This window comes from Sander lucioperca, chromosome 3 (assembly GCF_008315115.2).
Source record: "Sander lucioperca isolate FBNREF2018 chromosome 3, SLUC_FBN_1.2, whole genome shotgun sequence".
In the NCBI taxonomy this organism is placed as follows: Eukaryota; Metazoa; Chordata; class Actinopteri; order Perciformes; family Percidae; genus Sander; species Sander lucioperca.
Window position 1 is genome coordinate 24,257,569 of NC_050175.1, and position 72,089 is coordinate 24,329,657.

The 72,089-nt window shown below is 38.6% G+C and overlaps 1 protein-coding gene and 1 long non-coding RNA gene across 13 annotated transcripts in view; both read left to right on the plus strand.

Moving 5' to 3' along the window:
* The window catches only part of sox6 (SRY-box transcription factor 6), a 137,030-nt gene extending 127,902 nt beyond the window's left edge, over positions 1-9,128 (plus strand). For 11 of the 12 annotated variants that reach the window (XM_035999563.1, XM_035999566.1, XM_031324210.2 and 8 more), the window contains 3 exons: positions 1,636-1,809; positions 2,761-2,977; positions 3,797-4,103. In XM_035999563.1, the coding sequence (XP_035855456.1) occupies positions 1,636-1,809; positions 2,761-2,977; positions 3,797-4,103 (698 nt within the window). Of the gene's footprint in view, positions 1-1,635; positions 1,810-2,760; positions 2,978-3,796 lie in introns of all 12 variants that reach the window. The other variant, XM_031324215.2, reaches the window with a different exon arrangement.
* Positions 9,129-22,175: 13,047 nt separating this feature from the next.
* LOC116067707 lies at positions 22,176-29,770 on the plus strand. The gene is made up of 3 exons (XR_004109294.2): positions 22,176-22,187; positions 29,372-29,378; positions 29,412-29,770. It is a non-coding gene; the product is annotated as an uncharacterized LOC116067707 (long non-coding RNA).
* The last annotated feature ends 42,319 nt before the right edge of the window (positions 29,771-72,089 follow it).

The following is a 72,089-nucleotide window of genomic DNA, read 5'->3' on the forward strand; positions in this document are numbered from 1 at the left end:
GACCACTATTTTAGAGATATTACAATCTAATCAAAAGGTGGTTTTCTTTTTGCCCCCACAATTTAAATATATCTATATATTTATTTCACATATACTTGTTTTCCAATTTTTGGTAATTTATATTTGCTGAAGACAGAATCATGGAAACATGAATTATATGATTTTGACTCTTATCTTCTATTGGCCAGAACTTCATGACCAGAGCTGAATCCATTGGGCAGCAACTAGTGCAGAGTTACAATATGAAAACCAAATTTTCATTCAATTTTTTTTTAAACGAGCTGGTGAAAATCGATTTGGGGGGTTTCCTAGTTTCCTAGTGGGCAGCGGGACCTCGAACATTTTCTTCCACCACACCTCCATCTCTATTATACTGGAGATGGTTGTGTGCTCCTTCAGTACAGCATATGTGTGTGTGTTTGTGTGTCTAAATATATTGCCTTCTGACTACTTGTATCCTATAATACTTTTGAAAAGAAGACACGCTTTTCCAAAGTCAGAGACTCTTGAGGCTGAAAATGGTGCGCAGCATCTTCAGTGATTAGAGCAAAGCGAGGTTTCTGTGGATTTGGAATTAATGTCTGCACAGTCTTCCATTACTCATTAAGAGTTTGATTTTGTTTATCAACTGAAATAATAATAGAAATCAAACCCCAGGTAACGCGTGCCAAGGCTGCGAGTGGAATGGTCTAATGAGAAGGCTTCACATGTGGATGATGAAATATGCATGAGTCATCCCAAGCTTTCTTTTCCAGATTTGAGATCATTAAAGATGTATCGTAGCATATGGAAGGCTTTTTTTGTCTTATTTTTCAAGCCTTGTTTATCAACATGTTTTTGTTTGTTTAAATATTCATACTGCTTTTATTTAATTCTTTCACATCTTACATATAAAAGGAAGCAAATGCGCATGCAAACAGAAATCATTATCAGCCTGATGTACAGTTTAATACTGAGAGAAACTCTCTTATGCTGATTGTGAATGCCCTGATTGAGAAACAGCACTTTGCAGAATCGGCACTCGTCTCTCATCGCAAATGGGGAGAGAAAAAGAGCAAGAAGGAAGGAAAAGAGAGAGAAAGAGTAAAGCAGAGGAATGGCGTGCCTGAAGTTATTTGTGCATATGCGTTAAAATTTACTTTTTTTAGAGACTGCCTCAAGTCCCATATTTGTTATTTATGTTGGCGTTCTTGCACTTTTTATGGACACTATTAATGTCAAATTGAAATGTATGTGGCTGAGTATGAACACTTGCAGACACAATATTTAACTGCCATTGAAGTCCAAGGTCTTCCTCTTTTGGTTTTGGATAGACCTGAGTGTAAGTTAAAGAGCATAGCGCCCCCTTAAACTGACATTGTATTCGCTTTTATAGCACATAAAATATAAGCCTGTCAAGTCAGGTATTCCACTCAATAGAAAGCCTTCCCCCTCTATGAGGGTCTGTAGCCCAGCACTCATCTGAAACAATGTTCATGATGATGACAGTAGATGAAGGAGAGTTTGAACGTGGATCGTCATTTAATCAATGTCGTGAGTCGCTTTCTCTTCTCGTCTCTGCTCTGGCTATACCAGGGTCCAGGAAAGTAAATGGCTCTGCAGATAAACCTCAACCCTATTATTGTTGGCCAACAGGAGGCGCTGGATCTACTGAGGCGCGAGTCTTCAGGGAAGCCCGAGGAAGGAACAACAACGAGCCCCACATTAAAAGGCCAATGAATGCATTCATGGTGTGGGCCAAGGATGAGCGGCGCAAGATCCTCCAGGCCTTCCCCGATATGCACAACTCTAACATAAGCAAGATTTTGGGTAAGAACAGCATTATATGCTGCAGTGCTTTTATATCCCTGTTAAATAAATTACTATCACTGGTAATTGCACTTATGTCACTGGCAAATTAAATATGTTGTCATGTACCCAACAGCTTTCTTTGTTATCCATTTAGCATCTTCCATTCCTGCCTTTGTACCTCTCACCCTACGGCTCAACAGAAGCACTTTTTGGCTGTTGACAATAGTAATACAATTGCAGTGTTAACAGCTAATTAAAAACAGATGTTCTTTAATGACACACTGTAGAGGTGGAGAACTTAACTTTCTGTGATTTCGTTAATCAATCTGAATTCCTTGAAACACCTTCCAGACTTACCAAGCCTTTTATACATTTAGATATGGGTGTATTGCTCTAAGTATAGTTGATTTGACAAAGTAGCTAGCAAAGGAGGAGGGTGTGTTGTGTCATAGTGCATCAGGTCACCAGAGCATACAGATGGATTTATAGCCCATCACTACCATAAGTGTTTGTCATGAAAAATGACAGAGGCTAAATGGGTCTTGTCCCCTCAGCATTGGAGTCCATACATCAGAGCTGTTAAAAGTGCTGTCATCCAGTACCTAGTAGGACACTTCACAGAGCTGCAGTATTTACTACACTAGCTCGTTGTTCCTTACTGTTTGACATCGAAGCATGTCTCTCATCTCAGATAATGTTCATGTGCAGGGCAATCAAGCGGTTGGTGTGGAACCAATAATAAATCATGATTTTGCTTAAAAAAAAAAATGTCTACCCTTAATAAGTACAGTTCAGTGTTAAAGTAAGTTTGGAAACGATGTGGTGAAATTGTCTCTGACTCTATATGGTAACATAGTTGATCATTTTAAGCTAACATCTTAATTAGATTACTAATGTTGATCAGTTATTAGGACTGCTTTTTTCCCCCCGCTTGTGTTTAGATACTGAAATCTGAATCTCCTTTTCTAGGTTCTCGGTGGAAGTCCATGACTAACCAGGACAAGCAGCCATACTATGAGGAGCAGGCCCGTCTGAGTAAGCAACACCTAGAGAAGTACCCAAACTACAAGTACAAGCCACGGCCTAAGAGAACCTGCATTATCGACGGAAAAAAACTCCGCATTGGAGAGTACAAGCAGATGATGCGCTCACGGCGACAAGAGATGAGGCAGTTCTTCACTGTGGGGTAGGTGCGCAATCACAAATCCCTCAAACTAACCACACCAACACACAGACAATCTGAAAACATACCAATTGGACTGTAGCTCTTTGCCTCCTTAGAGCTTCTTCTCATACACTGTAAGCACCATTTCCAAAAATGAGTATTGAGTTAACCTCTACTGTATTGGTTTTTAAGACAAGGGCCTGACATGCACTTTAAAATAGTGTGTGTTTCAATAGCTGTGATTTAATAATTTTAGACAATAGCAGTCTGCCAATGGACCATGAAGTGCAGACATTATTACAGGATATACGCTTTAAGTATAGACTTACAGAAGCCTGGAGGGCAGCAGTCTGAAGCTTAACACTTTAATTTACTGTGTGTGGTTAGCAGGAGAACCCTTCTCCAGGTGTTCCCATGTCAGTCATAAGCTTCAGCGGCTGGAGTATCAATCATCCAGCGTAACAGCAGACAAGAGCAGCGCTAACCACGTATTGGTTTTATGTCACCATTAAACCGGGTAGTGTTTCTGAACAGCTCAAGACGGGAGCTGTCAGGAGAACCTCTCTTTTCCCAAATCATTTTCACAGAGCTGCTGGCTTTAAGCGGACTGCTGTGGGAAACCCCTAATCCAACCATCTCAGTTTAATTGCTGCTGCTGCTGCAAAAAAAATGAATATATAGTTTCTGAGACAATCCTAAGCAGAACTCACTCTTTCAGCAACACTTTGGGCATTCTTTCCATCTGTTCTTTTATCATTTTTGAAGACCAAAAATGTATTAACAGTAAGTCATAATAGAAAAGTGTCATGACTTAATTTGTTCTCTTTCTCCTACATCCAGACAGCCACCACAGATTCCCATCACCACCAGCGCCAGTATGGTCTATCCTGGGGCCATCACCATGGCGACCACCACACCCTCACCTCAGATGACATCAGAGTGCTCGAGTGCCTCAGCAAGCCCTGAGCCATCCATTCCTGTCATTCAGAGCACCTACAACATGAAGCTAGAGCCCAACACCATGGCAAACAACAGTGTGCCGGTCAATGGCGAGGATGAGATGGACATGTACGAGGATTTTGAGGACGAGCCCAAATCAGACTATAGTAGTGAAAATGACACACAAGAGCCAGTCAGCGCCAACTGAGACCTCTTTAATGGAAGAGGCCAATGGAGACACAACACTCATACAGGAGGATGCCCAGAGGGCTGGTATGATCTGAGGGAGCGAAAGAGCAAAAGAAAACAAAACTACACCACAAAGGTTAAAAAAATGTTTAAAAAAAAAATAAAAATAAAATAAAAAAAATTATTATTTGGTAGCCAGCATGCAGATGTGGCTTCATCAGAATCAAAAGCTATTTGGTCTTAAGTGTTTATTCAAGTGTGTGAAGCAGTTTGGTTGTGGTAATTTAGATTTTTTTTTTTTTATCTCATTGTTTATTTTATTCATTGTGATCATGGACATTACACATATAGGTCATTGCCTAGAACAAAAGACAGAACTTGAAATTTAGCATTTGATATGAACCTATAAATCATTTACTTTGTTTTCCTCTTCAATTGGATGATTTTGATATATTGCATAACTGTTCAAGATGGGGATAATATTCTCACTCAGGTATAGTGTGCCAGCCAACAGCTTGTGAATGTTTTTAATCAATAATTAATTATTACCAGTACAAAATATCTCAAAATTCATACGGAGTGATTCCAACTTATTACAGAGGGAAACTACACATTATTATTATTATTATTATTATTATTATTATTATTATTATTATTATTATTATTATTTGTGTTTTGTTATTGTTATTACACAAACTGCATAATTTAGTGCAGAAGTGCCAAACATTTCAAGTTGTTTCTAAAATCTGTAAAGTCATTTGGGAGAGGCTTCATGAGTCTTGGACAATCTCTTGATCTCTTAATACAGCTTCATTATCCAGTCTTTCTTTAATTTACAGAATAAACAAATGAAACTCAGGAACTTGGAGGCAGCAGGCTCTGCAGGAGGTTACAGTATGCAACATCTGTGGGTGGTAGCTCGTGATGCTAGCTGTTCTCCAGGGAGCCCAATGCAGTGATCATCAATAAATGGGGCCAGCCCTTACATTTCCTCATCCCAGTCCACACACAGCACAGTGGCGTCCTTAACTCATTTTCAGCTCTGCAACCCAGTCTGAATCACCAAGTTCTTAATCAGAGTGATTGTAATCAGGCCAGAATGCTAAAGGGCCAAAGGCCTCCAATCTGTGGGATTGGAACAGCAGTGAAAGGCAGCTTTGGGGGCATTACAATCTCAAATTGATGTTGTACAATGTGTAGCTACAGTACGTTCTGTTAAACGCTTTAGCCCTATTTGGATGGCAAGTTTAAAGTCTTACGTCTTAGAACTTCATTTTTTTTTTTTTTTTTCAATCTTAATTCTTTTTAGACATTGTAAATCTTAAATTGACACTAAGAAGTCTTAAAGCAGAGCACGGCCATCGGGTTGATGCAATGAGTTGATTACTGCCGTAGTCTTAAGAGGAGTGACAGTTTATGAGGACACTTATAAACTGAGAGAAAGGCTAAAATCATGTTTGTTTCTTAAATTACCTCCTCATACACGCATGACGGGGGTAACTTCAAACACAGATTTTTGCATTAGTGCACTTATACAAATGTTGTTCTGTCACCCTTGAGCCATATGTTGTTATTTTTAAATAATCTTATCAGCTTTTGGAATGCACTTAACGCTTGCATTTAAAAAAACATGCAATGACTCAAACACAAGGGGCACAAAGTCCTAATGTCAGCTAAAAAGCTGACAAGTGGTGACCTTCTGGAGACTGCAGCTAGATAAAGCAAGGCCTTGATGTTGAGACTCAGATCCTCTTTACAGGGCAGAAGGTCTAAGTGGCTCCCCTCCCTGCCATGCCCTGCTCTGACCCCTGCCCGTGGCAACCTCAGCACCCAGGGGGCGCCATCTGGCTCCGAGAAGGAGAAAACACCAGGGAGGGATGGGAAACAATAAAAATGGGGTGTGTGTCCCTCATTGTGCTCTCCATCAAAGTGCTGGTAGTAAGGCCTCAACAGGGCTCCCACCCTGGCCCAATCACCAGGCACTGGCGAGCAGATGGAACAAGTACATCAAGCTGTGGGGGATTATTAAAATGACTGACGACTGGGTATCATCTGAAATACAGCATTATTAATGCATGAGTCTAGCTATTCCCCTCCCTTGCCCTTGAACCTGTTCATTTCAGACAGAGCTGGATGGCTGGTCACTGGCCTTAACTGTTTAAGATCCCACTGTTGGTCACTGCATTTTTCTCCTAGCTCTAATTGGTACAGATGGCTCTATATATCTGGTACGCACTCATATCTTCTGTACTCTTATTGTCAATATCAGTGCTGGCTTGCATTTTTGATGAAATTTAAATGAAACTGAAGCATTTATATTAAGTTTTGTAGGTTTTTAAACCACCCCATTCATAATTCCGGTTTCTTTTTTTCTTTCTCCATCACATCTTTTCTACATTGTTCTCATTTTGAGGTACAAAACATTTTAAGGATGCTCTCCTACAAACAAACCCATGTGGATTTCCCTCCAAGTCGACCTGTTTGGTATTTTGAAGCTGTTTTGCTCCTGTTTGCTGGTGGTTAGATTGATTTGTATGTGATTGTAAATATTTTCATGGCCATGCCACACTGCTTTAGTTGGCTGGTAGTTAAAAAAGGACTCTTCACGGAACTGAAACTTGACTGTGCTTGTATAGCAAAAAAAAGAAAAAAAAGAAAGAAAAAAATGACAAGAACTCACAAGAGGACATTGTATTATAAGTGTTATAAGCACTGGATATAAATTGTATTTTTATCAATTCTGATTAATGTGAAGCTGTTTAAGAAAGAAAAAAAAACACCATGAATGAACAAAATTCACCAGTTGGACTCAAGTGGGTTTGCTCTCACAGTTGCCAGATTTGAGTCATTTTTTTGTCTACTTATTTTGTTTATTTATGCAAAGACTCATGTGATGAATGAACACTTTGTTTAAGCTTCAGGGCTGCCTAGGGAGAGAGACTCAGCACAAGAAAGTGAGCAGAAAATTCAACAGCAAGGCTCAGTTAGCCGTCTATCACCAGACTTCAGACTTCAGTGCATTGTATATTGTATTTGTAGAGTATCAACATATTGTATTTATTATTAGCCACTGCTGGCTCTAAAATTGTCAATAAAACAACAACATGGACAATCAGAGAAATGGAAAAAAACAAAACCGGTTTAAGGAATTGGGAGCTAAAAATGGTTTTCAGTTAATTCACCATCTCATTTAGATTTTATTGTAAATATAACATAGGAAATATATTTTTGTTCATTAGTGAAGTATAAGTTATGTATTTGGCTGTTCTATTTTATTTTTGTACGTGGTTTCATGTTTTTAAAACCTGACAAGTCACTGTACCTCATGCAGATGCTGATTTCTTTCTGCTTATTGGAAGAGAGCAGTATTGGACCTGAGACAGAGAGAAGCACCTCACTTGCTTATATTTTGATAGTCTTCCCTGGACTATTCAAAGAACCAATCAAAATAAAAGCTATACTCATTTGACTTGTTAAACTAAAGGAGTCATTACTAGTAAGGTACTCATTCAAACAACAAGCACTTCATGTAAAAGAATAACTCAATAATTTGTTTCCAATCTTAGTAGTATGCTGTATATCCTCACTTTTGTGTTATTACAGCACTCATACTAGGTGGCAAAAATCTGCATGCATTTGGCTTGCATTTACATTACCATAATAAACAAAGGTGTTTTCTTCTTGAAAGATTGTTTCAAACACAAGTGATGATTTTAAATGTTTCTTTTTAAAGAGGTGGGAGCGTGCAAATATTTATTTGTTTTAAGGTGACAAAATGCACAGACATTGTGCATTCTTCTTAGTTAATTCTCTCCTTGTCATCTTTTTGTATGTTGCTGATTTTTAATGAACATGTTCATGACTATCCAGCCATCTGCAAATGTAGCCCTCATAATTGTTTTCTCCTAATCCACCTGCAATGGTTTGAACGAAAAACTGAAGACAAAAGCTTGTATGCTGTTTCAACATTACTTACTGTAATTTGATTTATTTTTATTTTTCTGTCTGAACGTTGTGATGTATATGGTGGGAATGTTCTCCGTGTTAATTTAATCAGCACAATTCACTGACATGCTGGACTGACATGCTAGCTGCTGTTCAGAAGTGTACAATTTGTTGTTCGGGGCAACATTTATAGTTGTCTTTGGTACTTTGCTTTTTAGAGTTGTCTCTCAAGCAACACTGTGTGTGGCTCTTCTATCACTGGAGCCGTTGTTTTGAAATTGCTGGCAGCCTGAAACAATTTTCTGCGTAGAAATCTTTTTTTTTTTTTTCTGGCAGGTACCTAGGCCCATGGCAAGTATTGTTTGGGTGTTATTAGAGAAAATGAAATACATAGTGTCTGTTGCTGCTTTAAAAAAAAGTTTATGTCTGAATATGTAAATAGTTTATCATAATATCTTGTACAGTCCAATGTAAAGTTTTTAATTCAACTTAAAAAAAAAAGTGTTGCCATCACATTTGTGTTCACATTCTTCTTTATACAGTACAAAAAAATGTATTATTTGCTAGGGGTATTAATACTAAAAAAAAAAAGAAAAAAAGAAAATGTTTATAATTTTTTTTTTTTTTTTATGTTTGTTTTGTTTTGCTTGGCTTCAAAGTGTACACCAGCAAGTCTTTGGTTTCCATGTGCAGTATTGACGTGAGGTAAACTTAAGGTGAATAATTTTACAGTGGTGTGTGTGGAGAGCTGTCTCCTCGGCTTTGGTAGTATTAATACACTATATCAAGTAAAAACAAACCAATGAGTAACACATTTAGGTGCATCTAGGCACCATAGAAATGTGTATACTGTATATGATTAAATTATCCCCACAGGATCGATTCAGGCATATTATAATGTAACACCATTTTCTGTATGTCTCAGTCCATTGTAACAATGCAACAGTGGGATGAATAACTGCCTGTTTAAGCTCATTTACCTCAAGAACTTCCTCCTTTTCTGTAAGAGACAGAAATTGTGTTACAGAAAATTTCTCCCATCACTCCATCTTTTGTACTGCTGTTGACACTTAAAAATTAAAGAGACATTTTGTTTTAAGATTCGAGTAATTATTTTCATTGTGAAGGCATTCATCGTGTCATTTCCTCTTAAGTGTTTTTTCTGCAGTAACAAAACAGAAGGGTAGGAAAAGTATAAATCAAATGTCTGCTTACTTTAGTCCATTTTGAAATGTTTAGCCATCACATACATGGGAGCTAAAAGCCTATTACTCAGTATTGTATCTTACTGTTTCCTTTAAACTTAGTGTAAATAAATGACTATTAGTATTATTACATTATGATAAACTTTTGATCATACTTATCATATTACAGTAAGTTATTCATACATTTAAAGTTATTTATATAAATATCTATAATTGTCTAAGCAAACAAAAGGTTAAATTGAACATTAAATTATGTATTGTATGTTAATTTAGAAAAGAAAATAATGTTAAGGTTATGAATATACCTATTTAAACCTAAAGATAAATAAGCTTTTATAGGGTTTCCTATATTGTGCCATAACATAACATCATATATTATATCATCATTTAAATGTTGCTGGAGGACTTTACACACATGAATGTAAATAAATTCGGAATAGAAAGCTGCTTCTTTCATGAATTCCCTTTTATGATGTCATCACGGCAGGCTGTAGACCACCTGCGTGAGACTTTTTGTGCCATGTTTCCAAAGGCTGATGTTTTACACTTTACAGCACACTGAAAGAGGCATATGTATCATGAATATTTTACTTTAACATCAGTGTTTGATTTCTCTACTATTAGTTACTTCTTACAATCTGATCATACACTAAAACGTATAATTTGATCAAACACAAAGCTTGTAGCCTGAATGCAAAATGTTCTCTCTTTTGTGCAGATAAAGTCATCTGGTAATTTATTGTAGCAAAAGTACATATTTGTACCTGATAGAACATGACTTAAAGGGGCTCTTCATATATTTTTAAAGGAACACGCCGACTTATTGGGACTTTAGCTTATTCACCGTAACCCCCAGAGTTAGATAAGTCGATACATACCCTTCTCATCTCCGTGCGTGGTGTAACGCTGTCTGACAGCTCCACCGGTAGCTTAGCCTAACACAGAGCATGCAGGTGAATGGTTCCAGTAACCCTATTGCTCCGAATTGACAAAATTTACATGTTGTGATTTGTAGAGTCACAGCGTGTACAAAAAACAACGTAACATGAGACATAGCCATCTTCTAACCGTAAACAAACCGGGAACTATATTCTCAGACAGGTTTGCTGCAAAGCAAATCATTCCGCCCAAGTACTATATTCTTCCGCCTGAGAATATAGTACCCGGTTTGTTTACGGTTAGAAGATGGCTGTGTCTCATGTTACGTTGTTTTTTGTACACGCTGTGACTATACAAATCACAACATGTAAATAGGAACATGTTGCCGTTATTTTATCACTTATTCGGAGCAGTAAGATTACTGGAACCATTCACCTGCATGTTCTGTGCTGGCCTGATGCCGCTGGAACCGCAGACAGCCTTACAACACGCACGGAGATGAGAAGGGTATGTATCGACTTGTCTAACTCTGGGGGTTACGGTGAATAAGCTAAATTCCCAATAAGTCGGCGTGTTCCTTTAACTTCATTTCCATATTAGTCATAGTGCTGGCATATAAAAAACTTAGTCAATTTGCATGATTATGAGGGTATTGAAATTTGTCATCTGTCCACATGTAGTGCAAAATTCCAGCCTGTTCTTCATTCAAAAAGCTTCGAAAAGTTAAGCACTGTAATTTGTATTTTTTTTATTTCTGTATTCACTACATGCAAGGCCGCTGTATAAGAACGTGGCTGGCGGCGTAGGGAGGAGGTCAGGGTGGATGGGTGGGGGCGTCAAACCAATTTGGGGCCCGAGGGCCACATTTAGCCCGTGCTCCCTTTGTTTTGGCCCAGCATGGCATTTGACATACTCATGCTTATTCTCCTCTTATTTTGAAAATGCTGTAAAATCCTAACCGTAATGACTACGAAACATACATACATGTTGTACATGATTCCCTATTAAATTACATATGTAAGTTTTATCTACGAAGAATTACAAGAATTTCAGTATTCTGTCTCTCTCCCGCTCCCCCTCACGTGGCTGCGTGTATCTTACATCACTGGTTTGAGTCAGCCAGTCCAGATGGAGCGATGGATGCAGTGACACACTGATAAAAGAACATTTTGTAAATCAACCTGAGCCCTAATGTTGAACGATTTTTGAAAAACAAAGACAGGCTTCATGTCTCCCACTGATATTGCAAGTGATAAATGACTGTAAAAGGTCTGTAATATGGGAGATATACGCAGATTAAAGAGTAGTGGGCCTCATTCACCAATATCTTCCTAAGTTTTCTCTTAAAGTGATGGTTTGGAGTACTTGACACCAGCACCATGACCTTGAGCCAAACAACCCCCCAGAAGCTTTTTTCCCTTGTTATAACGTTGGTCGAGTTAGCGTTATCAACTGGTTAGTTTAGTGCAGGCGCTAATGGATCCAGGTTTGTATCTCGTAAATTACCCCACTAATAATGCCCGAAATGATACCAAACTTCTACAGTAGTACAAACAGGTTATGTACTCATAAAACGATGGATTGGAAAGTTTGTAAGTACACCAGGAGTTTATTTAAATATCACCTGCCTGCTGGCTTCTGCTCTCTTCTGCTACTGCTACCGGGCAGTAAGAGTGCTTAGGGACGTCTACAAATTACAACACCGAAAAGAGATACAACAAAAATATTTATTAATTTAACTTATTTTTTAAAAGTAAGTGCTGTAGTACAACTAGCAGGAGACACGTTATAATTGAGGTAAGTTTGGAGACACTACCTTATTTAATCATTAAATTAATAAATATTTTTGTTTAAGCCAGCAGGCAAGTGTTACTTAAATAAACTTCTGGTGTACTTACAATCTTTCCAATCCAATGTTTTATGAGTACATTACCTATTTGTACTACTGTAGAAGTTTGGTATCATTTCGGGCAAACCTGGATCCATTAGCGCCTGTACTAAGCTAACCAGCTGATAATGCTAACTCGCCCAATATTCGATCCAGGTGAAAAAAGCTTCTGGGGGGTTATTTGGCTCGAGGTCATGGTGCAAAGGACCCTAGGGTGAAATTACTTTGAACCATCACTTTAAATATGTTCTTAAGAAAGTCCCTAAGAAAAGTCTACGTCTGATTCATGATGTGTTCTTAAACAGCAGACTTGTTCGCAGTTGTGTTCTTAGAATGATGAATCCCAATATCTTTGTAAATTGAAAGCTTGTGCCCGTTGCTCCTATTTAGCATAGGTAAACGCCCCGTTAAAGCAACACTAGTGCCGTTTTTCCATTACATGGTACCTGCTCGACTCGCCTCTACTCGCCTTTTTTGGTTTTCCATTATGAAAAAACGTCCCTTGTACCTGCCAACGGGTACTTTTTTTAGTATTACCTCCGTCGAGGTTCCAAGTGAGCTGAGGCGATACCAAAAGGTGACGTGAAAACCTGCAGACTACTGATTGGTCGGAGAGAATCGTCACTAATCACTGCGTCATCATTGCTAGCGACAGATGGTGGTGTAGTGAACAAACCTACCGTTTTTAAATAGTTTAGCCAGCGGTGTTTTTTTTGCTGCCTCCAGTTTCTTTTGAAACAAAATTTGTCTTCTGGCTGTGGCAACAACAACACACCTTCGACGTTCTATGTGTGTGCCGGGTTAGGTCACGGCAGTTTCCTGCGGCGGCGCTATGACGACCAGCCGTGCTCGCCTCACGCATGAGGCAGTACTAAAAATCTGCAATGGAAAAAGGAGGACGGGGCAACGCGGCCGAGTCGAGTTGAGCCGAGCCGAGGCAAGTCGAGCAGGTACCATGTAATGGAAAAACGCCATATGTAACTTTTCCCGCTTCGGTCCCCCTACAGGTTGTCTCATTGGAACTACAGCTGCAGCTAGTTACATAGTGTTACTTTAATTCCCATTAAAGGGTATAAGATGACTTTAGTAATTCTGAAGTGGAGGTACTGCTGCAAGAAGTTAACGAAAAACGAGACATCATATTTAGTAGCGTCAGCAGTGCATACTAAGCAGCAAATAACCGATGCATGGAATGCAGTTACTCATGCAATGAACGCTGTATCCGGAGAAGGGCGCAGAACTGATGAAGTAGAAAAGAAATGGTTTGATCTGAGGCAAAAAAATTGATTTCAAAACATAGAAGATACTCTTGGCGTATAAATAGCGTGATCAGTCACTATTGTTGGATGGCAGGGTTCCCCGTTAACATAATTGATGTGAATTGAAGGCAAAGCAAGGCAAGTTTATTAATATAGGTCTAGCACAATTCATACACAATGGCAATTCAAAGTGCTTTACAAATGAGCAGTAGTGTGTATTTATTAAAACAAACGTATAATTATCTGTAAAATAATTAAAATAGTTAGTTACAAAATGGAGAGAAATGTTAAACTTTAAATTAGAACGGATGAAAACGGTATAGCTACTTTTGCGAAAACTTGTCAGCCCTAAATTGTGCGTAAGAGTGCTCTTGAGTGTGCATAGATTCTGTTCCTACCTAAGAACAAATCCCAAATAAGAAAACATTGGTGAATGCCAGAATCTTCATGAATGAATGAAACTGCGTAAGTGGGGTTTAAGAACACATTTGTTCCTAAGAACGTTGGGTGAATGAGGCCCAGTGTTATTTTTGAAATTTTATTTTAGATTTAGAATGTTCATTTTTCATAAAATATAATACATTTTCTCCTAATATCATTTATTTTTGCCCTTTATTTTTGGCCCTTCATATAAAAGAATGTGGGCACCTCTGGCGTAGACCATATATGCCAACAAACATTTGTGAGCATCTGTGTATGCAGACATCCAATGTAGTATAAACAGAATTATGTGCGTGTCCACTGTCTGTCTGTTGATAGATTCTAAAAGGCCTCGACATCTCCAGTTCCCTCTCCGTCAGCTCCACAAAACTTACGCTGAATTGTCTATTTTACAAATATTAGTTGTGCTTTATGTGGTTGACGTTGGACTGTGATGGCATTTGGCTATGAGTCGCTCATCAGGATCGGGAAACCACTCTCCTGCCAACCCTGCTAACCTCCTGCTGACTCTGCTAGCCTGGGCTAGCTAGCCAGCTGGCCGGTCAAGTTTTCAAATGTAAACACTGGGGAAAAGGTGAAAAAGAGGGGTATAAGCTAGCAATGCCATTTCTGTGTCCATCTCATGACTATGAGAAGCTCATTAGGATAAGGAAATGGGGTCAGCCCTACGTTCCCACAGCCCAATGATCCCACAGCCCTATGTTCCCACAGCCCTTTGTTCCCACATTTCTAAGATTTTTCTTAAAATTAGGCCCTATGTTAGGGTTAGGTTTAGGGTTACATTCCAGCTGTAGTCCATTGCTACTGGATAATAGGTTGGGTGTAATTAGCTACCAAATTGGGAGAAAGGGGGATAACATCTGATACAAATTTATAAAAAAGGAAATGTGGGAACATAGGACCTGATTTTGAAAGAAATCTTAGAAATGTGGGAACATAGGGCTGTGGGAACATAGGCACGCTCCCAACGGATATCCAGCCGAAAAGAGTGACATCCAGCAGAATTTCCGGCAAATTTGACCAATAACCGGAGTTTCCCACGACTTCAACCAATCCCAGCAGTTCCACGTGCCAGACTTGTGTCAGTATGTGACTCTGAGAGCCACTGACCAAGCGGGAGTGAGAACGGGTTGACGTAACACACGTACATCGCCAAATTCATTTCCTTGTTTCTGATATGAAGACGAGACGTGTGTGACTCGAACATCTCACATTAACCAACAAAACGTACAGCGAAAAACTGTGCAAAACATTTCAGACCGTCCTGCCAACCTGTACGCATTTTAACATAAACAACACACACACAAACACACATGGTGGATGCAGGAAAAACTGGAGATGAGACGTAAACGATCACCTAAATTGAGGACAGCTACACTCGTTATTGTAAGTGCAATGATAAGTTAAAGTCCAATAAGTACTTTATTAAACCGTATGAATGTGTGTCCCAGGCCAGGTTAGGAAATGAACTAACAATGTAAAGATCAACAAGCCACTGACACATATGTTCAAATTCAATTCAATCAATTTTTTGTCTTAAATCCACCAGCCATTTTCATATTATACCAACATTTGCAGCATCCTGAGCCTTTTTGGTAAGGTTACTAGGAAAACTCAGCCCGGACTAATTTTATTCTTCCCGAAACAAGTTTCCTTTTTATTTTTAACTATACCAAAAAAAATCAAAACTTTTTTTTTGCAATTTTCACTGTCTCTCGCAATTTCATTGCAACAAAAATACAAAAGACATCGCAACTTTTATCGCATTTTTTTACAAAAGCTCCTGCAAAATCTGGCATTTTGGCAACAATCTCAAAAAAAGGCCACGAAATCCTGGAGGGACTGATATATTTGACTGGAAAACGCACAGCATTGCTCTGCGATGTTGCATTTCATTGCAGCAAGTGTTCTATGTTGGGACCACTGCTGAGCCAACACAGTTGTCTCATTGATGTAAACTAGGGGGCTGTGGTTTTTCTCTAACTCTAACTGCTAATATCAGGTCTGAGCATGGCCCTATTGTATCCCATCTAGCGGCTAACCTCATCAGTAAGCTACCTGCACACCAATTAGCAGCATGCCTGACTGGTAGCAGCTGCATTGCTAACTGGTACAAAGAAAACAAGTAGATCCGACAGTACCTGTCGGTGTAGAGGGAGAGCCAGTAAGTGTGACAAAGATAAACAGAAAAGAATAAGCTCGGCCAACATGAACAGGTAGATGCTGATTGGAAACTTGGTGTTCCTGTAGTCTGACATGTGTGTAGTGTACAGCAAATAATATGCAACACACATTTTACTGATGTTAATGGTAGCTACTAAAATTAAGCAATTGATCAGTTCTATATAGAAAAAGTTTACCATGTGCAGTAGTCAAGTAAGCAGTAACACACATTTTAAACAACTTTGTCATGGGTCCAGTATGAGCATTGTACAATGCATCACAGATAGATACATTAAACACACAGCACAAATTTAAATTTAATCTGGGAACCCCCTTGGTATTGCCTTCAGATAAAACAGAGTTTGGCAAATTCAACCAAAAAGGGCTATTTACTCACCAGCCCATCACTGTGGTTTGGCTCCTTAGGATAGGATGAGCACTCCTCATAAGTATACTTGAACTCCTAAAGTGTGATTGTGTGTATGTGTGTGTGTGTGTGTGTGTGTGTGTGTGTGTGTGTGTGTGTGTGTGTGTGTGTGTGTGTGTGTGTGTGTGTGTGTGTTGCTTATTCAGACAGGTATGTGTGTGCCAGAGGTCAACTTGAGAGTTGTAAGCCCAGACTATGTCCATCATTCTTCTCTGGATCTCTGCCATTTATTGCTCATTATCATCATAATTATTATTATGAGTTCTACACCCTGCTTCCCTTTTAAATAATGTATTTCTTGATCCAGGGGGTAAAACATTTCAAACACCATTCAGTGTTATTACAGGTCAACATACAATTTACTGGTTAACTGGTTTACTTCTAGCTCTGTGTTCGCTGTACTTACCTACAAAAAATGGGAAATCAATAAAAAACAAAAACAAAGAGTCTCTGGAAATAAAGTCTTTTTAACCATTTGGGAAAACTGTTTCAATTGTTGTCCTCATCAATCACTTTGTCTTTTACCATTGTACTGTATGCTGCCTTCCCAAGAGCATATGAAAGCTACAGTTTAACTGCTGTGTCTGTAATAGATGTCTGTGTAAGCGCTCTGCAGCAGTAGATGGAAAACTAGTCATATACCTCTGCACAATAAATCTTATAGTAATTTTCCAACGCTGCGTGACAACTAATGGCATGGAGAAAAGCTCTGTGCTTTGTGTATTTGTCTTTGCATTATTGTGCAAGTGAGGGCACAAAATTATAACACTGCTGAGCTGGTGATATGCAAGACATTTTTTTTTATCTTCTTCAAGCTGTTTCTGCTTCGTATTGTACCCACAGATTTCTGTGTGAACCAAATAAGAGGTCAGGGTGAATAATTGTGGGCCTGGCAAGCTACGGGGAGTAATAGTGCTGTTTGTAAGTGGCCTGTTTGGATGAACTGTCACTGTTGTACAAAGATGTGTATGTTTGAACAGCGGATAATAATTAATACAGCAATGCTGTCGTGTAGCGGCAGGGCTGCTATTTCACAACTCTGATGACTAAACACCGGTGGGAAGGGGAGCAGTGAAAGGCGCCTGCAACAATATTTTACTCATTTGGATCTGCTCAATGCTACAGCCCATGCACCCAGTGAATCTGTCAGACAGCACCATTTCCCCAAGAACAGCTGCTATTTATCTGATTTTCTCATTAGAGTTGACTCATGACTTCATTGTACTGGCTTTGGCAGAGGTACTGCAGCGCTTACTGTAGGTATGGCTGCTGGGACTTGGTCTCCCTGATGTTACTGAATGTCGGAACGTGTAACACGTCTATGTTCTCTTTTTCTTTCTGATTTTCAGCCATCAGTTACAATGATGTTAAATAACATTTGTATCTGTTTCGACACTTGAAGAAAACATCTCTCAGCCAGATGTTTATTATTCTTTAAATGCATGTAACTTTTGTCTTATTTCTATTTCTAGCACAGGTAAGAGAAAAGAACTTCATCTCAAGACTCATTAAACATGTATACAAAAACAGTATGTAAGAACAGCCAACACCCTTAGCAATGTTTTAATCCTTGGAGGTGAAGGACTGAGGAAATCTTGCTAATTTCACAGATGGTTTAAAATAGATTAGTGTAGAGTAGCAGCTCCCGGAGAAGGGCTGACCCACCAGGCTCCCTGTGCAGCTGCCAAAACCCTGCGCCTCATGCTCAGAAGTGCCTTCCAAAAGTCCTGCAAGGTTAAACTCAAACTTAAGCATCCCCAAATGCCATCCTTGTTAGCTTTACTGCATCTTTAATCAACTTCCCATTTCCTTTTTTGACTACAATAGTTAATTTGTCATTAATCTGTGAAATTATTCCTCACTTTTAAGCAGACATTTAAGGCCCTTTTTTTTTATTTTGATTTACTGGTTAACGTTTCTGAAATCATTGCCCTTTGCCTTTTCACTTCTTTTTTTTTCAGTTAAAATCGGAAGTCTTTGTTTAGTTAGTCTATTTTTTTCTTACCTCGAAATTTGTAGCCTTGGGAAATATAGCTTCCTGTTCTTGGCTAAAACAACACCCTGGAGCACAAAGGATTTTACTTTGAAATTGATGGATCCATGGAGACTATTCTTACTTGTTACTTTGTCTTCCTTCTCATTAGACGTTTTGTACAATGCATCCAAGAGCCATTTTTTGTAGTGGAATAAAGGAGTGAATCAGACTCTGCATGGTATTTTCAATAGGCCAAGCCTGCTGCTAGAGCTGGGCTGTGTCCGAGTAGGCCTGACACAACTCTGGCCTGCCTGAAAAGGCCCAGCTTGGAGTTAATGTGGAAAGACAATGGCACAGGGTGAAAAACTCGACATGGTTTTGTTGGACTTGTCATTCTTTGGTGCATAGCTGTGAGGAAAACCTAGGAACCATCTGAATGTTATTTGTGCTTTTTTGACCCATATCTGGGACAGCTTTCACAAAACCCTTGTGAGAGGGTTGAAACAATGGAGAGGCGCTTTCAGAAGAGGGACAGGCCTCGACTGCGGCCAAACCATCTTGGACCTGCTTCACTGAAATGGTTTGTCACCAAAAGGCTGACATCATGGCAAAGCTATTGGTTGATTTTAACTATGCTGAAAAAAATAATAATGATGACTAATCCCCAGTAGTGGTTATTGATAAAATATAATTCTAAGCATCAGATAGATTTCAGATTGCAATTTTTAACCAAAGAAAGGTAACAAGAGAGGACAAATCTGTGAACACAAAGAACACAACAGCTGAATGAAACATCTGGGTCACACACTCAGGCTTTAAATGCAATATGTGACCTCAGAACATTGTAAGTATCAGAATCATTATAAAAAAAATTATTAAATAAAAAGACATACAAGTTATGGATTATTTTGTCTAGAGTGCATTGCATATTTCCTTGCTGAACTGAGATGATAATGAAGATATATTTCTGTCTATGTAAATCAATCGGGTTTTCTGAGCACAGTTGTTAGGAACACTGGGTTGCTAAATGAACTTTTGAAAATCCACATGGGACAATATTTCAGAAAATGTAATTTTGCATACTGTTTCACATCACTGCATCTCCTCAGTGCATTTGTCTCCCAAAGCGTTTGACTGCATTTCTGTGGGGAAGAATAAATGCGTAATGTTTTTTAAAAGCATCTCTGCTCCCTAAGCTTTTTGAAGAATTTAACAAATAAAGGTTTCTTTCTTGGAATATGTGTTATTCTCTCAAAGCTATCACTCAGCTCTCTCATGCATATGTGAATTACACACCTTTATGAATATGTAAATGTTGCGAGAATGCCTCATTAATTAGTAATTCATGCATTTTTCACAAGCCCAATACTTTGCCATGCAGTGTAGTCTGATGAATTATCAGTCAGAAGTTAAAAGAGGGATTCATCATCACATTTTCAGAGGTTTTGAGCTACATCTGTAATTTGTGTTATTCAATGAATATGATTTGCGTAGCTTTTTATGGTGGTATCGTTGCAGCTGTCTCATAATATGATATATGGATTTCTACTCGGAATCTGCAAGTGCACTTATAATGTTAACAGGCATATTTCTCCATGTAGATATTTGCTTACATTATTATAGTCTGGTTGAAAAATTAAAATGCAAGCTTCGCTAATTATTGTATGCTCCATTTGATATAATAACTGTTTTATTACTAGTTTTTGTAATTTTAAAATAAACGTGGAGAAAAATGATAAGATGTCAAAAGAACATCTCATGAAACACACACTACAGCAAAATGAAGTCAATCACGAAGCCTCTTGTCCATGTGCACTGAGGTTTTGTATATCTTTCTCCAGTGAAAATGTTCAAGTAAGAGAATGTTAGCACTTAAAGTCTTAGCGATGAGGAACAGAACAAAATGCTCAAAATTATCTTTAATAACATTTGTAAGTATTCTTTTCTCAGCAATATTTTGGCTATATGAGAACATTGCAAGTCCACACAAATAATTCAGGAACTTGTGTGTATTTTTGTCAAATACAAGATTTCTGTAGTCAGGCTAAATTCAGAAAATGTTTAACAGCTTGCTATACTTCCTTGCTCCCAGACAGACCACACTAACATGAACTAAAATCCACTAAAACTTCCACCAATTACTCAGTATTCAATGTAGATCTTAAATCTAAAATTCCTTATGAACTGATTCAGTAAATACATTTGAGTGGTTATATTATGTGAGAGCAAACACATGATCCATGACTATCCATACACCAGCCAAACACACTACATCCACCAAGTTTCTCTTTGGGCTTTTTTGTCTGTGCGTATCCATCGAGTGGTGTGCATCTTGTTTAAACTTGATATTGGCTTGAATTAATAAATACACTACCTGTGTACAGCAGTACTGTCTTGGGGTTTCCTGGACACATGGCTTTTAAATGAGCCCTCGTGTTAAATCATTACCACGTTCAGGAGAGATGCACACCCACGAGAGCGAGTGCAAATACAGTTATCAGTGTGTACTGTCCAGTGTGCATTGCTGGACCATGAATTTAACATGAAAGACTACAGGTGGAAACACTTGGGAATGTTGTTTTTTTCTGTTGGGGTTTAAAGTCTGCTACCTTACGGATGCAGCCACTTTGTTCATGCCTTTGGTATACATATATATTTATGTAAATGGATGGGGGGGAGGTGTGGGGGCTATGTTGTAAGCATGAGTGTACTCTGAGGAAAGGGTGCCAGGGGACTTCACGTAGTAAATATGTGATCGAAGGGGGGGTTAAAAGAAACAAACAAATGTCATCATATTAATGTATACCACTTTACAATTCAAAAGTGCAACATTAAATCATTCATCTGGATTATTTAAATAAAACTGTATTAGTTTTGAATAATGGGTTCTGAGGGGGGGGACGGGGGGGGTGGGGGTGGGGCTGCTCTCACGCCGCTCTGAGGTCTGACAGCGAATCAACTTATTGGAGATATAGATCATGTATTAAAAGAGTCTATGGTTCATTCCCTCTCACTTATTTGTCACAAACATTGCTAAAAAAAAAACGCTATTTCAATTATCACTGTTACTTTTTACCTTTTTTATCAAATAGCTAGAACGTTTTTTTTTTTTGTAATCAAACATTTCTGCAATTGAGCACCATCATTTTATCAGATAACTAGATATCAATGAAACGTGGTTATCTTTACAATTCACACAAAGACCCACACAGAGGTCAACAACGTATCATCATATTTAAGGGTACGATTTAACGCAATTATAGGGGTGTAACGAAAAGATAATGTGACAAATTGCGAAACAGATTTGCTCTCAGCGAGTAATAAGTAAAGCAATTACTTTTGAAATGAGTAATGAATAATAATCAATATATTACTACTTGACCGAGTAATGAGTCCACGACTGGCAGGTAGCAGAAGGACCCAGAATTTGCACATGCCTATTGGTGTTTCGACACTGGTGCTGTTGTTGATGGTCAGTCAAGCTCTAAATGCAGCTTCTTGCATCTCAATGTGATTTCAATTATGATTTCATGGATGAATTACCTACAGTAGTCAAGTATGTTATGAAGCATGTGGGTGACTGTATGAATGACTTAATGTCCAGACCATAAGCTGATGTAAAGATCCTTCTTCACACCACCATGGCTGCGCTGCCAGTACGCCTCAAGTAAAAAGGGCCACTTAATCGATAAGACATTCCAGGACACTATTCAAAAAATAAGACTGAAGGAACCCCACTGTTAAAATGCGAATTTGTAATTTAAGTTTTTATGAAAGCACATCTACAATTTTGGTATGTATCTACCGAAGAGGAGGGAATGACACAGAATCTCTGAGGAAAGGTCTACTGATTACTTGTGTTTTGCATCCAAAAAACCAGAGGACAGAGGGAGATAAATGCCACCGTACACAAGTAGCTAGGTTAGATGAGACCTGTTAATTGCTCCTGTTGCTCAACGCTTTTACTTATAATTCTTTAGGATTTGTTCCCCTCTGTTGGGGACATTTCTTGTCCCTGTAGACACAGTGGTGGTGATGAAAAACCAACATAAGATTAAAACATGGTATCAGAGGAATTCAACATTGTCTCGCCTGCAAATTTAACATGTTACAAATTATATTACACCAAGCTTGTCAAGCATTTGGGTTCTGATAATTACTATGCAATCATATAGATGCAAGTGATATTAAATATTCATTTACTCGTTCCTTGAGGAATAATGGTGATGAAAAAATCTTTTTTTGGTTGGTATTTTTAATGATTTTTCTAACAAAGCTTAGCTGTGATGAGATTCATATTTTGTCTGGCTGTGACGAGAGAAATGTGCAAAAGGATGTTTCTCTGTGTGTAAGTTGGGTTAAGACTTTCATATTAACTGAGGAGTTAAGTGTTATTCCATATATTTAAGCAAAGCAGTGCTACATTTTTAAACCTTCCCCTCATTCACGCTCTAGCCGAAGAGATTGACATAGTAATAAACTGATGTTAATTAGACACACTTTGAAATTCTCCATTCTGCTCGTCTCCATGCCCTAGTGGAGCTGGTGGCTTATTAAATCATTTGCTGCTCTTCGGTGATCATCTTTTGAATCTTGGCCTGACCCTCCGGGCACAATTTATTTTTATTTAAAAAGAAAATTTAGCATCAAATTTTGCATTAGTTCAAGAGAATTATAAATCATTATTACACAGGCAGACACTTCAAACATTTTGTTTAAGAGCTTTCTGCTCGATGAGGCATCAAAGGAGATGTTCGTACTGATGACTGTTACACTGGCACACATCCATTCATTAGCACACTTAAATTGGCATGATCATGTTTTGTACACGGCCCACAAAACTGTATCTATAGCTGTCATCTGGATTACTTCTATGACACAGATGTTGCCAACAATTCCTTGTCCTGTCTAAAATAGTGGTTGTGTAAATAGTAAATAATGTGTTATTTTAGAAAAAAATGGCATACCTAATCTGGTGTGGATTAACACGATTAAGAGTTAAAAGGTTGCAGCCTAGATTTTTCATGATAAAACCCTAACCCTTTATAATGTGATAAGGTTGAGTACTATATTAATCAAGCCCACAGAAGCAGTGCTGGGCTTTGAAGGTATTTTATCAAAGTGGCCACAGACGGTATTGCACAATCACATGACACACACTTGCCCAAAAGGTTTTATTTCCAGAAAAGAAACAATTAAAAAAGGAATAGCTGTAAAAAAGATGAATACATTTTTGTATGCGTCACTACTGTCGCCACTAAGCTGCTATAGATCTATCTGCCGGTCACAGTGACTGAAAGGATTCCCACTAGTCTAAGAGGATGCAATCTTTATGCAATCTACAGAGTGTTGGCCCAAGAATATTTAAAAAGAATTGAACTTTATAAACTAAGGGGTCGTCGATGTTTTTTAGACCTAGACCCTAGCTGAAAGACAGACAGAGCAGGGCCCCCCTACTACATGTACAAAATTGAGATGCATACTAAACTGGGCCTACAATGACGTGTAGGGCGGCAAAAACCTACACATACATATTTATGGTGCATAGAATACTAAGCTATTAAAACAATAATTATATATGTATACATCATGTTTTAATGTTAGACATACAGTTGTGTTCAGAATAATAGCAGTGTGTTTAAAAAAAGTGAATAATGCTCAAAATCCTTAGAATAGCTTTTAATTCCATAATATCAATGCATTGGGAACACTGCACATTCAATTCCAAATCAAAACATGACCAAAATTGATCAAGTTTGTGTTATACCTTTACAGAAAGTAAAGGTATAACATTTGCATTTTTCTTTACCAAGCTCAAACATTTACTGTATAAACTTAAAAATGTCTCAAGGGTTTGCTTTACTTTGAATCACTGCACTAATATTTAGTTGCATAACCATTATTTCTGAGAACTGCTTCACATCTGTGTTGCATGGAGTCGACCAACTTCTGGCACCTGTGAACAGGTATTCCAGCCCAGGACGATTGAACTACATTCCACAATTCCTCTGCATTACTGGGTTTTGACTCAGAAACCACATTTTTGATGTCACCCCACAAGTTTTCTATGGGATTGAGGTCTGGGGATTGGGCTGGCCACTCCATAACATCAATCTTGTTCATCTGGAACCTAGACTTTCTTCGCTTACTGGTGTGTTTTGGGTCATTGTCTTGTTGAAAGACCCATTTCAAAGGCATTTCCTCTTCAGCATAAGGCAACATGACCTCTTCAAGTATGATCCATGATCCCTGGTATGCGATAAATAGGCCCAACACCACAGTATGAGAAACATCCCCATAACATGATTTTTGCACCACCATGCTTTACTGTCTTCACAGTGTACTGTGGCTTGAATTCAGTGCATGGGGGTCGTCGGACAAACTGTCTGCAGCCCTTAGACCCAAAAAGAACAATTTTGCTCTCATCAGTCCACAGAATGTTGCCCCATTTCTCCTTTGGCCAGTCAATGTGTCCTTTGGCAAATTTCAACCTATTCAGTACATGTCTTTTTTTCAGCAATGGGACTTTGCGGGGGCTTCTAGCTTTGCTTCACATAGCTTTCTTCTGATCGTAACGGTACTCACAGGTAACTTTAAGTCTTCTTTGATTTTCCTGGAGCTGATCATCGGTTGAGCCTTTGCCATTTTGGCTATTCTTCGATCCATTCGAATGGTAGTTGACCGTTTTTTCCCACGTCGTTCATGCTTTGGATGCCATTTCAAGGCATTTGAAATCATTTTGGCTGAGCAGCCTATAATTTTCTGCACTTATTTATATGTTTTCCCCTCTCCAATCAACTTTTTAATCAAAGTCCGCTGTTCCTCAGAGCAATGTCTGGAAAGACCCATTTTGCTGAGTATTTCAGTGTGAAATGCACTATAACCAGCATGCACAACATTTGCTTCCTTCCTTCCTTAAATATGGGCCATAATTGACACCTGTTTCTTCACAGAATCAATCACCTCACTAATTGAACACAACACTGCTATTATTTTGAACATGCCCCTTTCAATTACAGATTCAATTACACAGAATGAGCAGCATGCATGTCATGACTGTTGGGTCTGTTGGTTTTCTATGACTCTACAACACTTACTAGTAAATTATTTGCCATGTATAAATATCACTTCTACCAAAAAAAATTGATTTATGAGGTTAGTGATGTTGGAGTGCTATTATTTTGAACACAACTGTACATTTGGCACAGTAAATCCTTAGGCTTAACTGTATTTGTGGATGACTACCTAAGTCCAGGAAAGTAAACCTATCATTAATGTTGTGTAAATAATAGGACTGTCAGCATTAACGCGTTAATCGCGATGCGATTAAGGGTCGAGCATAATACGTTAATTTTTTTTTAATCGTATTAATCTCATGTCGCCATTTATTAATTTATTTTCATTTCACTCGGCTTTGCATCGTGCCTAACAGGCTACTATTTTGCCGTACTTCCTCATAGCACATCCTGCTGCTGCAGGAATAGCAACGCAGATTTCGGTGCCTCATTCCGGTGCCACTGCTATGCCTGCACTTCTCTCTGATGCTCTGAAAACGGACGTTACAGGCAACAGAAACATTGCTGCACATGACGCTAGTTAACACTAGACTCGACAGCAGCTAACATTAGCCTACCGCTAGCTAGTAGCTGGATTAAACACAATTACAATGCTGACAGCTAACGCTAAACGGTGAAAAGTGTGTCTGTATTTCACTGTAGAGGATTCCGACACCGGGATGTAACAATCTGCAGCTGCTGTTGTCGGAAAAACACAGACGGTGCGTTCAATGAAACTGGTAATTTACAGCCTTGTGGTGCATTCAAAGTTGTTGTTAAATTCAAATGTGTGACTAGATTAAATATATAATAAACAAATACAAATCTTAAAATCAAGTTCATAAAGTCATTTTCTTTGCATTAATTTGATTCCCAATCAAGATACACTGGTAAGAATTGCTTTCCATTGTTAATATGTACTTAAAAACAGTTCTGAAATGCAAAATAATAGAATTTTAATCATGTGATAAAAATCATGTGCGATTAATCGCGATTAACTATAGAAATTCAACGATTAATCGCGATTAAGAAAATGTAATCGTTTGACAGCCCTAGTAAACAATAATAATAAATCACAAATAGGCAGATTTATCTTTGCTAATAATCTGTTGGATTCATGTTCATGTATATTTTCAGACATATTTTAACTTTTGGAAGAAAGACAGAACTTGAGGACCTCCTAGTGGTCCAGGGCCCCCTGTTGAAGATCTCTGTCATAAATAATTGAGCTAAGTTGAGCTATGCCACAAAAAAGGCTGACATACTAAAGATTTTTATCTGAATGCAGTTTGAGTCAGTATGACTCATTTAAAAAGGAGTTAGAATACAAGAACTTGGAATGAACGAGCAGTGAGCAGGAATTGTTTTCATATTTTGTAGCGCAGATAATTACTATGCGGAAAACAATTTAAAGACGTGCATGTACATCTTGGAGAATGCCTCTCTCTATATATACTAGGTAGTAGGACATTTAAGATATGATAGTATGTGAAAATATATTTTCCAAAATGGATTTATAAATTTGAGTGAGTAAATCAGAGAAGAAGCTTAATTACTGCACAAAACGGCCAACTGAGAACCCCCACTGGCGCTCCAAACAGCTGAGAGTTTAAGTCTCAGCACTGAATCCATGATCTTTATTATTCTCATCTAATTAGATGGCATATTCAACATGTATTGAACCAGTGTAACTGTTAGACTCAATATGAGTTATGAATAATGTTATTGTTATGGTTTCAGCAATGCTTTTGGCATGACCAATGAAATGAAAGTCTTCATATCATTTATAGTGGCATGATTAGCGTGGCTTTGTCTCTCAGTCCAACAGAGCTACAGAATACAGCCAGCTAGCTTAATTAGCTTCCACCCAGAGGTGGCGAAGCCTTTTGATTTGCCCTGCCTTTTAAATATCAACTGTAATTCTAATATATCTCATTATGCACCACAACCTCGGTACTGGCGAGCAATTCTTAAACACTGAGAAAGATCACAGGAATGTCCAGAATATTTAGCTTTGATGCCCCATGTGCAACCAATTAATTCCAATGCATAAGCACTGAAACACAATTCATTTCAACATCCAGCATTATTATACTTAGAATAAAGGCATCGCTCAGTGTTTTAGACCATTAGATATTAGATTTAGTTGAACATTAACACACAGAATCAAATGTTTCAAAATATACTGTATGCAAAGATATATATTCATCATAAATTGTGAATATTAATGGATGTCATGCAAAGAATAAACACATGAAAAGAGAGGTTATGCAGAAAAATCCTGAGTAGCCATTCTGAATTCTATGTTATGAGATGTTTACAATGACAGATAGTGCAAAGTAGTACACTACAAAATAAGAGGAGAAAAAGGAGGAGGGAAACATGCCGTCGCAGTTGAATGGGGCCTGGCCAACATATTCATAATGAGAGTAAAGTTTCACATTTTTTTAGGCTGCTGGCATTCTCAAATCTAATGTGCATTACGCATCAACAGAGGAAGAGGGAATCGAGATCATATTGAAAAGTATTAATTTATCAGTTTATTGGTTTTGCAGTTAAGTACAGACTATTTCATTTGAGGATTTGGCAGTTATCCCCACTATGGTTTTGTGCTTAAAAGATGTAAAAGCCCTTGTCTGAAAAAATCATGTGACTTTTTAAAAAAGTTACTCTGTTCTGGAAGAAAGACGAATGAATTATTGCAGTCCATTTAAGTTGTTAATTCAGGGGATAAATGGGGTTGGAGCCCTGAATATGCAAGTTGTCAGAAATTTGGCACCTTGTTGAGACACATGTTCACTTCTGCAATCACTGCAGCAAAATCTAACTTTGCCGTCTGTTTCATATTAAGACTCTGGTTTTAAAAGCTTTCAACTAGTCCACTAAATTGTAATGCACTTTTTCCAGAGCCCATGTTCTTAATGTGACTCCTACAGTTAAGGATGTAATGGTGTGTGGTTTGAAATATAACGTTGGCTCCCTGGAACAGTTGTCATCTGGTTTCTTGTGACTCACTCTCCCATCCAAGGCCTCACATAGAGGATTGATTATGAGTGAACATTCACAAAGTGAGATGTAAAAAGGGAAATGGATGTTGTTAGCTGCAGAATTCACCTCAGCAAAAAAAGACTCAGCTGGGGCCCAGGTTTTGTAGCCATTGGATGAATGTCATGGTTATATTTTCATACATATTGTGCTCCTACATTTCAAGAATTAATTGCTGTATGATTCACAAAAAAAGATGATTTATCTTAAGAATATTTAAAAAAGAAATTCAGATCAAGATGCACATGGAGTTAGGACAGGTCTCTTGCTAGCGGTCCGCAGTGAGACCATTCCCACAACCAGTGACACTTTGATTAAAGAAACTCTTACACAAATAATTAAATGTATGCTGCAGTGGAAACTGTGTGGTGTAGTGAACTCAGAACCACACAGAAGCATATGTTGCCTCCCTGACTCAGTGGGTACGTATCAGGGCAGAGGGTTAGCACTGTACTGCATAAACCCTGTAGTTAGAAAAGAAAAAGCATAAACCTTGAGCTTGTGTTGCACTCAACCACAGGATTAATGAAGTATACTGGGGACAGGCATACAGTGACGTTAACGTTGGGAGTTCAAGGGATGGTGGTGGATGGTAGCAAACAGCTAGAATCAGATTATGAAGACGAGTGTGTGTGTGTGTGTGTGTGGGGGGGGGGCTGTGGGTGGCGGAACGGGGGAAGGGTTGGAGGAGAGTTATACTCAGTAAACGTAATACAACTTTTTTTCTCCCACATGACATTGTTTTGTCATTGATTACATGCCACTTTGCAATATTTTGTACCTTAAAATAATGTTTCCAAAATCGTTTCAGTGGTTCATCAACTGCTAACAGGGTGAACGGCACTTCTGCATTCGCTTTGTGGCCCTCTATCGGCTATAACCGCACTACGCAAGTTTGCCAGATCTGTTAGCGGATCTGTAGTTCGAATGAGACAAGAATAATAGTAATGGTAACGGTAATGGACAATTCCGCTTCCAACCTGTAGGGGGACCGAAGAGGAAAAGTGCTTTGGTGTTGCCTACTATATAGGTGCTGGTTGACAAGTCTGTAATGTTAGCTAATTCTTGGTGGGTAACATAAGATTACGACATTGTTCAACAGGCTCAGTTATTTTTAGTATGATTGTTTTGACCACGATTAACAACTCTGTGCTAACCCACAAATTCATCAGTAATGTTAACTGTATAGATAGACTACTAATCTAATGGTAATTTAGCCAGCTAGCACACCCCTGTCTGTCTGCCTCACTCTCCCGGCGCTGCAAGGCTTCAGTCGGGATGAGAGCTGACAACAGCCCTAGGGACACATCCACAGTCAGCCCCCAGCCAGCTAGCAGCCAGCCACTATCATTACAGCATCCAAACCCGGTCAGCACTTAACTCCGGTGCTAAGGACACTAACGGCAGTTTACTGAACCGTCTGTAAACAGACCCAGGCACCCGAGTCAGAACAGCGGCCATTCTTATGAATCACACCTCCATTAGCGTTACCGGTGTTTGTGCCAAAAATCTCCTCCCTGCCTGGAACGAAGCAGCGCAGATAAAGGCTTCTGAACCAAACACTACCCAATCGGACATGTTTCAGCAGTAATGCAACCCGGAATTGGGGAGAATTTAACAACATTGGCAGCCCAGATGACATTGTTTACTGCCGTTAGCCATGTAGCTACTATAGTTAGCAGTGGACACTTAATAGAATATAGCAGCAATTTCTACAGTCATAATAAAGGCTTTTAAACCAAGTACTACATAAACAGAAAATGTTTCAGGAGTAATGTGACCTGAAATTGGGGAGAATTTAACGACACTGGCAGCCAAGATGACACGTTTTACTGCCGTTAACACAATGTTTACACTGCAGCGGCTTAAAAAAATAAATAAAAAATACTCCAGTCCTGCCTACTTGGAGTAGATGACCAATCATAGTAGGCCGGCCTATAGTTGCGCAAGACTTAGCCAAGAGCAGAAAAAACTGTTGAAACTGGAGCGTTTCAGAGTAGTTGGAAATCTGAACGTTTTTAGCTCACATGGATTTGTCAAAAATGTTTATCTCATTATCTGAATCCAACATCGTAACATTGTAGATATGACAGAAAACACGGAAAAGATTAATATGTCCCCTTTAAAGGAACACCGACACCGAGCGTGTACAAAAAACAACGTAACATGAGACACAGCCATCTTCTAACCGTAAACAAACCGGGAACTATATTCTCAGGCGGAAGAATATAGTACTTGGGCGGAATGATTTGCTTTGCAGCAAACCTGTCTGAGAATATAGTTCCCGGTTTGTTTTATAAGATGGCTGTGTCTCATGTTACGTTGTTTTTTGTACACGCTGTGACTATACAAATCATTCAAACAACATGTAAATAGGAACATGGTGGCGTTATTTTGTCACTTATTGGGAGCAGTAGGATTGCTGGAACCATTCACCTGCATGTACTGTGATGGGCTGCTGCCTCTGGAGCCGTCAGACAGCCTTACAGCACGCACGGAGATGAAAAGGGTATGTATGGACTTGTCTAACTCTTGGGGTTACGGTGAATAAGCTAAATTCCCAATAAGTCGGCGTGTTCCTTTAATTGTCACCACAGTGTGTCCTATTGTAGTTTTCAGAGACACAAGCCATATCTGGGAGTACAATGTAGTTGTTTTGTGTTGTGTTTAGCTTTCTGTTTTGGTCTGGTATTTTGTGCTAACCCAGTTTGGGTTTTAACAAAAGTCCAGTCAGGGTAACCGCAGGTTTTCAATGCATGTTGTATGTGCTTCTGTTCCCTGGTTTTAGTCTCAATGTTGGATATTATGTCTACTTGGTGGTGCAAAGTTCGAATTACGCCCAATTTATGCTCAAGTGGATGGGGATTATCAAACAGGAAGTACTGGTCTGTGTGTGTGTGTGTGTGTGTGTGTGTGTGTGTGTGTGTGTGTGTGTGTGTGTGTGTGTGTGTGTGTATGTGTGTGTGTGTGTGTGTGTGTGTGTGTGTGTGTGTGTGTGTGTGTGTGTGTGTGCGCGCATGTGTGTGTGTGTGTGTGTGTGTGTGTGTGTATGTTCCCATACACCTCAATTTCAAGGCTCCTCCACTTCTTTCAGGGAGACCACACAGTCCAGGAATGTGCAACCTTTTCTCACTCCCAACTCGTCAAATACTGATGCTTGGTCAGGACCCCTTAGCGTCACTTTTTAATGCTCTGGGTACCCCTTTCGTGTTGTTTTTCAACGCTCTTGGTCAGGATCACTTGGTGTCCTGTTTTGATGCTCGGGACCCATTGGTGTCATTTTTTAACTTGCAGGATAACACCACTTAGTTAGTGTTAGTGAAAGATTGTGGGTGGGGTTAAAAAAGGTTCGTTTAAGTCACACGCGGGACAAGAACGGGACGGTTAGGAAAAGATTGTGTCTCCTGAGTGAAAGTCCTGTGTTGTTTGATCCATCCATCACCCCAACCTGCCTCCGCATGCAGATTTTTGGTCTTCAATACTACTTGCAACCGTTGTCTCTCTTTATACTACGTCATCTTACAGCATTGCAGTTGAGCTGCTGCTATGCCCAGTTTATCTCATACAGATGCTAAAGGGTGCCTTGTGTATTGGTATCTTACGCTAAGGGCCACTGACCATCAGTATTTGAAGAGTTGGGAGTGAGAATGGGTTGGGAATGTCAAATTTTCTGCTATGCTTCCCTCCTGTTAAACTTATCTTTCTATGAGCTAATGTGGTAGGAGAAAGCAACCACCTTACAGGTTTTGATTTTCATTCATATGTCATCCACATATTTAAACCAGTGGCTTGGAGCCTTTCTCTCTGCTTCCTTCATTTATACATTAGCTATGAGACACAGGTGAACCCATAGCACAGCTGACATATTTGAAGTACATAATTTTCCAGCACATGTCCATCAGTGAGCATATTTGGTTTGATCCAGTAGTAGCAGTGTCTGCAGTGTTGCCAGCTACAGGTGTTAAACATATGATACATAAACATCCGGCTAGCTGCTACTACTACTATGCAATCACATCTCAAAATGAAAAGTAGACCAACTACAGGAGCAGTTTAGCTCGAACTTGCGGAGTACACCTGTTAGCTGGGTCCAACCAAGGTCGGATCATGATCTCAACACAAACCAACCGTACCAAAGCATACCAGAGTTCATCGTTTTGGCCTGCACCATAGTGTGAATACTGTGTCCACACCTGCCATAACGAACCGCAACAAAGGGGGTACATGCTCCATGGTTCGATTCAACGAAACTAAACAAGGCAGGGATAAAAACGCCCTTAGTGTCAGTAAAGAGTTCACATGGTTTTCTTTTGTAATCGACACTACCGTGCACTACATGCCACTGTGGTGTTGATTTATTGGTTGATGCCTTTATTTGCAGTGCAAAGCTCCGAAAAAAAGTATTGTTTCAGAAAAAGTTCCGAAGCTTTATTGGCGCGTAATATTTGCGGTCTGTGTGAAATTACTCAAGACAAAAACAACTGAAAATATATATTGACATGCAAATTAATCGCACAAAAGACACAACCCTGGTGTGTAAAGGACTTAAGGCTGATGATGTCACAGGCCTAGTCATTGAGTGGGATCAAACGTGTATATCAGCACTTAAAAAGCCATGAATCAACACATACCATGCCATAACATCATACATTGTCACTTCACTTTTGGCTTTGATTACAGTTTGAGCAAAGGCATCTGCTGGCCTGTAAGGCTGCCAGCAGTGATTTGGTTTATAGAGATCATATGGCAGACCACTGAGCTTTGAATTAACCAGATTGTCTGTGTTTCCTATGATTTCAGTCTGAGCGTATTATTTCCTTTTAAGAAACACACACCCTGGCAGTATTTTCACTAGGCCCATGATGAGCAACAGTGCTGGCAAATTAAACATACACACTGTTTTCATACATCTGGGGTTGCATTTCCTACCAGGGGGAATAGAGGCTCTAAAAACAATACAAATGTGGGCAGGAAACACACACAGTTTCATTAACAATTATTGTAATGGTATTGACAGCGGAAATCAGCTACAGTGGTAGAGAGATTAATTAGTTTAACGACAGAAAGAAAAGAACAAGATCGATATAGCATATTAGTCGAAAGCTGGAAACAAATGGAATTCATCATGCAAAAGTGAGTGGTTCTCACATTGAATAATTTAAATGAATGGTGGGAGCTTATTCAAAAGTCCCCTCAAGCAAACTTGAGTGAATGACATCATGTACAGTAGAAGCTGTCTGTTTAGTCCTGCATTCTACCTCCTCCCCTGTCTCCAGAGACATGGAGGTGGGGTGGGCATAGGTGGGTGGGTCGGGGGGCAAGGGGTGGAGTGACAGGCTATTTAGACGTTCACTTTGCATTAGAGTGTACAATATCAGGCATGGGGAGCCAAAGTGAGGCCAGATTTCAGGCAATGCTGGTGAGGCCTGGAGCGATGGATCACTTACCTTAAGAAATCAAAGTCAATGGCAAAAGATCTGATCTGGAGTGGGGCCCAGCAGTACAGAGAGAAAAGTGTGAAACCTGGAGAAAGAGAGACACTCATTGAGGAAATCCATTACCACTGGAGAAGCCAACAAGCATGAAAGGAGCTGTCTTGTTAAATTGGCTGCTTGATAAAGCAGGTCTTTGGCTGGGGAGCCACTCAGAGTGACCACTAGTGACACCAGACAGAGGAAAAAGAGGCCCTTATTGATACAGTGAAATGTTGAGTCACTGCAGTCCACCCTCTGTGTTTCACTAGAAGAAAAAGTAATTCTTTAGTAATTTTCTACTTTACATTAGAACACAGAATAAAGTAGCATAGTCACTTTTTTTGCATTCAAATATGCTGGTCATATTTGCTGGTCGTACTAATTTTCCATTTTGTAGGTTTGCAGCATTTAACAATTATGGCGTACTAATTAATTTTCTCTGTCCGTTTGATGCATTACAGGGTCACAGATAGGTCTGGGTATCATTTAAAAAATGATGATACCAGTACCAATATCAGTACCCTTAAAATGATACTGATACCTAAAGTTTTTTTTTTTCCTCTCCCTCATTTGATACCCATCATGTCAATGGAAGCATCTCAGCACGCTGAACTGCCAACTCCGTCAAATACACCGCATTCGACTTCACCACACCACAGACTGCATGGGTTGTAGCTTCTTCGGTAGTGGACCCATCCCGTCACATTAAATCAAAGAATGCTTCCGGTGATTGGCTGCGAGCAAAACCTAACCGTTCCAAAGCCGAGGCTCAAAACTAGAGGTGATCGTGCCTTCTCCATTAGGGCACCTCGGCTTTGGAACGACCTTCCTGAGGAGATAAGGCTGGCTGAATCAGTGACTTTTTTTAAATCACTTTTTGAAACACATTTTTATAGTCTTGCGTTCATATGATGCCATCTTTTTAATCACCTTTTGTCTTTTATTCACCTTTTGTCTTTTTATCTTATTACCTGTTAATTTCATTTTGTTTATTAAATTGTCATTTTGTCTGTCCTTTAAAGCTGTCCCATTTTCTGTTTTCACTATTACAATTATGTGCATATTATTGATTTGTATGTGCTTTTGTTTCCTCTGTCAAAGCACTATTATTATACAAATAGCCATGTATTTACAGATCTGGGTACAAAAAGGATGGAATGCAAGTATTGTTTGACTGGAAAAGTTTCAATACTACTTGGAACTGGCTAATTTTGGTCGATATCGTAAAAGGTATCGAGTACAGCATGCAGGATGCAGCATGTCCCATCAGGCAAGGAAACAACCTGCTACAGGTCACCTCAACGGCTCAACGGATGTACATTGCTGGGATAAAGCCTGATATCCGGCGTGTCTCCCATGCGCCGGATGTTCCTCCCCTTTCACTATCCCTGCTGTCGGGGCTTAGCGCTGCCCAGGACAGTTGTGATTGGTTTAAAGAAATACAAACAAGCCAAAGCGTTTTTTTCCCAGAATAGATAGGTGATGTAGCCAGACCATACTGCTGCGCTGATGCAGTGCTGGGGAGATAGGTCTGGCAATGCGAGACTACAGGTCACCTGATACCTTGCAGTTAACATAAATAGACAAAACTCCCATTTGCACTTCTTTAAAGCCTTTCACACACCTGTCATGCATCCACGTGAACACTTGCATGCTAACGACGCACAAAAGGGCCTTGGATTCAGGCAAACATCTAAATTTACATCGCTACAAAACAATTGCTCTGTGGAGGCCTCATTCTATTGTAACATTCAGAAGACACTAAAGCTATGAATGTATAAAGTACATATATATATATATATATATATATATATATATATAAAATGTTTTTTCTAAATCTTTCGAACTGCATTTGATTGAGATAAATTGACCGCTGACCTAATGATTTTTAAAAAGTGCAATAAGAACCGCCGGACAGTTATGGAGGGTCAGTTGGAGTCATGGCAGTCATTAAGACATTCATACATAATTTGAAAAATACAGACTTGCATGTTTGACTGCAATCAGTGATTTAAATCCAGGCAGCCATTGGTTTCCATTAATTTACTTTTATTTCAATCTGTATTTTAACTGCACTACCATACAACAATAAAATACCTCTGTAGGTTTATTTTTTATAATACATACATGAAACTAATGGCAGCCTAGAAGTTAGGAAAATCAATTCAGACATCTAAAATACAGTAAGAATGATTGAACAAGCCAAGAAATCCGCTGAGTTAGTTGTCATTATCTACTGTAACTTTGCACTGACCTTCACTGTGTCTCCTGTGTATGTTTTAGATTTTGAGAGATTGGTTTTGGCAACGCCTCTTGTGAACCAAGGTGAGTGGCATCAGGTACATTCAACCTGCAGTCTATGACCACTGACCCTTTAATCGTCTTGGCTCACTTAAGCTGCTGGTGGATCCCCCAGTAGATTTGTTTTTAATGCGCTGTGATTTTTTTCCTTCCTCCAAAGCCCCCTTTTTTTATCTTCTTCCTGCTGTGCGGCTGGAACCCCAATGAAGCCGTGGCAAGCCTCAAATCCCCCACATCAGGACAAGCAGGAAAGTACAGCTCAATCAAATCCCGAAAACATTAACGCTCCTGAAAAGAGGAAACTTTTGTTTGTATGTACATCAACTGTTAAAAACATGTGTGTAACACTTAATATTTCCTACTCACTTTTGATTGCTTTATAGTTAAGTGGGAAAAGATACATATGCAAGATCTGTATTTGACAAAATAAGAACAGACTTAAGATGCATACTTTGCAGATATATAGTGAAATGAAGAGCTTTTATACGGTGGCCCTGAGATGCCACAACACGCAACATTAAGAAAACGCACACAAATAGACCACAACACGCAACATAAAGATAACACATGCAAATAGACTACAACACACAACAAAAAGAAAACGCACACAAATAAACCACAACACGCAACAAAAAGACAACACATGCAAATAAACCACAACACGCAACATAAAGACAACACATGCAAATAACCCACAACACAACGGAAGTGTTTACAGGGGACACTTTTAAGTGATGCACACGTGGCTGCAGATGGTTGAGGCTAGAAGGAAATCTACTGTCTATGAGTCAGAGCGGCATCGCTGACGGTGCAATAATCATTTAAATATAAGTATCTATAGTGTTTGCCGTACATTTGTTATCACCGTTAATGTGTTACATCAATGTAAAGCTTAACGCTTTAATGCTGGTACAAATTTCTATTAATAATTAGGTAGATACATCCCGAGCAAACGTTAAGCAAACTGAACCTATCATTTAACATTAGGCTGCTAGCTGGGTTGCTGTCTTTTGTGCCATTTGTTTAATGTCCGGTGGCATTTTCATCTCTTTTTATATGGCGTTACTGTATATGCGTAACATTAGCAGAGATTTAGAAATTGGTGTGTTTATCAGTTGTAGCTGCAGGATGGGAGGTAAAGCTGCACCTTGTTAACTTCACTAGCAACGTAAAATTTTTGTTGTGTGTTGTGGTTTATTTGCATGTGTTGTCTTTATGTTGCGTGTTGTGGTTTATTTGTGTGTGTTTTCTTAATGTTGCGTGTTGTGGTTTATTTGCATGTGTTGTCTTTATGTTGCATGTTGTGGTCTATTTGTGTGCATTTTCTTAATGTTGCATGTTGTGGCCTCTCAGAGCCACTGTACTTTTGACTATTGCTGGGCATTAAGAGACAGAAAGTGCCTCAAAGTGTCTACAAATGAAGCTCAAACACACAGATTTCCAAATACGTTACTTTAAGGTTAACTTTAAGGTTCTTAGCCAAACAACTTCTTGGTTTTGGCCATACAGTACACAGATCATTTCAAAAGAAAATGTTTTGTCATAATTTACTGATCTAAAGACAGCACCTAGCTGCTGTGAAACCTGCACAACCGTTTTGACGTTGGTGCTCTTAAAAAACAAGTTGTTGGAACTGACTGATACAATTCAAGTTTCCAAAGAATGGAGATTGGTCTTCAAACCCCATGCCAAGTAAGTGTCACACTCACTGACCTTACAATCTAAACCTCTTTACTGCACATCGAGGGAAGTAGAGTAAAATAACTTTACAGCTGGAAAATGATAACGCATAAAAAAACAACAATTATAATCTACTACAACCAGTATTTTATTGCAAGGTATTCACGGTTCGCAGAGAGCACATTTGAAAATAATTACATTTGAAATTAAACATATTATAAATGAATACAATTAGGTTAAACTCAAACTATTAATCCCTCAAAAATATGTTTTATCTATTATTAGTGTTGACAGTATAATTAGGGAATAAAATAGATGATGCTGTTTTTAAGGTTGCTTTTTTCCCCAATGCGGATGATTTTTTAAGTCTGCTGGTCGGTCAATTTAAACATATTGCTGCAGTGCTTCATAGTGAACATTTTACAGTTTCCATAGAGCTGCCAAAATTATTATTCCAATTATAGCAATTGTTACTCTGGCATACTGCAGGATCTCACTGGAACCAAAATTCTGTCCTACTTGTCCATGCTCTGAATAGATGTCTAAATCTACTCATTTTCCAGTATTTCTTTTTTTCATTTTTATTGGTTCACCAATCAAATTCATTTTCGATCAGCTTACTTAAGAGTTGGCATGTACTGTACCATGCTATTCTTGTAAATCCCTGTATGAGAGAATTGTGTCATTCCCTTGAGTGCTATGATTTGTGCTAAGGAACACTGACTTCACTTCTTTTAATTATGCCCGTTGAAAAAAATAAATAGCTTGTACATTGCAGAGCACCACACCTGCATTTGAGAGGGGAGCTAAGATTTTGAGGAAAAGAGCAGGACAAAAAGAGGTATTGTTGTTGGGTGTAGGTCAGTGCTGCTAGGCTGCTGCTCCCTAGAACATTCCATGGTGTCACATAATACTGTCAGTTTCCTGTTGGAAGTGCCAGCCCAGAAAGATTGAGTGTGCTCGAAAGTCAGAGAAGTGTGTGTGTGTGCCCGTCTGTACAGTATATGTTAGTATGTACATTTGTGTACCTCCACTTTTTCTCTTCTGACGTCTCTGCATCAGCTTCTACAAGATGTCCAATTTTGAAGACTTTCATCTGTTAGTGCTCTATATATACATGTATACTGCGACAGAAACAGAGAGGAAAAGGAGTATTTTCCTTAGCTGCGAATTACTAAAAATGTGTGTTTATGTGTCAGAACACTTGGAACAGAGTATGATACATCTCCTGTGCAGGGAAGTGGGTCTGCACTTAAATTCTTTTATAGGGCGCGCTATAATATGTATGAACACAGTCATATGTAAAACACAGCCAAAGAAATAACTCACCTGCCTTCTACTTGGAATTGTAAAAAGAATTGCTCCCTCTGGATGCCACCAACAGAAAGGCCTTGGACACAGCCTACTATTTGTTTTGCATTATGCTCGGGTCAATACAGCACTGTATTCCGAATGAAGAAAGTTGTCAATATATAAGACAATTTTTTTTGTGATCACTGGTAAGGTCATGAAAAGAAATATAAATGTTTATTTAAGAACAACACAGACATGTACAACTTATAATATAATCTGTAGAGACAGGAACACACATAAATATGTGATGCATTCATGATTCTAACACTGTATATAGAAAAATCCAGTCAACTTCAAAGCACCATTATATTTGTTGTAACAGTAAAAAGAAATTCAAACAGTCACAAAATCCAAATATTCAATCCAAATCAAGAACTACCTACATATTTCTCTCTGCAAAAAGAAATCAGCAACCGGTTTATCACTACAAACAATAAGCCCATTAGAGAGCCACACACACAGACACACACACACACACACACACACACACACACACACACACAAATCTGCAATGTAGTCAGAAGGGGAAAACACCCTTAAACATCCCGCCGGTGAAAATGTGTAAATTAGACTTGGCCCTGTGCAGCTTTGGAGCTCAGTATGCAGGCTGAGGAGACATTAACGAGGAAGGGGAGACTCAGTGAATCAGAAGCAGCCCCACACCACAGAAGGAAAATAAACTAAAATAATAGATCTCAAGGATGTAATTAAGAGAATTGTGATTCAACAATGAGGTAACTATCAAGTCGTTCAGCCACGACAGCCAACTAAAAGTCACATCAAGACGTCTGATGACATCATTTATGTTAAAGTGAGTTTTTCCTATTTGACTCTAGTCTTATTGTGCTAAAGAAACCTATCAACTTAGACAGCCCAGTGTGAGTCTGTGCCTGCCTACCTGGCAGAGGTGGTTCAATGTTATTATACTGTTTATGTTTGTTTGGGGTGGAGGGAAGAGAGCAATATTTGAAGGTGACATACAACAATCCCATAAATAAAACTAAGAATTGTGAAAGCTCCAATTAAGGATTTTGGGCTGTGCAATTCATGGATATTATTTATAGATACATTTTTGCAAAGTAAGATTTGTTATTGGGGAGAAAAATGAAATGGTATGATAAATGTACTCAATTACTAGTCATTTACTCTGGTAATGAATTTAAATGATCTCCAACCATTGTGTTAAACAAAATAACAATCAGCGCCACAAGTTTAATATTTTCTGATGCCAACCTGCTCTGAGTGACAGGTCAGCTAATATGTGAAGCACTTCACCTGGGACATTAGAGGTCCAAGTCTGACATGCATCTGTTCATAAATCACAAAAGAGCAGACCACTCATTTACACTTCCATGTATTGCTTGATTAACTGCAAATCATAACATTGTCCCTAAGCGCGCCTTGGGTAAATAAGGGGAGCGACAAGCAACAAACATTTATTTTCTTGTGCGTCTGCTTCAGAATTTAATTAGCCTTTTTTTTTAACCTGTGAACCCAAAGCCTCACCCCTGCTGTAAGACGCAGAATTCATTAAGCTGTTTTCTGCCCTCAGATTTTCACACCACGGCTTTGAACATCTGCACCCTGTCATGTATCATCCCATTCATTTCTACTTAATTTGATCCTAATAAGCGCCTACATGAGGAGCCAGATGTTACTGCTTCGACTGTGGCACTGGAAGTTTTGTTTGAGGGGAGTTGTGCTCTGTGCCTGGTGGGCAGGGAGGTGCATCCAGTGCAGGCATAGACTGTTTGAAATCACTCATTAATATGTAGAATAGTTTTAGGATTTCTTATTTTCTAGATATTAGTTTTTACTTGTCAGTGCACACAGAAATCCATCAACATTTGACAAGGTCCCTCAGGGTAAGCCTGAGAACTTTCTTTTCATTTTCATTAATTCCAAAAGACCTGTTTACTAGAAAATCATCAAACGCATATTTGTATGAGCCACGTAAGACCCAGTTTGAAACACACAACTTCAGTGTTTCCTTTTGGAGCAAAAAGTTGAAATAATGGAATATAGTTTCTTTTTCAGATGGATCGATGGCATCTTGGGGGAATCGATGTGTGAGATGATATTCAGTGGGCAGGATGCTGGGAGTAGGTCTGATTATGTTCTGTGGATAGAGAACCCCTGTAAACTTGACTGCTAATCAGCACCATATGCCAGCCCTTGGCCCTCATTCTCATCTTGTCATTTCAAGTGGCTCCTAGACATGGCTCCTGACATGCCCTGGATTCAGCCACAGCAACTAGCAGCCTGGCATGTGCTAATGAGAGAAGTGGTGGATGCCGAAGAGTCTCATGTACCCCAGAGATGCACCGAAGGATGGGCAGAAAAGCCAAAGTCTTAGTCATATGACCCTTTTGAGTGGGCCTCTTTACCTGTAGTGGGAGCAGCGTTGGTGCTGCCTGCACACCCATGGGACAGTGTGTCTGTGTGTATGTGTGACAACTGAGCATGGTTCATGGAGAATTTACTTGGATTTACTTGTAAACTGTGGAGTCCTTGAACTGTGTAAAAGCTGCTTGTCAAAGCTCTGTTTTTCCCATATGTTTGTGCCTTTCTTTTGGGTAACCAATGTTGCAATCTGCATCCTTGAACATGTTCCTTTTTGTCGTAACAAAATGTTCACAATTCTTAGCACAGGGTGGCCTTTCGAATCTCAATCACTTTTTCGGAAGTAACCTGATTTCAAAGCTGGTGGTAAACAGGAAAGGGTTGGCTTGGCGCTGACACAGAGCATCGGAGCTCTACCATCAGCTGAGCATCAAATCAGGTCAATCTAAATAACGCCCTTGATTATAATTTCTATACCTTTTGGGGTCATGGGGGGTCAAACGTCTCGTCTTGCCGTGGATTATTATTACGCGGGAGGAAAACTGAACTGGGATGCCTGAAAAGGGTCTAGAGCTGAGGGGGTCACTCATCCTTCTGTCTAAGTAGGCATCTGTTCCTATTTAACCTCTGGCCACAACATGACTCTGGGTAATCAGAGTGACCACTGTGCTTTATTTGCTGCTTTGCAATGAAGGAGAACAAATCACAGTCACACATGCAGGCAGCTATTCCCTCCACAGGCTGTTGTTGTTCAAGGAAACATATTGTCACTACACAATGTGATCAGTCTACAGTACTCCAACACTGCAATAAACTCCCAACAGCGTGATCTAAGAAGCTCTGACTGATGGCTCTGATAGAGCCTTCTGTCTACTCGCAAAGCTGTTTGTACTGAGTCCCAGACCGGGTCTGCCACTGCTCCTCTCATGCGCTGTTGTCATTCAAAGTGACTGCAGCTTAGTGTATCTGTCAGCTGACTGGTTTCTCATTGTTTTACACGCTCGCACACTATGCCTGTGAGAGAGTGAGTGCAGGCCCCTCAGGCAAACATCATGTCAGCCAGCTTTGTTCTACAGGATGCTGGGGCTCCCTCAGCTGCTGCTTGGCTCCTCTGCTAACTGGGGAAGTCAAGGAGATTAAATGGAACATCCTGAATCTCATACTTCCTAATGTTTAGTGACATCCACACTCTGCTGAGACTGTAGGCGCGCCTACACAAAGGACAAGCGGCGAAACAAATAGTGCTTCTTTGAAGACGATTCTATGCCACAAGACGTGTACGTCATTTACACTGATGTAGTCTGACAGAAGAGGGAATTTTCACAATGCTACCTTCAATAAATTATGGAGAATGTTTTGAGTGGCATTTTGAGATTTAACCTAACAAATGCACTGTGTTATGACAATTATCTTCTACGTCCTCAATAAAATGTGTTCTCAGAACAGGATTCTGCAGAATGTCTTAAAATATACAAACAATTCAATGGGACATTTTCCATTTAGATGATACATATTCTTGTTTTTTTTTACATGGCATGTAATAGTATATTAATGAAGCACTTGATACTGTTGTTTAAATTATTGAAGACAAGAAGGTAGTCCCAAGTCAGTCAGTCAGTCAGTCAGTCAGTCCAGTCAACCCAGGATCTCTGACATCAGGGAGCGAGTCCCGAGAGAGGCGGGCCAGCTTTGAGCTTTGTTGGAGGCTGCGGTTGTAGATTTTAGTCAGCACGTCATTATGAATCAGAAAAACACTGAGAATTGAGGCGTTCAGGATAAATCTTTGTTAGTCATGTCTCAACGCTGCACACCACTGTGGGTGCCAAAAAAAAATAAATAAACGTTTAAAAAAAAAAAACTTTACCTTAAAAACAACCACTACAAATCGTGCAGAACACAAACAAAATCATGGTGGAAATGTGTGTAGGAGGTTTGGAATATTGTGGTGGACACGGAGAGAAAGAAAAGGAGAGATGACAGTCAGATGAGGAAAATATAAATGTCTGAAACGGTCATTATTATTTCATACAAATGCCTTTTCTTTGCTTGAAAAATTTAAGCTGCAATGGCAGCACCAACGCTGCACATGTCAAAAGAAAGCCCAGGGACCGCAGATGATTTAAGTGGGAGAGGAGAGCATATGCAAAAACCACATGTGTAACAGCCATCAGTAAACAGTGAAAATGTGGTAAACTTGGCAGAACATTGACATTTTTTAGAGCACAGCCAGTTTGTTAAAGAAAGAGAGGGCCCCATTTAGCTCCTTTCTTATGTCAGGTTGAGGATGGGCACCGCTCAGAATATTATGAAACATAACAAGATGTCAAAGCAACTTCACAATGCTGGTTTGGATCCTTTATAGGGTCAGTTATTACTTATTTTATATACTTGTCAGTGTAACAAATATTCAAGTGATAAACACTAAATAAAACAAAATATTCAGTTCAATTTCAAATGCATTTGTAAAGCACCATAAATACAAATAGTAGTTCAGAGTGCTTTACACAGAAACAATATAAACAGCAAAAATGTGCAAATAAACAGATACATTCATGTATCCTCAGTATCCTCTTCATCACAAATGTCTTAAACCCTGGGGTCCGAGGGTGTTTTCAGACATATGGATGATTTGGGCATGCTCTGATATTGTTGTCAAATTGAACAAATCTAAGCAGTATTTTTAAAGTACCATGTCTGTTTTGTATTCAGCTACAATACAATCTAATTAGAATGTGTTTCATGATTGTACTTTTCTCTTTTTTTAACACAGTGTTGAAGCAAGCATTCTTTCATTCTTTAGGTGCATAAATACTGAATGCCATCTTCCCAGACTTTGAAAGTGCTCTGGGCACATGGAGGAAATTTCCAGCTTGTGACCGGAGAGATCTGCTGGGGTTATAAACTGACGGCATGTCTGAGATGTACTGTGTGGAGCCAGACCAGCAAGTGCTTTGTAAACCAAAAGGAGGGTTTTGAATTGTATTCTGAAAAGAACAGGTAAACAAATGAAGGACTGAAGTTATTTGGGTCTGATCTTTTTGTCCTGGTTAAAACTTGTGCGGCTGCGTTCTGGATAAATTGTAATCTATGGATTGTTTTGCTTGGAAGAGGCATAAACAGAGAATTACAATAATCTAACCTGCTCCTAACAATCACATGCATTCATTTCCCTGAGTTAGTCTCGCTGATATGATCCTTAAAACATAACTATGAGTAAAACTGTCACAAAATACATTTAAATCTATAAATAAAACACTGATCACGACAAAGGAAGCCAAACAAAATCACTGTGTGCAGGCACCAAGAATTTTAAGAAAACATTGATTTCATCATGGCCGTCCTCAATAAATGTATTCTGTCTCTGTGGTTGAGCTTCTCACAGGAGTGAGATTTTTTTATTTCATTCACAGAGCAGGCGACTGTTAACTGTCCTCTTTACTGATCATTTTCTTTTTTATTTCCTCACCAAAAAACAGAACTTACCCCTAAACTATAAACCGGACAAAACAATCAATTTATTACCAGCTTTGAACCATTAAAAAAAAGGTTTTAAATTTCTAACATATTGATCAGATCCCAGTTTACACATTGATCATAAGCAGCTGAATTACAAATGGTAGTTTAATTCAAAGCATACACTTTAAATCATACATTATGCTAATGACAGAATGATGTTTTTTCCAAACAAGGAATTTCAACAAGCATTCAAATTTCAGTCTTGAGTTTTGAAACCCCACTGCCTAATTAGACATGCCTATTGATGGACCAACGATGCAACATCATTTGGCCAACAACCAATAAACAAATTTGCGTATATTTCTGTATTCTTTAGTCATTAGTTCACAGGCCATCTGTACATAGAAATAAACAAGAAACCTTATTCTTGCCCGTGTAGGATTCTAATAGTGGCGGTGCCTTTGATCTGTGGTCCTTGATCTATTGGGCTCATGGTGTCATATCCCCCTGTGATGTGGTGGATTAATTAGGTGGAATGGGTATTTATCCCTTAAAATCATAATACTAATTTACCCAATGCAATGAGGAGGCTCTGTGGGTGGCAGCAGTGGGTCCAACTTCTATTAAAAACGCTTAGCCTTCACATCATCTGATGAGCTCTAGCACTGAATAGATCACAAATCAGTGAAGACATTCAGCATGCAGACATGCCAATTATTAACAAGAAACAATTATATCAATATCAACAAGAATGTTTTGCTGCTTGTTTCAGAGCATGTGCTACACAAATGTGTATTTGTACTACTTAATGGAGTATCAAAAACGCCTTTCATATCCTCTCTTCATTTGGGCAGAGCGACTGAATACACGGACAGAAGCTGGATGGTGGGGAAATGTATCAGAACAAAGTCAGAATAGGAAAAAGTGGTTATATAGGTGAGAGAGAGAGAGAGAGAGAGAGAGAGAGAGAGAGAGAGAGAGATACATGTAAATGTAATGTAAAATAATACATAGGTAATTGAAATTGAAACTGCTGCAACGAGAAGGCAGCAAGTAAATAGAGAGGCCGAGCAAGCAAGAAAGATAGAGAAAGAGAGAATCTGGAAACAAGACCTGCCAAAGCTTACAATAAAGTCTTTCCTTGGTTCTTTGTGCCCGAACCAAAGATAGTGTACATTGTCCATCCCTGTGTACAATTCTGCACCGTACGGCCCCTGGTTCCCCAGGCTGAATGCAGCCCGTTTTTCTGCTCTGGTCTGTGAATGCTATCTCAGAACAGCAGTGCCCAGAATGCTGCCTATTCCCACACCCAGCAAACACCACCAGGGGATAAGGAAAACACAATTGAAAGAAAGTGTATTCTTTTCCATAGGTTCCCACCAGCATGTCGCTAACGGTTTCCGGTACCTTATCGAAGAACAAATGCCTTTGAAAACGGGGAAACAAAGCACCGAGCTGCATTGTTGCCTGCTTTTTGACAGAAGTAATCTGGCTTTTCCATCACCCACCAAAGTAACCTCAACCTAACATTCTTGCTGACAGGGCCGTGCAGGGAGCCAGCCACGTGCCATCTGCTGTTGTCTGTTACACACAACACTGGTAAGACATGAAGCAATACACCCAACATTACCTACACGTAAACTGGCTCTCATCTTAAAATTGTGTTGTGACTTTTTGAAAAGCTTTTCAATGCCCACAATATATGCATATTCAGTAAACAATCACATATATGCACTGTGGGCAATTGCAGCAGTTCTTTAAAAATCCCCTCAAACATGCTTTATCTAATGACCTTCTGATAGTTAATACGGTTCAGAATCTCCTATTCTTTTTTTTACACCAACACAGTGTACACAACCATTTCCCTGCTTAGCCCCACAGCAGAGTACCATCTACTGGCTGTCTATGGTACTGGATACAAAACCATCATCTCAGCCACTTGCGTACAATCAGATCTAATCTGCTCCTCAAGGTTTTCAGATAGTCGCCTCTTAAGGAGAACATAAAGAGGCCAACCACAGCATCTGTGCACTTCTCAAATCATCTTCTGTGGAAATGCCATTTAAATTTGAAACTTTTACTTATATACAGCACAAATGATGTGCATCTTGATAAATCAAGGTAGATGAACTTAAAATAAGACATTCATTTGTGACAAAGCACAATGTTTTTGCAGTTTGCTTTGTCTCTAGCATCACATAAGAGTATTTAGGAATGGCAGTTTAATTTATATACATTCCTAAGCAATGCAAAGCACAAAATGTGTGATTTTATGTAACATGCCGTATTGGAAGTTAGTTAAGTTATCCATAACTGTGCTATTGTTGAGTAAAAAATAAATAAATAAATAAATAAAAGCTTTCTATGATTATTTACATGTACAAGATGGTTTCAATGGCCCAAAGATGATGGAAATCATGAAAATACATTGTACATTTTTACTAAACTGATTTTTTTGATAAAAGTTAAATAATAACCACTTTCAAACTAAATCAACTTAGCCAGCAGGCAGATATACTGCAATACAGTGTAAAAAACATAATATGCCATGACTCTTTACTTTGAGAAACTCATGTTAAATTAAAACATTATTTCAACGCATTCATATATAAGTTATTTAAATAGTATCACTACAATACCATTAACATGTTGTTAATTATCATCAACAAGACTGTCCTTACCATAATTATTGCCATTAAGAAAGAAATTAAGAAATGTAAAGCAGTAAAGCCTGTTTTCACTTTCACCTATTTTGCTGAATATGGAACACATTCTAATAACACTTGTGTTGTCTGTCTGTTGGATTGAGGAGGTGACAACCTGTTTCCCAAGCCGGGAGGAAGATGTCATCGCCACTAAAAGATAAATAGATCATTGGAAGTGTCACTATCCTTCCTGGCTTATGACACACGGACCAATGATAATTACTCACTTGATGACAGCCACTGTGAAAAAAAAAAGAAAAGAACAGCAAAACCTTGTCTGGTGATTTCCAAAACTAAATGGATGGCAAATCAGATGAGAAATGGAGCATTACTATGACTAATCAATTATGTTATCACTAATATTCACTTTATTTCACCCCCCCTAGCCTTTAAAAAAATGCTACACAAATTAGCTAATTTCTAAAAACTGAATGAAGCAAATTAAAAACAACATCTACACTTCAAAACTGGTAGAGATGTCCCCCATTTCCACCTCTTACACCCTGGAACTGATATGACAGGCTTCACAATGTGTAACATTTGAGCGAATCCTGTGAAAGAGATTGGCTTGGTGAGTGAGCAGGACTATTTTGCAAAGACAAAGGGACAAAGCTAATTAAACAATGCCGTTCACAAAATAAAATGGTCCGCAAAATCAATAATCCATCTGAAATATGAATTTGCTAGATTTCAGAATGTCCAAATTTTTACTCCTTGCACTTATTCAATTTCACCACAGACCAGCAAACATCAACCAATTATGCTTTTAAAGGCATGAAATCTCACTCTGGGTCATGGTCACAGAAATGTCTTTTTGTGCACTATTTATACATTCAAAATTCTGTTCAGATTAGTTGATTTGAAAAAGAAGGGCCATGAAAAACACACTGACACTCTGCCATTGTGCTGCTGTACTGTTGTTGGTATCCACTGAGTCCTGGTGTGGGCTGCTCTGCATCCTTACTGCCCGAAGGCTGTTTTCCTAATCATATTAATGAGGCAGCGATGCTCCAACCTGTGCTGCAGAGCTGCCGCCAATGCTCAAGGAGCGGCCCTATTTACACTGTACCTATACTAATCTGACAGCCTTGATCAAGAAACAGAAAATAAAACCCCTAAGGCCTCTATTGATCAACCTTGAGTCTTACTCTACCACCGTTGTGAGTGGCTGGTTAGTTATTACAAATGTTAGTGTGTTCAATGAATTATTTCATCAGAAAAAGCACGCTGCATGAAGTATTTATTTTGAAGTAAACTATTTCAAAGGGGTGTCCATACTATATAATCCCTGTTGAGATCAGTCCAACAATGCAGCCTATTCTTTGTGTATATCTACAGTTTGGGGCTGAGAGAGTGGAATCACAGTTAAGGAGGAGGTCAATAGCAGAAAGCATCCACAAGTCTTTTTAGGCTCTGCGGTGGGATCCTCCAAAGAGCAGTCTCAATCCTCTCACTGCATGATCAAATAATTGCAATCTCTGGAAAATCAACAGACTTTCATTGTTTATGTCATTCAAAAAGGTGGAGGCGAGAATCCTGTGTTTCAGCTAAAATTGTGTGTAGGCTCAGGGGCTTATACACCATCAGTCTCAATCTAAGAGGAAACTAAGTTGTATTTATGGCCTACTGGTTCATTAATGTGAACCTGCAAATGGTTGAAGAACAACGTTGAAAATAACATCATGAAAAAGATAAAGGAACAAAACACAATAAAGTGCAGAGTGTATTTGTTGTAAATAATCAGTAATATAATTACCCGTGGAGACCTGCCTTCTCACTGATTTACTAAATGTTTACTAATGGACTCTCTCTCTCTTAGCCATTCTATTACAGAGAATTGTTGAGTGTTGCCCTGGAGGCTTATATCTCTCCCAGGGCCATGGGCCTGGTTAATGGATGACCCACTTGTTAGCTAATTGCTGTGGTGTCCCTGAACACAAAGGAAATGTTAAATTATGTTATGTGGCTGTTAGATAATGAGCTGGAGCAGGCATAGCACTTTTCTCCATGCTCCGAGTACAGTCCATACATACAGTATTACTGTTGTTAACTTTTTACCTATGGTGTTTACACCCAGGAGCATGTTTAAAAAGACTGCTGTTCTGTGTCTAATGTCTTTCTAGGCTCGTTCGAGACCTTTAGGCTGAACAGGGAGTCACAGAAACACTCACATCCTGTTAGGTCTGATTGAGATTTAATAAAATGTTATCAGACCCATATATCAGCTTGTACACAGTCTCCAGTTGTTTTTATTAAGAGTAGCTGTAAAAATGCTCTACATGCGATCTGTTGCTGATGTTAACAACAGACTGTAGATGATCCATAATCTGAACGGATTTAGGCTCTCTGATTTCTAAATGTAACTATCCGCCACACTACATGTGTTCTGTACAGAATAAGCCTTTAAATCAGACAAATAGCAATTAAAATTGAAAAAAAATTGAAAAGTTGATATAAAACGTCATCATGTTGAGTCAATTCTAAACCAATCAGCTGTCAGATCAGCTGAGACGCAGGCGTTTCCCAGCATGCCCTGGGTCCGCCTGGGTCTTGCAGTCGGTGAAAAGCAACTGCGCTGTCTGCGTCTCAAACCTGCGGCCGCCTTTATCTCGTGAGGTTACCATTGCCCACAGGAGCATGATGTCAAGTCGGGCAAATCGGGATCAAGTCGGACACAAATCTAACCGGCATGCATTGGGCGCAGGCCTGGCTCATCTCGAAACGAGCCTTTTCTCCTTTAGCTTGTGTAACTAAATTTATATTTGCAACCATAGCATTTTTAAAAAGTCTGAACTATCATCCTTGTTTAAGTAATACACAAATAAACTGATGAGATGTCTGTTCTCCACTTTTCCTCTTACACACAGAATCCAGGCCACATGTCGCGCTGTGAGTCACCAAAACATGGAAGCTGACTTCACAAAGAGACCTGAGCTCCGACAGCGCACACATGTAAATTGTGACCTCGTAAAGAAGCAGGGTCACACAAATCTTAAACAAGGACCTATGACCCTGCCTCTAATGTCTCTACTTTCTAGTAAAAACAGACGAGCACATCAAAAAGTCGGACAGCAGAGGAGGAGCTTATGAGTTTTAGACTTAGTCATCTGACCTCAACAAAAGCCGACTGATTCAAACCAAATGGACAGCATGCTTGTTATAAGCCCTCCTGTGAGAAAAAATTGAGTTTGTAAAAAAAATCCTAAAAAGTCAAGCAGAGCATTATTTTGGCAAGGACAGAATGTAAGTTTCAACGATTCTCTAACTTGTTTTTTTGTTGATATTTCAGTTCTATACCAAAACAATTCTTTGTCTTGATGTGCCAATTTTGCCATGTATGTGAATCAAAGTTTAATCTAAATTTCTAAATAGACGACAGACAAAATGCATATTTAAATGAATGCGACTCAGTCAGGGAGCCCTGTGTGGCTATATTTTAGGATCCCTGAAGTGCAGACAGTCTCCTCACCTCTTGGACCTGAAGCCAACAGTAGAGAGGCCAAGCCTGCCCAAAGAGTCTCTTTCACCCTCCTCTGAGGATTTGTTTTCACTGGAGGACATGCTGGAACACAGTGCCATGTTTGAATTCTACTGGCACTTTTTTCAAATAGTAGCTACAGCCAATTGGAAAGGCCTGGCTGATGATTTTATTCAATATTTAACGTCCTAGGGCAGAATCTGGCAGCGCGGGATAAACAGCCAGGACTGCACTGGGTATGAAATTAAATAAATAACTAAACCTAGCGTTCCAGATATCTTACAATTGAGGCTTACTGAAATCCCAGAAATTACATTTTTCAAGCCCTTGTCATGCCTATGGTTTTGTTACGGCTTTATCATCAGTATCAGCAGCCTGTGTTTATTCAACCCTCAATTACCAAAGGCTCAGCCGGCAGGCCTTTAATTGATTACTTTAATTGATTGGTTGGGGGGTAACCATGGCTGAAAAGCAGTTTATCTTAATCAGTTGAGAGGGAATTTAGAGAGGGGCTTGATTTCCTCCAGCTGATCACCCCTGTGTGGCATGAAAGTGCAGAGTGGGAGGAGGTGTGTGAACATTTCTAGTTCCACATCTTACACTAAGGAGGGAATGCACATTTACCAAATGCATAAATATGACAGATTCATGGACTTTGGTCCCCCTTTCTAGTAGACAAACTCCCTCTGTCCAAACTGACAGTGGCAAACATTCTCACTTGGATGCTTAATCCGACATCAAACCAGGTAGGCAGATGTATAAATGATGCGTATGCACAGGACTATGCACATGCCAATTTTCTTTTTTAAATTAATATCGAAATTCAGGAAGTGTGTATGATTTTTTTTTATGTACGCTTATAAGAGTAGCTCTCTATGAGATTTCTTCCATTTCATCCCACGTTTTTGTTTTGTTTTTTTGTTTTTTTTTTTGGGGGGGGGGGGTTTCCTTATCCAAAGTGGGGGTCAAAGGACAGAGGGTTTTGTATGCTTTACAGATTGTAAAGCTCCTAGAGGCAAAATTTATGATGTGTGATATTGGGTAAATAAATAAAATTGACCTGACTTATAATGTGCTATTCAAAAGGTGCAGTTACCAACTACATTATAAATAAATGCACTTGCAAGCAATTCTATTAATCTTTTATTTTTTGTGTTTTGCAATTTACGTTTTATTTTTCTCTTTATTTTCTTTCTATTTTATAAATTAGTTGGCGAGCACACAGAAATTCATTAAAATTTCATTTTTCTTTTAATTAACTTAATAGAAGTCCAATTGAAGCAGTTCTAATTCACCTGTTGGTATTGATGAAAAAAATGCAAGAAGAACATCTGTGCTCGCTCTGCTTTTGTGAATTCAATGGATCTGTGCTACAGGCTGTTAGCAGCCTAAATGACTTTGAGACATTTAACATAAAGACGAAGAGTAGTGCCCTTTCCATCCATTATTTTCCATTTTATCCTTTATTCTGACACGCTTTGTAAACTGTTTAATAAGAGTGCTATAAATTAAAACAGTATTGATGTCCTTTCTGATGTTTGATGAGTGTGAGTATAGACATATTACTGTAATGGCCAATGCAAAATTGCAAAATTGTGCTTCATTCTTTTCAATGATAGGTCAACACAGAGGGATGAACTGTGCAAACATTAAGAGCGTGTCTATGGGCATTTATGGACAACTGTGAGAGTGGAAATCAAACTTTACAAGGAGTGAGATTTATTTTAACAGCCGATAGCCAATATTTTCATCCAATCGCCCAACCCTAGTATCTGGCCTTAGGTCTTCTAGAAAATATGAGCATAATGTAGGCAGAACACTTATATGGAAGCAGGTAGATATATATATATATATATATATATATATATATATATTTGCTGCCTCAGTGACCCTAAATGCTGCATGTCAAACAGTGTGTGCTTTATTTTTTTTAAGTTGCAAGAAAACTACAAGTACACTTGTATCTGACATAGAGAACATTTTGAGAGCTGTGACTGCTACATACATAAAGTACATACTGTACAGAGGCTCTGCAGAACTTTCTGTATCTCAATAGACTCTGGGGAAGGCCTCATATAAATGTGTTGGCAACGGTGGCTGGTGGTATCACTTATAAATAGCCTCAAGGAACTGCTTTTACTGTTGTTTATTGCACTTTAAATCACTTTGCATTTGCTTACAGTTATTTGCAGTGTATTTACATATATTTTCTATTATTGCACTATATGTCTGTACCATGTCTTTTATCTTGTTCTGTACTCGTTTTTTTTTCTCGCACCCATTCTTTCATTCTTTTGTTTTTGTGCAGGGACCAGGGAAAACAGTTTTGTTCCTCGATGTGCTGTACTGCACCGTATATAGATGGATGACAATAAAGTCTCTCTTATCTTATGCTGAGTAAAGGATATTCACAATGTTTACTTGAGATAACCTTTGACTCTGTTGTGAATTCAAGGAGAATATCAACATTATCTCGATAATAAAAGGCCCTATTGATCTACAATTCATTAGTGTATGATAAATTGCTGATGCAAATGATTTTGGTAAAGAGATTAGAGTAAGACAATTCAGATAATGGCAATAATGCTCTTCTACAGCAGCAAAGAGCCCTAATGGACAGCATTTATTGCACTCAGGAAATGTGTACTTAATTTAACCCTTCTTGCTCATGCATTTATCTGGGGAGCTATTTACAACTTAAACTTGTCTTAAACAATGACAACACTGACCTTTGCTATGTATGACCATTTTGACCTGTCTGGCTTCATTCATGTCCGCTTACTGTTTGCCCTTTGCCTGGTGGTAATTGGTCTCTGCCTGGCACTAATGGTCGCTGGATAGGAATGCTTTTCCCCTGTCTGTTTATGAGGATAATGACAAGAGACCAGCATGACCTTGTCTGGGTGGGAGCAGCTTTCCTCCTTCTGAGAGAGGCCACTCCACCAGGCTCCCACTAGGCTCTGGAAGATCCAGCGCTGAAGCACCAACGCAGGCCAGCCAAGCACAACCAAGAGTGGCTGGGAGCATGAGCTATTTTTCCCATGATCCTTTGCCCACAGTCATTTATTTCAAGGTCCTGGTGTACACTGGACAAGTACTAAGAATAGTCAAGTTCAAGACTTAAAATGCAGATTTTAGAAAGAGATTTGTATTTCTTTTAACCTTCATTAACTAGAAGATGCAACTAATAATTTGATTAATTGATCTATAGTTTAGTCTTAAAACTAAATGTCTTAAAAAAAAAAAAATAGTGAAAAATGCCATCACAGATTATGAGAGTCAAAGGTGACATCTTCAAATTGCTTATTTTTTCTGCTCAACAGTCTAAAACCCAAAGATATTCAATTTACAATGATACAAACCAGAGGAAAGCAGCAAATTCTCACATTTGAGAAGTTGGAACCAGCAAATATTTGGTATTTTTGCCTGTTAAGTTAATTAACCTTCAAAATTGTTGCCAAGGGGGATTTATACTGCAAATGTCTAAACAACAGGTACTCTGCAAGCTGAAATGTCTTGCACTTAAGATGTATCAGTCACCTGTTGATGTGACTGCTATTTCTAAGTTTCAGACAGAGGTCAGTAGGAGTCATACATGTCTATTTAACATCAAGTTACACGTTGAAGTATAGAACGTACAGTAAATTAACAGGATTTTAGTTTTTACGTGTTAACAGGCCTACAGTCAATGACAGCATTTGAGGAACTCTTAGTAAATTGCATTAGAGCACATTTAAAGATCTTCTCTTACAGAATAAAAACAAGTGACAGTTAAACAGAATGTGTCGAGAGCTCCATTTGCTGCGCAGTGATGTAGCTAAATTCAACCACTGGAACACTTGGCCAGATTATAAGCTTTGTGTCAGAGCTCAGCCTCAGGGTTTTTGTTAGGAGTTATCACACTCAAAGCCTCTCTAAGCTCTCAGAGCATGTTTAAAAGTGTATGTGTCGTGTGTATATGTTTGTATCATCTGTTGATGTATACACTTGTCCACTGGTTAGGGGATTTTTCATTTTCAATGTAAATTGAGTTTGCGTGGCAAAAATATGTATGGTTTTTATAGTTTCTCTACATTCACCTTTACCCAGCAAACGTGATGACTGAGAGACAGAAACACAGACAGACGCCCATACACTTTCCTTGTTGTTTTACCGTTTCTACCTCATTCCATTCTGTCACTCCATCTCTCTGCCATCGCTGCGCTACTCTTCCCAGATAAATGTTTCATGAGGCAGCCCCCATATCCTCTCCTGGAATAACGTCCTCTAGATATGTCCAAGAGATTATATGACACATCACTCAGTCACATATACCTCAGACTGCACATCTCATGGCCTAACACAAGCAACAGAACTCACATAGGGGGAAAAACAGGGTGGAAGCATATTTCATTACCCAAAACTGACTGTCAAATAGTGTCTGCAGTCAAAGAATTATCAAAGGGTTTATCCTTTTCAGATGTGAAAGTCTAAAGTGGGTCACACGCTACATTCACTGTAATATCACAGTAAATATTCACAAGCTTATCATTATTTAATCACCCCCTAATGGAAAAGATCCCCACCCCGAATATAGACCCACCTCCAAACTTAATAATTTTCAAATATGTTAACAGCTGTAACTGTAAACTTCATACACTAAGTCTGCCTGTCCTGCTTTTCACCTTAGCAGTTGTACGCAGGGCAGTGGAAGACTAGTTTTAATTGATCTAAAAGCAATTCATTTACATATCACAATATCATTTATAGAACAAAGAAATAACATACACAGAAATTAGAATTCAAGTGGAATAAAATAATGCTTTTTAATTCGGTAAACTATTAAAATGCAGTAAAAATATTGATTCAAATTAGGTTAACACTAGAGAAAAGCTGATCAATTTGATGTTTCTATTAAACATTATCACCTTTACCAATTGTCTTCAATTTACCAATGTATATGTTATGAAATTAGTTTAGGTAATTGTGTAATTTTTCAACAGATATTTCTTTTTTGTTGGAGCATTTTCTTGTTGTGACTCAGCTGTTTGATGATTGATTTACACTCCAGGATAAATAAAGCCTCTAGTCTTATATTATCTTAAGCATCTTCACTTGCCTGCAGACTCCCTTGTTGTGCTTTGTTATGATCATAGCAATATATGCTATATCACTTTTGACAGAACAAGGAGCTGTATTTTAATTGTGTTTGCAGCTGGGGCATGCCACCCGTGTAAGGTAATAAAATATGCTTGCATAAAGATGAGTTGTGTTAACTGTATGAACCTTGGCTCTCTGTTAAGAGCCCTGTTGTTTAATCAGTGGTAAATTATACTGTCCTGCCTGTCATGGTCATTTTTCAGCACATATTGATGCCTGCTGCAAACAGCGGAGGTAAGAACATTGTTGCTTCAAACGCTACTGTGGACGTTTTCATGTAAAGGTCCGACATCTGTTCATTTTGTTGTCCTTGTACTGTACACTTTAAGTGCATTAGGACTTTTTTTTTAAACTGTTAAAACACAATTATAAAGGTTTGTCTGTCAGTCAATGTGTTCAGATTATCACCTAAAGATACATGGGTTTTATTGAAGCTAGCCTTCTCCAAAAGTACTGTACAATATTATTTCAATACACATGTCTCTTTACTATACAGGTTTCTCTACAGTATTCTATTTTCATGTCCAGTTCTTAAATTTTAATGCAACATAACTTCATTGCATTCAGAGTGAGATCAAAGTGTTCTGGTTCTCTGTTTGATGTATCCTCTATTTGAAGTTTTTTCCAAAGACAGAGGGTGTAAAACAAAAGTTTACATTTTCTTGTCTTTGTGGGAGCAACTTCTGCTGCACAATGTATTGATCCTACTTTTTGAAAAAAGAGAAAGTAGAAAGACTTTGTTTTTTTAGTTTGAATCATGTTGTTGCATTGTCGATACAAGGCCAGCAGCCTGTTTCTGGTGGAGTCTGATGGAGCTGAACTGAAGTGAGGGGGAAAATAGACACTGAAAGGCCAGTCAGGTTTGTGTAGTATCAATCTAAAAAAGGTTGATAGGCCACATGTGAACACGGTGACCAGCCCTGTCCTGATGGACAACCACACCACGGGAGAAGTATCACCCACTGACAGTGATTGACGGATAGAAGAAGCAGTGTTGTTGCGATGTTGAATGCCTAGTCCCCACAACACAAGAGGTGCGATTAGGAGCTGTCGAAGCAACACAAGATAGTTGACAATGACATCACTCACAGCCAAAGAGTGGGCAACACTGACTGCTGATGTGTATTCATTGAGAAACTGGAGAGAGGCAGCCTTTACAAAGCACTGTATATGTATATGTGTGTATGGTGCTCTGTGTAAAGAGGTTACTGTGATTTCTCTGAGTGGATGTAAAGTCTGTGTTATTGTAGAACTGAATGTTTCTACTTCTACAAAAAAGTTAAACTGCACTTTTGTTTTCTCTCAAATTGTCAAAGTGCTACAGTAAATGCATATTCTATTATCAGAACCAAACTGTGGAGAACGCAGAGCTTTTATTGCAACAAGCACAATGTGTGTAACGTGTTTAGCTGTTCATTATCAAAATCTGTGTTGCCCATTCACAAACTTGTCCTTTTTCATGAATATTTACCACCACCATCAATTCTAAGTATTCCTTTTGGCTTGAAATTGTACATTTGCATTTGCATGAACTGGGGTAGACGCTCCATATTGATGCGCCATCTTGAAATACGTTAGCCGGTAAGGGACATACAGGACATACTGCTCCACCTTTCACGTTTTCGCTGTCACATGATAAACTCACAGGTGCTGCTAATGCTGCTAATGGGTATCGTAGCTTACCGGCCCCGGCAAGTTTGAAGAAGGAAACATGGAGGACCACACGTATTCAAAATCCAAATTTCAGGAACAGGAGTCTTCTTCTTCGCCCAGAAAAAGAAAAAGGATATTGAAAAGAGCAAGAGACTGGCTAGCTGTAATACATACTTTGAACTGCGTGGTGCGAGAGAGTTGACTGCGATATATGATCTCAATGCTAGATGGGAGAAATTACTACACATTGGTCCTTTAAGTGTAACACTGTGGCTGAATTACTACTGCAGTGTCACAATGTCACATTTTGTTGCTCTAACTCAAAGGTTGTAGCAATGACTATTTTACAGCCGTCTAAAGAATTTTGCAGTCATTTATAGTGGTATGTCACATTGTCATATATTAAAATAAATGTTTTAGCGTGCGTAGACAATACAGTAATTCAGCCATGTTGCAGCAATGTGCCACCTGTGTTTCATGTTCGTGGCATGTAAGACATATGGAGGGTGAATAAATCACTAAGTAGTGTAAGGTTAAAATAATAATATTCTATAATATAATAGTACACAGATAATGTCTTGATGGGTGTTTGACAATGTCTTTTTATAGAGATATGCTACAGAAACAACTGAGTCTGAGAAGCACATCTGTGATCACTACTCGGCAAACAGAACCAACATCACTGTTTGTGAAGATCTCTGGGATTTGAAATGCTCAGTTGCATGGGAACATGCACAAATACAAGGCCCATTTGGAAGAGTAATGCTCTGGTTGCTGACATTAACAAAACTGTCACCTATTCAAAGCTGAAAAATCACCAACGGAATCATTTCACCCTTTCTCCGACCAGTGGCTGCAGAAATATACCCCATAAATGCCAGGGGGGAAAGTCAGAAAAAGAGACCACATGTTCAGTGATAGTATTTGTGAACCTTGCATTTTGTGTCACAAGAAGGCTAACCAGACTACTCACAGCTACAAGATACTCTATATACTATAATATATATATATATATATATATATATATATATATATATATATATATATAAATAATACTATCTATCAGTGATACCGTTCATGGTACAATTTCAGCAATAAACAGCTGTTAGGAGGGTGTATAAATGCATTTGTTACTGACATTGCAGAGTTTTTCCTGAATAGAGGAATTGTTGGCGCTCCCCAAAGAGGTTTTAGCCAGCCCCAGAGGGAAATCTGTGCCAAAATGATAGAAATTGAGAGAAAAAATAGCACTTCAAATCCTCTTCGAATGTGTTTAATAGCAATTTACCAAACAACAGTTTAAAAGCAGAACATAAACTTGAATAGGAGCGCTTATCTCAGTTTTACCATCCAGAGTCTGGCTGTGTCGGACTCTCCCGGTTATTTTAACGGTGGTATTTAAATATTACTATTACTTTTTTAAGCAGTTTTCTTGATTGGGGTTTCACTTACTCAAGCGTAATCAACATTTTTGTTTATCAAATTGTCAGAAATAACAGGAAAATGCATATAGATTTCTGTCAAATAAGGTAACACAGAGTTGTTTACTGTCGTGCGTAGTTTCTCCTGCATTGTAGTCTTAAATTGTCCCAGTGTAATTATAAATGCTGCCCAATGGTTAAACATTTTTCATATTGTAGTCAAACCGAGCATGATGCTCACATTTAGCAGAAGAAACGGCGCACTGTGCAGTGCACAGACTTTGTGTTGTTATGAATCAGTTCCATGACCTGCATCCAATACAAACATCCCCATACATGCTTGGCAGACTCCAGTGTAAGAACGTTATTCACTGTTTCAGTTTGGCCAGGGTGTAACTCCTGACTCACACTATACAATAACATTAGATCTGAATGGTAAACTGTCTGTGAAGTAGGTTACTATACCATACACATTTCTGAGTTGAATTTGTGCAAATGTGTGTTAAAAAAGCAACATGGATCTGCAGGACTTAATATATCAATCAATATAATAAATCAGTAACTAGAAAATGTTAATAGCACTGATGTTTTTCTTAATGATTCATTATTTCACATTATTGTTTAGTTTAATTCTAAGCTGAATAATGTTTCCAACATGTATTACATAATCATCATATTGTTAGAAATATTTTCCTGACATTGATAGCCTATATAGAAAATATATGCAAAATGACATAAGAATGAAACATCACTCTTTGTACACATAAAACAAAAACTTCAATAATTAGTTTTGTTTTTAATTACAATTTGCATAGAATCATAAAATCAATCAGTTTTACTGACAACAGTCAGTAAAACAGTCATTTCACTGACTCCACTGATTAAATGGTAATAATGAATCAACATCCTGCCCTATGTCTACTGAGTTACATTTTATGATTAAGAGAAGCTGAGCTACACACACACACACACACACACACACACACACACACGCCTTCGTACTTTATCAAAGATTTAAGTATCTAGTTTAAATAATTGTAATTATTATTATAGTATGTAGCAATATTCACTGCAGCATGTTGCAATGTTTGCCTGGTAAGGATGATCGATGCAGAGTATTGCAAGTTACTGTGCAGCTGTTACCAGTGTAAATGTCTGTGAAACTGTAAACTGTTGTGCTCCTTTCAGTCTCTTTCCTCTCTTGGATTCACAAATATAATGGGTATAAAAAAGAAAACTCAAGAAACTTTAGAATGTTCTCAAAGAGCAGCAGAAAAACGACATTGTTGTTGAGCCACATGCAAATGTCGGTATTATGAGCCATCTTTCTCGTTCCTGCAATTCTGTGCAGAAAGGTTCAGGATGATAACTTATCAGTTATAATTAAGCTGATGGCCTAGTATGCTGTATTGCAAATCAACTATGTGTAGTATTTGGCGGTAGCTGAAGTGGGGTGTGTTGGCATGAGGCCAGCCTGTATTGCCGTACAGATGAACAGATGCAGGTGCATCACAACTTCCCTGTGCTTGTCAGGGTAACAAAATGGATCAGCAACAATGGAATCTACTTCAGAGTAATTGTACAAGATGACTCGCTCTAAACCTCTTTGTGAAGCAGGTGTTTTGAGTGTACACTTGTATGTGTTGAAGTTTATGTAAAAAAAAAAAAATCTTTTACAAGTTTTTCTGATAATATTGGATCATTCATGACCTTTCCTTGTAAGGCATTTGTGTAAAACTAAAACAAGCCACTTTTCATCTCCTAGTAAGTTATTTGTTGTGCATTCTCTGAGATATTGCGACTCATCTGATATGATTAGCTGCATTCAGACTTGTTTATAACTAAGATAAAATGGTGCTGCTACTTTTATGTTGCTGTGATACTGTCAACTTTTGCAGTGTTTACCATTACTGTAGTTGTTTGTTTGCCACAGTTTTGTTTATCCCTTGAATTGCAGTATATTTTCAGGCTATTGGATGTTGTTTAGTTGTCATCAAAAGGCGCTTATCTATGAAAGTTCTTCTGTTTTGAAGGAGAACTGAATTCCAGCATTAAAAATTAAATGGTATATTGCAAAACATCACTTCTTAGATTTGGGGCAAGTGTTGGAGCAGATGTTCATCCAGTGATCTGTAAATAAGTGGAATTGTAGATAAAGACACTGAGGAGGCTGTAAGATATTCAGGAAGGAGCCCAGCCCTGCTTCAGATCCACTCTAAGAAAATAGTGCAAAAGCAGTCAAAAACTGTTAAAGCGTATTTGATTCTAGCATCTTGTTTTAGTTCTTCTTCCTCTCCCTTTCTCCTCAGACCCTCTCCCATTTCTGCTTGAACTGGGAGAGGGGGGATAGAAAAAGACCTTGAAGAAGGCTGCGAGATTAAATTAATCGTTGGTGGGAGGAAAAATATCACTAAAGTATGCATAAGTGTAAAAGAAATGAAAACAAACAAACATATGTTACAGAATATCTTGAATTTCCGACAGTTTTTTTGAGTAAAACTGGATGCTTTGTGGATTGTATCTCCTCTAGCTGTAGTGCATGTTTGGAGGGAGTGTGCTGCCCTCTGCATGGCTCACAATTTAATGAAATATATAGCAATTGTTCCTCAATCAGAACGAGTGCTTGTTTAAAATGCAAATCCGCTCTTGTCTGTGACATGCTATAATTAGACAGAACAATGATGCATTATTTCTGTGATCTTTCTCAGTGCTCATCAAGGGCTTTGAGAATGGGACAATGATTGACCACCTGGTCCTGCTATTGTAGCTACATTTTTTAAACACGCTGTCTTTAGAAAATCAATGTGTGATTGTATGAGCTGTACGGGGTCAGGCTTACTTGTTATGAGAGGACTTAATCAGCCTGACCTGTGACTTGCAAATGCTTAGGATTGTTCTTAAACTGTATGAAATGTTTTAGAAGAATTTAAGACAGCCTATAGTTTCTTAGTGTGATTACATTACCGTAAATTAAAAAAAACCTTATTAAAAAACATTTCTTGTTATAGGTATTCATGTGTTTTATTCCGGAGGACTTGCTGATGCAACATACGTATCTTCATGTTTTTAATAGCTGTTATAAATTTCTTCTGAGAATTTAGTTTAAATTCCTCCTGCTATTGTATCATAAAATGTGAGCGTCTACAAAAGGCTTTTGAGGATCACAGTACCACATGAGATATAGCGAGCAGGATTTATAACATATTTAACAAAAATATATTAAGACTCTTTTGTTTGTTATGTTTTGTAGAATTGAAAAACATTTTTTTTTTTAAAAGAACTGGTGCATTTATCATCCAAAAGCCAGTGGGCAAAGCTGGAGGCAAATCTCTGTGCCTACTTATCGAATAAGCTGTGATTAACAAAACAGGCTATTTCTCACAAGAATGACGCTTGGAGAAATGAACGCTGCCTTGTCTCTTGAGGCAGTTTATGATTATTATATTGTGTCTTAATTGAACTTCATCACAGCGCTCTCAACAGCACAGCTCCATGACCAGAGTCGCCTGATATATTCAGCTCATTCTGCTGCTTGGATAAATTAATTGGATTAAAAATTTGATCACCAGTTCCTTTGTGCATCGATGCTTGAATCGTTGCCGTAAACACATTGGTATAAATACAGACATATGTTTCCGACTCCCAACAAACACACACAGCCGACAAAATAAAAGACAAAAGAAGGCCACAAGGTTGGATACGTGCTTATGCTATTTAGACCACAGAGCCTATTCACAGTTGTATAGGAACTTTTTTTTTTACATGTACCTTTCGATTGTAAATATTCATATAGAAATATCAATATATAACAATATATTACATACATTATTTCTCTAAGTTCCGACAGAAACCTCTCTGCCACCAGTTTACACATTGTACCATAAGTTTCTTCCTCATCACACTCCAAAGACGGGACAAGTTGTGGATGATAATAGTAGTTTTAACGTGTGTGTGTGTGTGTGTGTGTGTGTGTGTGTGTGTGTGTGTGTGTGTGTGTGTGTGTGTGTGTGTGTGTGTGTGTGTGTGTGCGTGTGTGTGCGTGTGTGTGTGTGTGTGTGTGTGTGTGTGTGTGTGTGTGTGTGTGTGTGAAAGAGAGTATGTGTGTTGGAGGGGCTGCTTGTGACTGGTACAAGGGTGTCAGGAGCAGATGCAAATGAGTAGAGTGCAGCAGTGTAAAACCAAATCAGAGAAAAAGAAACGAGAGGGAGAGGAAGTGAGAGAGGATGAGGGAGTGTGTGGAGTTCACAGCCTGGGCTACTTTCACACCTGCAGCCACTGAGCTTGTTTTACACTCACACACACACACATACAGCACACATTCTCTCTCTCACACACACACACACACACACACACACACACACACACACACACACACACACACACACACACACACAAGCACGCACCGGATGACTACCGTATGACACGGCAACAACACACCACAGCACGCCACTTCTGTATCCCCTCAATCACAGTCTTGCTAATCACATGCAAATTAATATCCTGTTGTCCTCAGGTCACATCCATCACATTAACAACCAAATCCACCACTTTGCTTGACTCCTCAACATTCCTGTGATAATGTAGAAGAAGTGTGACAGCTTTTATGCGGCACACATGAAATGCAGAGCCTACTTCGGTCCAGCCTTAAAAGGTTTTCGTTTGGCATCATACCAACTTTTAATCAAATGCTTTAGCAAATGACCAAATTTGGTGCATATTTTCAATTTGAAATTAGTAATCAGAGCCTATATTTGCTACCTCTCACATAACATACTGATTTTTAATCATGATGTTTTGGTTTTTATGTCCTGTGGAGTGGAAACTTTGTCATCTTTTTAATGTAATGAGTGCAGAAAAACGAACTGCCATCTGCTTTTCTATTCACTAAACATTCGGGGAAAATCAATGCCTCAAACTCAAGGATCGGATTGCGCCAGAGCATAATGCAAACATATCCTTTTGATCCTAGATTGAAATTTGATTAAAACTGTGAGTATAAAGTGTATCTTTGAATTAAAGCAATTATTATTCCTTTGTGTCCAACATCAAAAGTACCTCAGAGTGAATTGACAGTGTTCCTGTAAGCTTCAGGAAAATGATTGATGCGCTTGAGTTAGTCACAGTGACTTGCATCACAGTCTTTGAGATTTAATTTCATTTGAATACATCCATAATCATTATCACCATTTTGAAAGGAAGCTATTACAACCATTTGCTAAGACTTCAAAATGTTTTACAACAGGCCCGAAACATCAAATATGAGCATAGCTGAAAAGTCTTTAAATGCACTCATTAAGGCAATTGAATAATGTTGTGGTGTACTGATCAGAAAGCAGCTTGTGTTCAACGATGGGTTAAATTATGGAGGTGTACTACCTTGAATACAGATTCCTCTTTAGTTTGTTGTATATTTTGTCAGTAGCATTGCCACATGTCACACATATAACTTTACACACATTATTAAAAACACTCAAAAAAGGTTTTTACAGGAACTTTTTCAATGACAGTTGTCTGAGCGTTATTGACAGCAGAGAGAGAAATGAATAGCATTGTGTTCTCTATCATTAAAGACTCAGACCCAAATTTACATTCGAGCAAATTAATAGCCTTATCCCTTTGCAGGATGTTAAAATGGTAGATCAATGTCTGATTGATTTGAAATGAAATACACATTCAAGAATCAAATATTTCCCTAATCTCTATCTGCTATCAGTAGAATTTTAAATTAAAAAAAAAAACTTGACTCTGTTGATAGCAGGAATAGTTTATCCTTCACCACCCTGTGGGGATTTATAATGTACAAAATCACAATGCAAACCTGGAATTTGGGATTTAGCTCGATGCTACATTAAAACATTAGCATTGTCTCATCGTGTGTTGAGTGATACTTACCTAATGTTTCTATCAAAATGTTTTTTTCTAACTGCAATGGTTAATTTATGACTAACAACTGAAAAGAATGAGATGCCCGCACTCTGCTAATACTCCCATACGTTTATTGTGCTGCAACGTTTCGACCTTGCTGGGTCTTCCTCAGGCAAAAAAATAATATATGACTAAAAAAATGTTTTCCTTTTTTCTAAATGTGTTGTTTTAGCAATTTTGAAATGCTGTATATATATACATTTAGCACAAAAGTAAGGAAATTTGTGTTTGGTAGATTCTTTTTTTGTGGTAACAATGCTTTTTGGCAATAAATCTAATACACAGAGTACATACTCTGGGCTGCGCCCATGAAAAATTTGCCAAATCTTCTCTGCCAATGCCAAAGCTTATTCTGCCGTTGACTTGTTTGGTGTTTGGTGGATTGGATGATTGAAGTTTGAAGAAACAAGACATATTGGCAATTGAACATTTATTCATTTCACAAAAAGGAGCCTCAGTAGCGTGTGGAAGAACCATACACAGCCACAACAGCCTGGCACCTCCTCCTCATGATGGTCACCAGCCTGGTCACACACTGCTGTGGGATGGCATCCCATTCTTCAACCAGCAGTCCTGACCTTAACCCCATTGAACATTTGTGGGATCAGCTTGGGCATGCTGTTCGTGCCAGAGTGACCAACACAACCACGTTGGCTGACTTGCGACAAATGCTGGTTGAAGAATGGGATGCCATCCCACAGCAGTGTGTGACCAGGCTGGTAACCAGCATGAGGAGGAGGTGCCAGGCTGTTGTGGCTGTGTATGGTTCTTCCACACGCTACTGAGGCTCCTGTTTGTGAAATTAATAAATTGTTCAATTGCCAATATGTCTTGTTTCTTCAAACTTCAATCATCCAATACACCAAACAAGTCAATGGCAGAATAAGCTGTTTGGCATTGGCACAGAAGATTTGGCAAATTTTCCATGGGCACAACCCACATACTCAGCACTGCTGCTCATCCCACAAATGTATGTTCCTTACAAATGAGGCACCATTTGAAAGGGAACTAAACAGGCGTTCCAACGGTATTAGATTTATTGCCAAAAAGCATTGTTACCACAGAGAAATAATCTACCAAACACAAATTTCCTTACTTTTTGTGCTAAGTTTATATATAATGTGTGTGACAATAGAGAGAATAAACAATTAGATATTTAAACCTTTGTCTTCATCTGACTGAGAATACATCACTCATAAGCTAGCTCTCTATTCTCCATCCTTTGACTTACTAACATGCGAACCATGACAAACTTCAAAATTCTTTAAAATTCTTATGGAAAAGTATACTTGGCTTCGATTACAGTATTTTTTGTCAGCATTTATTTCCTCTGTAGGAACAATGGCACATACAGTAATTAGACTGTTTAAGAGCAGAAACAAGTCGATCAATTGATTAGTCAATCAACAGAAAATAACCAGTAACCATTTTGATGATCAATAAATTGATTTTTCAAGCAAAAAGGCCAAACATCCATGGTTCCATCTTCAAATTTGAGTATTAATGCTATATTTTGTCATGGATGTGAATGAATAACACTCCCTGCCCACCTCAGTCCAAACCATTGGGAGGTTCCTGAACAACTGCTGTAGTGGAGCTGCTCAGAGGTCAGCAGTATAATGCCATGTTTCCACCATATGGTACGGCTCTGCTCGACTTTTTTGGTACCAGTACTTTTCGCTTGTCGTTTTCCACATGGGTATCTCCTCAGTGTAGACTGGATTCTCACCTGATCTCCAAAGCGAAACTGCATGAAAGGTGACACTCGTGGAATTCTTCCCTTTCATCGGCAACTAAACAGAGGAACATCTGCACTTGGTCAATTTTACGACTAAAGGCCCAGACACACAAAGCCGACGGCCAAACGTCGGCAGAAAAGGCAGTTGAGCTGATTAGTCTCCCCAAATTGGTCAAAAAAGTGCCTCGGAACACACCAAAGCGACGAGACGTAATATGTCTCCATAACAGCAGGCGGCGCTAATCTGTATTGTCGCCCAAAAATGAAAACTGGCAGCTGATTGGACGAACGCGTCACGTGGATCTTGTTTCTCCGGAAATTCAAAGACAGACTGTCATGGCGGCTTGTTCAGAATACGATCTCATATTGTACTAAAATAGTTCACCGAAATGTGTTTCTGAAAACATTTTAAGCGAGAAATAGACCATGCAGTTGCTGAATCTGTCTTCATTTCAGATCAACAAAGGTCAGTTTAAAAGATTTTCGTCAGATTTTGAGAGACTCTAGTCACGCTCATTCCGCTCCCCGTTTCCGGGTTAGCACTCTACCAATCAGATGGGAAATTTTAGTCCGACTGCCCGCCGATTATACATGTCAAATCGGCCAAAATGAAGGACAACGGCCCCTCGGACAGACGACGGCACAGAACACACCGAACAGATTCGAGTCACTGACCTCGCCAGACTATCCAACGGCCGATTATCGGCTCTGTGTGTCCGGGCCTTAAGTGTACAGCGTAGTTTTGCGGGCTGCCATTTCAAAAAAAAATCTGTGTCAAGTAAATAAAAAAAGGTAACTATTGACGATAACATGGCTATTTAAAAAATCACAGGTTTGTGCAGAATGTTCCATGTCGCACTATTGAGATCTAGAGGTGCAACGATGAATCGATTAATCGATTAGTTGTCAACTATTAAATTAATCGCCAACTATTTTGATAATCGATTAATCGTTTGAGTCATTTTTTTATTAAAATAAATAAGATTTCTCTGATTTCAGCTTGTTAAATGTGAATATATTCTAGTTTCTTCTCTCCTTTGTGACAGCAAACTGAATATCTTTGAGTTTTGGACAAAACAAGACATTTGAGGACGTCATCTTAGCCTTTGGGAAACACTGATCCACATTTTTCACCATGTTTTGACATTTTTATAGATCAAACAACTAATTGATTAATCGAGAAAATAATCAACAGATTAATCGACTATGAAAATAATCGTTGCAGCCCTATTGAGATCCTCTCTGCCCAATCAGCTGCATCTGCAGTATTTTAACACCACTTTTTAGTATTGGCTCAGCTCGCTAGGAACCTCAACCGAGGTGGTACCAAAAAGTGTACCAGGTAGGTACTATCCACTATTTTTGGTAATGGAAAACCAAAAAAGAGCAAGTCCAGTCAAGCTGTACCATGCAGTGGAAAAACAGTACAAGACTGTGGTTGCACAGGGCACCTCCCTGTGTTTAATACAGTATTGCTAAGGCCAGTTGTAAATAAATTAATTAATATGTCGCCTAACAAAAAAATCCTGTTTAAATCTTAATAAACAATGCATCTGTAAAAAGCTCCAGCACAAGGCCCTATGTAACTGACTGATATGCTCTGAATAAAAATTCCAATGGGTCTATCCAACTCTGTTTCAGAAAAAAAGAAAATGCTTCCCTTATATCTTCGCGGACTCACTCACCCTAAAGGATTATTTCCTTTTGAAATCATTTTTCAGGTACTAAATGTCGAGTTGACCCATCCCACCTATGAACCTTTTTTGAACTCCAACAGTAGCTGCAGGTATACCTCATCATGTAAAAGAGAAAGTTTCTCATAACTTTAGCAGTAAACTGAAGAGGTTGTTCATTAGAACATAAGAAATATCTAACCATTAACCTTTTCTCATATATACAGTATAGTATAGTAATTTTAGGCTTTCAGCCCAGTGAAAAATCATATAGTTTTGAAGTTGTTCTAGAACGCATAAACTATATTGATATTCAGACAGGAATAGAATTCAATATGTCATTCCCAAACATTTCCTCCAGAGAATCACTCCTTTCTCTATAATTTCCATAGAAATTTTGTGTGCAAATGCGGTAATAGACACATTTATAACATCAAAAGGATTCAATTTTCTTTTCAATCACGTAACAGTATGAATAGCTTTTTCCATTGAATCTAACAACGAGAGGCCATTACCACATGCTAAAGGATGGGTTGCCGCCACTTGCTTTTATGAAAGTGTGTCAAACAATTTTTCATGTCTCACATTTGTTCTAACCAAACGGGGCCTGTCAAACAGGTTTATTTCTAATTTGTCAGGCAGAGGTCATTTATATTTTCAATTGGTGTGTGCAATCATCAGTGATACATATATGGACTGTACATATGCACTCTTTAATGCAGACTTTTTATTTTTGTCTCTTTAATACATTAACTCCTCTCCTAAAGAGTTCCCAAAGCACTGTGATGACAACTAGAGTCAGTTAATTGCAGCTGGTAAATTGTTTGGAAATGATGACATGCAAAGCAAGACTGTGATTGCTACACACTGAGTATTTTGCTGGCTGGGGATGTGGCCAGTGTTCAAATAGATGGGTGATAAAAGCAAATATTTTCACCTCAGTCATATAATGGCTCCGGTTGGAGCACTTTGTAGAAAAGGTTTGCAATAAATGGCTGGAAAGGGGTGAGTTCCTCATCTTTCAATCATATTGTGGCTGTACCATTCCGCTCAGGCTTTTTGTGCTGCTGCACTGGAATCAATTCACATGAAGCAATTTAAGTGTATGATCAACATGTAAAAGAGAAAGGATAGAAAAAAAATATTAACTGTAGACCGAGCTGTTTCACTATAGACTCAAATTTAACTGTTATATTTGCATAATTTAATGTGACGGACAAATATTAGGAAACCTTTACAATTATATTATAATATATTTTATTCCCTTTTGTGTTATAGTAAATATAACTATTGCAGTGCCAGTTTAAAATGTTCCTGTTTGGAACAGGCCGATTGCTTGGCCTGCTTTATTGCTGCTTGCAGCTTTCTCCAGAACCATAGTACCCCAAAATAGTTTACAGAAGGCCCTCAAAGCACTTAATATGCAACCCAACTGTATACTACTGACTGACTGTGTACTTCTACTTCAGAGGAAAAAATCCCACTACTACCACTATTTACCTGACAGAGAAATGTTACTGGTTATGTGGCAGATTCAGATTTTACTCACAAATTATCAAAATTAAAATATGATGTATCATTAAACTATCCAGAATTAAATTAGAGTTGAAAGCTCCACCTTGAACAGATGTTAAGTAAATGTAAGTGCATTGTGCTGATATCAAAAGTGTTACTGTTAATAGTTATACTTCAGAATAAAACCCATTTTGGAGTACTTCTTCTACCACTGCCAATACTAACATTAGTTAGAGAAAGGGTGAACAGAAAAGCCAGATGCTGTTTGTCTGGGGCCCCCAAATTAATATATTATTGTATTGAACGTTTCAGTTAATCGTCTCACCAAAAACAATAATTTTGTAATTTTAGTCAAACTGATTTCACATAAGATTTAATCTGATATATCTTATCATTATCTGATAAAACACAGGTGCCTACCAACAATGTTATCCTCACTTCACAACTGACTTTAGCAGTTTAACAGACACTTAACTGTCCTGCTGTTATTAGAAATGTGAAGTAATCGCACACCCATGCCTTTATTCATTAACTTATTCATTAAGTCATGGCGGTGTTCTGCTGCAGAATGTTACACTGATGTATGAAACTGCCAATTAGATTCATTTTAACTTATTAGTTGAACGTGCCGGAGCAGTTCCAGCCCACTTTAGCCCCTGGTTGAATGATAAAGAATGCAGCTTTGTTATGTTATGAGAGCAAGTCCACAATAAATATGCGTTAATCAACCACTGGAAGCGGACTTAGTACAGAAATGGACTCAGCCGGCGCCGGTGATGCAAGTGTTTGTATGCTTGCCCGCTGTGGACAACATGCTTGCCTAAGAGCTGTGACACCCTGAGCAGCTGCACACAGCGGTCGCTTAGTTTTTTGTTTTTTTGTTTTTTTGTTTTCTTCAACCTTTATTGTGCTTAGTCCATGTTTACTTATGTACGTCAGCGTGCTATGTGTGATGTCTATGTTATTGTTCTTTTGCGCAAGCGGATTGGACAGACAGCCAGATGGACGGACAGAGATTCCTTCCTTTTATAGCTGGATGATAAATTGATGAATTGCTGTAAAATGACAACTAATTCTCATGTGAACTACAATGATACATGCAACAAATGAGACAAAGCATGAATACCGGTACACTTCTCAGCTCCAATAATATAGTGATTCAGGCTTTGCCAGCTAATTCATTCCATCCATTAATTCATCACCAACATATTAAATCAAATGTTTTCTATTGCCTTTTTTTATATGCTTGGAAAAAAAGGAACCAAATCATTCAGAGACAGTCCTACAGTAAAAGTCCTGCACAGGCTCACATTCATATTTCCACATTATTGTTACTCTGCCCTTAGTCTATATGGCTAGATTTCAACTGCCATGACCTTATTGCTGCACTAGCAATTCCTAAAGTTGCCCTCTTGGTGAAGCTTCTTAACAGCAGGTAAAAACAAGCAGCTAGCAAAACCATGTGTACATGCCAATCTCTCCCTCCCAAGACCAACCATACCTTTGTGGAGTGAAGTGGTGGGCATCCTGTGGAGTGGAATTAGCCACAGTATTTCTGTCTTGTTCCATGACTTTACAATAGTATAAGGTGTCAGTAGCATTTTTTTTTATACGACACAGTATATTGCCAAGAATATCAAAAAGGGCAATTACTCAATTCTGTTGAAATGTGCAAATAGAGCAGTGTAAATATTGCTTTCTCAAGTTGATCACTTATTGTCACTAATAAAAATGTCATTCTATAAAGTCACAATCATCTAACCTGTTTGTATGGACTGAATATCCGTACACAACCATTTGTTTTGTTTCTTGTATAGTCAGTGTTTCGTGTCTGAGAACATTAGCCTGGGGACACAGTCGGTATATGTC